We start from the raw sequence: 65,347 nt of genomic DNA on the forward strand, positions 1-65,347 counted from the left end.
GTGCTCTCCTTAGACCCCTTGTGACCAGATGCTTTGAAAGATATTACTGGGGTTCTATTAGCTCAGACTATGTTATCTATTGATATATTATCCCAGCTGGCAGGCAATCTATGAGTGACTAGTGTTCATAAGGCTGTGCTAGTGTTTCAGGACAACATGCAAGTGGTGTGTCATAAATCGAGCACATCCTTGATGATCAGTGAGAATTATTGGCACATCTACCCTTGCCTTACAATGAGCCTGTGAGCTTATTGTGCATCTTGAATGGCCTTGGAAAGTGGTGTACTGAGTCTTCTACTATTTTGTAGGATATGAAGTATTTTATGTAGCTAAAAGGCTGTGCATGAATGCACAAAAGGAGCATCCCTATGAGCAAGTCCAAACATCTATCTCATCTACCACTTGCTTCTGTACTCTTATGCCAGTGTACCTTCAATTCATCAGTGATCAATCCTGCCCATGACTCTATCAGTCTTGATGGCACTTACTATGGTGACACATTGCTTCACATTGTACTACATGAGCCAATTACTATTGACTCAGGAGCTGAGCTCCAATCCAGTAACATACCTTAGTATGGCTTTGTACTACTGGTCAGTGTCTGGTAATTGTTCACTTATGGTGAGAGCAAACTGCACATTCTTTGGTTGTATTCCTTGTATAACACATCAATTCTTGACAAAACTTTTTCAGAATTCCTTACTGGTATACTTCTCCTCTGTATATTGGTTCCATCCTCCACTGTTGATTGGTTTGGACTTGGGGAAGTACTGTAAACAATCTACTGAAAGACATCCTTTGGTATCAGAATTTCTCTGATCAAGGGCTAATACTTGTACAACAGCACTGACAGCAAGTCCCAACTGAGTAGTGGTTACTGTAGTCAACCCCCCAGATTCCCCTTCCTTGAGTTCTAGTTGATCTAGAGGCTCACCTTACTTCTTTGCAACATTCCCAAGCTATTTGCTCTATGTTACTATCAATACAAACCAGTAACACTGCTCATTAGTATTCAGATCATATTGATAAGCAACTTGGCAATTTACCAAGTAAGAAACAGATCCATAATGTCTGTTGCTCATGATTGCAAGCTATGATCCTCATATTACAACAACCTAATAAATGAGCAGGCTACTCTGAAGTGCAAAATGTGGAAGATATGTCAGTACTCTATGCATAGACAATATACTAGCAGTCTTGCCAAGCATGACTTCTGATGTGGGCAGCATGAAGTTGTTCATAAATTGACATGTATCCTACCAAAGGGATCGTACTGCCAGCTATGGCCCTCTCCCCAGCAAGTCTACTGTACAGTTATGGTCGCCTTACGTAACGCACACCGTAGACAGTCTGCCTCGTCGAGCTCTAACTCCCTAAGACTTTACAGAGCTCGACTTAGGCGCTGATGAGCCCTTAGCTCACCTACCCACCGAAAACGCGATTTACGGTCGGTACGACAGTATACTAAGTCCGTATGGTCGACGCGCTATCCGTCCGTTCGAGGGAACCGCCCGATGTTCGAAGCTCAAGCGTCAATGTTCGGAACCCTTAGCGGCGAAGTCACACGGTTTAGAAGAGTCACTACATTGGTAGGACTACGGGCAAGTACACGGCTAGGTCAAACTAACTAGTGACGGCCTCGGCAACTCTCGTATCTGTGGCCTCGACTTCCACACCCATGACCACCACCCCTACCCCTACGAACAGACGGACCGGTGTCGGAGCCACGGTCAGTGTTGACGCGCTCGAGCAGGCTTTCGAGCAATCCGACAAGGGTGCCGTGCGAGCGGCGCTGGTCGACTGCGATGTTGTGAATCGCTCGACCCATGGACTCGAGGTTGTCGGGCAGCTGGCGGAAGTCGGAAAGGATCAACGACTCGCGCTGATACTGTGGGTTCGCGAGAGGACGACACTCGGCCTGGTTGACTTGTTCGAGCAGCACCAAGGTCTCGGACCAGGCGATCGTAGGGTAGGGCGAACCTAGGATATCTCCCTGGTTGCCATCGCGGTGAAAGACCTCGTCGAGGTAACACATCAACTCGTCGATCTCGGGGAACGACCTGGGAGCAGGAAGCGTATCGTTCGCTAGCAGGATAGCCCGGCTACGGGACTCGAACAAGAAGCGCTGTTTGAAGGTCGGTACGATGGTTCGAAGGATAGTCAATGTTCGGAGGCACGTACGATCATCCAGCGGACTCCGTGGGCCCAAGCCAGCCACTCTCCGGGACTGTTGGCATCGTATCGCGGTTCGACAAGTCCCTCGGTCTTGAGGACTTCGAGGAGGCGATAGTAGCGGGCAGCATACGCTTCGGAAGTTGGGTCGAGGTGCGGCATGTTCGTGTAAGTCAGGCGAACTCCTGCGGCTGTCTCATATCTTCGAGGACTGTCACCGGCTCCGGTTATGACCTTCGCCGTTCGGGGGACGGTCGCCCGTTATTCGGAACTTGCGGAAGGCCGAGTTGGATTCTCTCATGTGTTAGTAGGTCCGGGTCGAGCGTTGTGACATTCTCCGATTGGCTGCTTTCCTTATCACTTTCATTCATCATGTCTTGTATTTCTCTTGGCTCTCTTGGTCTTCGGACCGTATTTTCCTGTATATACTCTGGGACTGGTTCCCTCCGAATCTCAGAGACCCCCTTACCCTCTCAATCTCACCTCGCACCGGCGAGGTTCGTCAGTCAGCCAGTACGTTCGAAGTCAGCAAGTTCGCCAGTCAGTCAGTACGTTCGAAGCCAGTCAGTCAGTTCGCCAGTACGTTCGCCAGCTCGTAGTTGCCCCGAGAGGCTCTACACTTCTTCTCCTGCCGTCGCTAGTCTTCCTTGTCACCGTTCGTTCGACACGTCTGTCGAAACCCTCCCTCCTACCTTCGAGGCTTAACCCTCGTCTTCGAACAGTCTTCGACATCTTCGAAGCTCTCCCACGTCGTTCGGAGTCTTGTCCGTCCTCCTCCTTCTTACCTAGACCACTGTACAGTCCCCCGTACATCTCATAGACGCAGAGGCCTCGCATACCACTGCTCGACCTCACGGTTGGGTTTTTGTGTGGCTTTAGTGTTCTTTTCGGTCGCGTCAGCACATTGCAGCCAACACACCTCTATTGTGCTGACAAAGCACAATAAAATGAGTAAGCACTGCTGAATATCACGGACTGGATCTAGGTGCTCAGCTGACTTTGATCTGACTTTGGATATTCAGCCACTGGTCTCCCTCATGTGCACACGCACCACCATGTCACTGCAAACCACACTCCATCCACACTCAACCACAGCTATGCCACTCTCCCATGACATACTGTTTGACATGTCTTCTTGCTGAGACATGTGGGGTGAGGTCACTGAGGGGGAGAGTGTCTTAGTGTGTTATTACTAAACCTTCTGAGACTTCCTACAACAGCATACAATGTCTGCACAACACTATCCTGAAGTGGCACCTTGCCAAAAAGATCTTTAGCAATCGATCTTGAACACTTGTGATTTCCCCTGCATCTACAACACTCACATCCATCATCACAACATAACACCGCAAGACTAAGACACAGGCATATCTTGAACAGCACTTGTATATTGTGCGCTGCCTTTTGTAAGTTGCACAATATCATCACCACACTCACACTGACTCTTCATGAGTTGAGTTGAGTTTACAATCTGACCATGGCCACAGTCAATGTGTACTCTCCGACAAGCTTGCATCAGATTGTCACTGAGTCAATGAACAAGGACATAGTGAAAATGAGCACAGTGAAAGGCCCTCAAATGGAGCTCCGGGGCTCATCACCGACAATGTACTATGTAGGGCATACCTCCATAATATTGATCTCAACAACTTGACAACTTCCAAGCAGCAACCTAATATTGACCCAGACCCCAAATATTCAGCACCAGACACTGGTGGGTTCATCAAGGGAGGCGGCGAGGCCAATGATTCTGTCCACTGGCTGGAAGCAGAGGGATGAGGCGCTGATAAAGAGGGTTAAAGCTCAGTGGTATATGTTCATTCTGGAGGATTGTGCTGAACCCCAGCACTGCGTCAAGATACAGCGCAAGCACAGGGACTGAGTGATATGGAAGTATGGTGTGGTGCATCATTGATATTCTGTCTGAGTTGCTGGCTCATCACTCACACTTTGGCAGCTGATCCAGCACGTATTGTATTGTATACCAGCTGGGCTCAGTGGAGATCATAGCATGTGATTTTGCACTTCGCAGGTACCAGGCAGTGATCACCACCCCAGAGTTCATCAGAGACATCCAAATCACATGTCAGAAGCCCCAAGATCACTGGAATAGACACAGCTATCATACAGAGAGTTAGAGCCGGGCTAGGTGGTGGCAGTAGTAATGGTGGGAGTTCCCTGTTTAGCAGAGGTTGACCTGTCTGATAGCTGGAGAAAACTCAGACACCGCCAGGGTGGCAAACCACATTAAGAGGCTCAGCACAGATGGCCCCAACAAATATGTTTAGACAATCTCACAGATTTGCTGATTAGTACAACGGGCCAGTGAGTGCGTCAGTAAGTACTAAGTGTGGTTCAGATCACAGCAAGCTCTGGAGATATCATTGGCAGAGTGTAGATGTGGATAGATATGATATGATAATGACATCTGATTGGCACCCCCACTGTGGCATGCACTGACACATACCCATCTCTGAGAGCCCTGGACCTGCTCCCAGCTATAACAGGACCAGCTGCAAAGGCAGTAAATTTTTCCACAATCTCCCTGACAGCAGGGATGTCCATGACAATGGTGTGGGAGACAGTTGGTTTGAGTGGTTGCCCAACACCAAAGTGCATGAAGGTATCATACAGAGCAAGCCTTGTAGGAGGCTCATTTCCCTGCTCATGTTATAGTCATTGATATGTATGAGAGATTGAAGTGCTCTACCCACTTGTTGTGGGTAATAATGGACCTTGCTAGAACCCAGTGCATCCATAAGTTGTGGTCAATCACACCTCCCTGAGTGGTAATGCTGGCTTGAAGGGCAGTTTATGAGGCACAGGCCTGCAGTTGCACCATGATGAGGATTGGTTCCTCCACTTTACCCTCATCCTGCCTCTGTCCCCACCAATTCAGCATGGCCCTCCAAAAGGTGAGGGTCTTGCCCAATTACATTGGAAAAGGTTGTGAGAATTGCTGGCAGAGTGCTTGGAAGGGATCAGGCACCTACTGTTAGTGTTAAAGGGAAGAGATATTAGCATAATACTGTACTGTTCATGGTTCATCTACCTGGTGCTGTACTCGTTAGGCTGGCTGCTAAAGAACACTACCTTATTCATCATTGCGACTTACAAGTGGGAACAAAGGTCCTCCTTGAGGCTGCACTTGCACAGGATTGCCTCCTGGCTGATGAAAAACTTAATTCAGCATGACATTAATTTTATAAATCCTGAACTAGCCTGAGCAAGACCATTCATAGTGACAGTGGCAGTGAATGGTGCAGTAGCTGTGATTGTGAGCCAGGCTGGCCTGTAGTGCATTGCAGGGGTATAGCCCCAGATACTTGACCTGGTACCCTTACCCTTACCCTCAAGGGTATGATACCCCTCTCAAAGGTAAGGGTATGTCAAGGGTACACAAGAGTACAAGGGTAGGGGGTATATACAAGGGTATATGTCAAAATGTTACACAACTGTCAAGTTTGTGGCAAAAACGGATATGCATACAAAGCAACAACTGTTAACTACTACTAATGAGCACTATGTCCCCAGACATCCTCAGGATCCTCATCATCTTTGTCAGCAACAGACTGTACAGTGATTGACAGGATATCTGTACCAGATATTCCTGTTATGGTATATGTTTGTCATTGGATGCTTGAGAGCTTGTATGGTGTGCCTGGACTTGTTGTGGGCCAATTATGCAACAAGACAATGCTCAGTCAAGAGTATTATAAGTCGAAGGGCATGCCTGATTGTATGAGAAAGGTGTGTGCTCATGTCTTGCAACTAGCATAGTAATACTGATCTTTCAGCAGCGTAAACGAGAAAAAAAACTCCAACCACACACCCCTCCTAGGGTGGGTGATCCGATCGGGTGTGCTGTTGAGAAGCAGGATACTCCAAGTTGCTTGAAGCCAGACAACAATATCTTGAAAGTGTGGCAAGCCACAAGAGCCCAAGACCCATGCAAGCCTCTGTTGGCTGCAGTGTGCCTCAGAGCAATTCCAAAGGCAAGTCGAGCTCTGTAAAGTCTTCTATATTCAGGAATCAGAGATACACACCTAAGTCGAGCTCTGTAAAGTCTTAGGGAGTTAGAGCTCGACGAGGCGGACTGTCTATGGTGTGCGTTACGTAAGGCGACCATAACTGTACAGTAGAAACAGCCACAAAGTCGAAATCAACAAAGCAGTGAAAAATCGGATGAGTGCAGGGGTTCAAATCCCTGAAAATGCAAACATTATGGAAACAGTAGACTGAAGGGAATGACGTCGGAAAAGATACAGCAGGCACGGTATAGTAATGGTGTCCATGTCGAATAAAGGAGAACACACCAGGACGCGTTCCACGACTTGGACAGGGCAATGGAGCTCAGAATAATTCGCAGAAATGCGGAATAAATTCCGAGCTCAACAGTGCCATCTCAAATGAAAGAATTTGCTCAAATGCATGTGGGATCTATGATTCTGAGTCTACGCATAAGCGACACTAAACCTTTATCGTATATTGCAGTATGCAGTACTTACCGAGAGAATATCCCAAAAGATCTCCAGAGCCTTCCATTCTGCATCACTGAGCTTGTATTTGCGCAGCTCCTCGAAGTCATTCTGATTGAGGAACTTGTCTACCACCTACAGGTTCCACTGTGAGTGACTTGATGATAGCTGGCAAAGTCCACTTACATTGTGGAGCTCCAGTGCATGGTTGATCATCAGCAGTGTTGATGACCAGCGAGTGACAACATCACGAAGGAGCCGGAGATCTTGTTTGTCCAATGTCTTGAGAATGGCCGAGAGGTAGTCCCGCTGAATATTTGAGGCTTGTATCTGAGCAAGACACAATGATTGAGCTCCACAGCAACAAGGTGAACATCTACTACTGTGACATACCCCTTGTATCAGTGATCGTAGTGCAGCTATGGGATCGCACCGTAAAGCATCTGAAAATGTTCTCGATGGTAGACCTTTGGGAGCAATAGCATACCTGGGCTTGGCATATAGGTCCATGAGAATGGCCTCCCCACCTGATGATACCCACAATTGAAAATACAAGCAGGGCCTGCATCCAGTCCATCCCCGTGAGGCCCCACTTGTAGCTTCCATACTAATGCCCTCCCCAGCCATGGGTGTAGTACAAGATCTCTGCAGCTTACATAGCTTGATTCATTTGTTATGACTATCAGCTAGGGTGCTTCTCATGAGGCACAATAATATACCCACAGTTCAGTGCCCACACAACTAATGATAGCAATATTTGTAATGCATCATGCAGATGTTAGAGTAGTTGAGTTGCCCATACTGTAGCTTACATAATCAGCCACTCGTGTACATTGTGCATTTGTGCGCTATATGATCCCTTGCTTTCCGCTGTCATTTCCACTGTGTTTTGGTCACCACCTTGACAGCAGAGGCCCTGAATGATACACTAGAGCTATTTGTGTATTATTTCAGGACTCTAAGGAAAGAGACTCATGTGTTGCTCTAGGTGCCTTACCAGAATTATGTCCCCTACCCCTGGGTTTTTAAAGGGGGCCCAGCACAATGAAGATGAGGAGTTTTACCAACAACTGACTCAGGTCTACCCAAATCCACTGGCCCAGGGCTGCAAAGGGGCAGGGAGGGTGACAAGGTCTGCTGCCAGGTGCCTGTCACAGGGTGGATTACACAGGGAGCTGCAAGGTTACAACTTGGTCTAGGATATTGTGTGCTAGCCATTACATCTGCATGTTAAGTGTGGACCATAAACATAGAGACACAAAAAGAAGGAAAAATAAGAAAAATAAGTGTGAGTCACACTCGCGTTACGTCACATACGTCACGCGCTGTCATCCCGACTCAGACGCGCTCTGCCACCGACGCGTCCAATGTGACACTGACGGCGATGTGGACGCTCGCAGGCCCTTTCGACTGCGACGAGCGCGACATTCCCACCTACACAAGTGCGTGACCGGGCTGCGTATAGATGACTACTAATCACACAGCTGCAGAACGGAAACTCCTCAAGAGCGGTGTCAAGTACGTCGTCGGCCGCAAAGAGCTCGACGATGCCGCGACCTTCGTCATCAAGCAGAAGAAGATCTCTCGCCACCACTTCGTCCTCAATGTTATAGATGAACCCAACGCAGATTCGGTCAGTCCACACGCTGCTTACCCCGGTCCATCCCGCACTCATCCACTCACCAGACCAACCCGAACTACCGACCAAAGCTGACTATCGTGAACCCGTCCGCGGAGGGTAAGAGGAACGTCGCACGCAGGATGGACAAGGCGAGCGGTGCTCCCCCTGCAACCCTCAACCCGGACGAGATCGTAGACGTCGACGATGGCGATGTCGTACACGTTATATTGAACATCCGCATGTCGTGCGTCGCCAGGCCTGTCATGCTTCGTCCATTACCTGACACCCGACCCTCAGTGCGCATTGGGTGCCAGTGGCCTGCCTCGCCCCTCCTACTCGGGGCATCCCACCTCCCGATCCTTCGACCTACACCTCACTAGGTAAGCCCGACATTCTCGTGGAGACGCTAGTCTCACGGTGTACTCACAGGCATCTGCGTCCGGCCAACATCCCACCCCGACGTCACCCACCACCTCTCGTCCACCATAAACCTCTCGCCCGAGCTAGCCCTCTCCCTGCTCTCCCTCACCAACATTGTCACCCCTGAGTGGCTGGCCGACCTCCTCAAAGCCGGTCGCGCACAGAAGCCGGGCGCGTTCTGCGCGCTCGAGGAGACCTTCCTTCTCCCTCTCGCGGAAAAGTACCGCCCTGTGTTCTCGCAGACCCTCCCGCCCGCGCTCAAGACGTCCAGCAAGTGGGCCCCGAATGAAGCGCGCGTCGGCATGTTCAGGGGCTGCCGCTTCATTTTCGTCGGCGAGAAGGGGCGGGAGGTACAGGAGGCGATGCGCGAGCTAGTGAAGCGCGGGGAGGGTGAGTATGAGTGCTTCGCGGTAGAGGCAGGTAGGGCGGGGTTGAGGAAGGTGCTCGCGAAAGGCAGGGCCAAGGGGAGGATATTAGTGTTGGTTGGAGAGGAGGACGCGCTTGTGCCTGCTGTCGGCAAGGACGGGTGGCAGGAACTAGTGGACGAGGCGAACAGGTGCAAAGTTTCTTCGTCCTTCCATGGTCGCTTCTTGAATGCTTTGCAGCTTCGAGATCAACTTCACCAGCCGCGAGAGGATTCTCCAAGCCGTCGTCGACGTTGATACATCTCTACTCAATCCCGACACCATACCCAATGAAGGTGGGCGACATTCGCCTGCTCATGCGCTGAACTGACATGCATGTACGACAGGTGGATCGCCACAAGCGAATCTCTCCCCACTCCCAGATGTGGTACCGAATACACACCCAGACGAACCGTCTATACCTCCCCCGACCAACGAGCGTGTGGTGCAGTCCCAGGAGCCCCAGCCGACGCGGAGCAGACTGCGCCGGCGGGTGGGCTCGCGCGCATCGTCTCGCGTGCCGTCGCCTCCGCCCGCTGCCCCTGCCCAGCCGGCGCCTGCGGAAGAGGCGCCATCGACAGAGCAGCCAAAGCGCAAGGTGAATGTTCTGTGCGTCGTGGGTCGTTGGTATGCTAAGAGAGGAGCGTCAGGGCTTGATTCGCAGAGCGGGTCGCTCGCGAGCGGCCGCTATTGACGATTCCTCTATGAATCTCGACAGCGATGGGACGCCCGCTCCCTCCTCGCAGGTCGCGCAGCCCCCGCCTGAGCCTGCGCGTGCCCCTAGTGTCGGTCCGGTACGTACCTCTCTTCCACTCTCCAGACGGCCTCGCTCACACGGGCGTTAGGAACCCACGCCGGCACGCAGCCGCCTGAAGCGCCGCGCAGGCACGCACGCTGCCACGTCGGACATCATAGACCTGACGGCGGACGCTCCCGCGCCCGAGCCGCCGCTGAAGAAATTCCGCGCACTCTTCGAGCAGAGCGACCCCGACCGCGTCACGCAGTCCGGCAGCCTCCAGACGCAGCTGGACAGTGTGACGGAGAGCGAGTCCATGCTGACGCAGGTGGCCGGAGGGGCGACGCGGCTTGCGGCTGTGGCGGAAGAGGAGGAGGAGAGTGCGCGTGGGGTCACGCAGGGCGCGGGTCCGAGTGCGGGGACACAGGCCCAGAGCCAAGGCGTGAAGAGGAAGGGCAGGGCAGGGGACGAGGACGTGGAGATAGAGGATGAAGCTGCGCCAGCGAGCAAGCGGCGTGCAGTCGAGGGTGCGGACGCGGTGCAGCCGTCACAGACGCAAGCTGCTGCCAAGCCCCCGTCGCGCGCCGCGTCCAAGCCTCCGTCCAAGCCCAATCAGACCCAGAAGACCGAGAAAGCGTCGGGGGCGGCCCCGGGGAAGCCGGACATAGATGAGGCATTCCTCAAAGCGGTCGCCTCGACGAAGAAGGGCAAGCGCGCGGAGGACACGTTCGACCGCGAGTTCAATAACCTGCGGATCTCGAAGCCGGAGCTGGAGCAGGCGCAGGAGCGCGACGCGTGGGCCGTGCTGGACGAATTCGGGGATGATGGGGATCTGCGGGGCAACTTCATGGTTATCGTGGAGATGGAGGTGCACGAGAAGCCGCAAAGGCCGGCTTTGGTGAGAGGCGACGAAGAGAGGGCAGACTGGGCGGGTAGAGTGGATTTCAAGAAGTTCAAGAAGGTTTGTGCTTTGTGTTGGTCATCTGGTCCTTGCTGACGCTTGGTGCGCAGAAATCGATTGCAGGGAGGAAACCGGCTGTCGAGGTCTATGCCGATGACGAGAACGATTACGACATAAGCTCGCGTACGCTGTCTCCAGCTCATTGTGTTGTTCGAGTATTGACTAGCTCGCAGAACTGTGGAAGGGCTCTCAAGCACGTTCCCAGTTGGCGTCTCAATCGCAGTCGCAATCACAGGAGACCCATAAGCCAGAGTCGACACAGAATCGGAGGCAGAAGACGCAAACGCAGACGCAAAAGACTCAGAGCGGCAAGGCGAAGGCGAAAGCAATCGTTCTCGACGACTCCGACGAGGATGCTATGCCACCGCCTCCGACCCAGCCCGCCAAGTCTCAAAGGAAAGCCCCAAGCCGTGCCGGCTCCGCTCTACCTCGAGCAAAGACGCATAAGACCCAGCCACTGTTTATCGAATCCGACGAAGAGGAGGCGGGGCCAATGTCACAGACTATGGCGGACGATGACGACTTTGACGCGATCAAGGACGCCGATGAATTGGACATGGACGATGATGTGTCTACGCTGCGTTCAAGCGGGCGAGGGACGCAGAGCCGTGTTACCCGCGGAACGAAGAAGGGTGGCGCATCGAAGGCTACGGCACCTGTGATATTGGACGATGATTCCGATGATGAGGCTGCATATGTGGGCTTTGCATCGCGGAAGAATACACGAAGGAGATAGGTGTTAACGGCTGCTCGTTTGGGTGCGCAAATGAACCATGCCGGTGCATTGAAGGCATGCAGCGCTGGGGGACGAAGGCTCAGGCCCAGGGCGAATGTAATAAACCATCGTAATGCTGGCTGTGACAACTTGGAAGGTTCAATGTAGAGTCGATGCAGCGTAGATGGCATTTGCGTAGCCTCGATATAGTACACTAGGCCACTCATAGATCTAGCTTTGTCTTTGCCAAGTTTCGCTATCCACGTGTACTGACACCATGTCCACAAGTAATTTGGTTTCAGTCCAGCTGTTGCACAGACCAGCTATAATTTGGAACATTCTACATTTGCAATACATGGCTACTTGATCTGCTCACGCCAATCGGTCCCCCTCCCTCCTACAAGCCACGCCAGCCCCTACGTCGTCTTGATCTTCATATGCACGCTCTTCGCCCTCGTGAGCTGGTCATACCCTGCACCCGCACATCAGCATCCCCGCACAGTCCTGTCACACCACAAGCCTCGCACGACTCACCGAACTTGCTCAAGCTGACGCCGCGCCCGCTGTCCTTCACGCCCGTCCACGCGAGCGCAGGGTCCAGCGCGTCGCACCTGTCGCCCACGACTCAGCGCACGAACCAACCAACAGCCGATGGAGGGAAGAAACGGGAAACGGGACGCGCACCGGTTCAGGAAGACGGTCCCCGTGAAGAGCTCGTCCGTGATCCGGAGGAACGCGGCCTCGGACTCGGGGTGCGCCGCGGCGTCGGTCCAGACGGAGGCTGTGAGCCCGTAGGGCGAGTCGTTCATGAGCGTGACTGCCTCTTCGTCGGAGGATACCTGCGGCGCGAATGGGCGGTGAGCCAAGGCATGAAAGCGCGGCAAGGGGGAGGAGGCGGCCGGACCTTCATTATGCCGATGACGGGTCCGAAGGTCTCTTCCTATGAGAGAGGACGTGCGTTGAGCGCGTTGGAAGAGCACGGTTGGGGAGGGACTGACCATCATGACGTCCATCGCTGCGAAAAAAAAAATTACGTTGAGCGCACAGGCCTGCTAGGGTAACCAACGAAAGACAGGCGCACAGTGATCAACGTCGACCAGCACCTGCGGCGCGACATACGCCGTGCCCCTTCACCGTCCGCGCGATCAGTCCAAGCACGGTCTTACTCCAAAACACTCACGGCTGCGCGGTGGCAAACAAGTCCTCCGGAATGAGCGCCTTCGCACCTGCTTTCACTACGTAGCCGTGAGCGTGAACATGCAGTACGCGGGAACTCGGTTGAGCGGGGAAAGGACGTACCGGCGTCCGCGACCTGCTTGCGGATCTTCTCCGCGCTCGCGACGCTGACGACAGGGCCGAGGTTCGTCCCCGGCAGTGTCGGGTCACCAAGCTTGTATCCCTGTATGGAAGTGAATGTCCAATGAGTAGGACGAAGGGGGGACGGAAGAGAAGAGGGCGGGAAAGAGCCTTCGCGAGGAAGCGCACCTTCACAAGCTCGACGAACTTCGCGACGAAGGGTTCGTAGATCGATTCGTGGACGTATATGCGCTATAAACGGATGAGATGGGCTGCACGACAGTCGCGGGACGCCGTTGGCGAATGCTTACCTCGACGGCACAGCAGGACTGGCCCGAGTTGAACATCGCGCCTGGTATATGCGCGGTCAAGTCAACACACCAGGCGTACCAGCAGAAGGGAAGCACGTACCGTCTACCAGCTCGGCGGCCGTGTAGTCGAGCTGCGCATCCGCGCGCACGTACGCCGGATCCTTTCCACCGAGCTACACCCCCACATGTCCTTCGTCACCGACACGTCTCCCAATGACCCACGCGAAGTCGACGCACCTCAAGACCAACACCCTTGAATCCCGCGCCCGCCGCCGCCTGCGCGACCGCCTTCCCGCCGACGACGCTCCCCGTGAAGCTGACAAAGTCGACCTTCGGGTGTGTCACGGCAAACGCGGCGAGCTCCGGCGAGAGGTGGGCGACCTGGAGGAGGTCCTGGGGGAGCCCGGCGCGCGACCAGGCGAGGGCGAAGCGCTCGGCGGTGAGCGGGGTCTGGGGCGACGGTTTGAGGATGACGGAGTTGCCGGCGACGAGGGCGGGCAGGACGGAGTTGATGGAGGTGAGGTAGGGGTAGCTGTGGTAGAAGTGGAGGTCAGGAGGTCTGGGAAGGAACGCATGAGGGTGAGACGCACTTCCAGGGAGCGATGACGAGGACGACGCCCATGGGGGCACGCTTGATGTACCGCCGGAAGCCAGGCTTGTCGGTGTCGGCGAGAGAGACGTCGGCGAGGCTGGACTCTGCGATGGAGAGCATGTATGCGGCGCGGTCGAGGGTGCCCCGGACCTCCCCGGGTACTTGGGAGACGGGACTATGGATTGCACGAGCGCAATCTCAGCGGCGAGGCAAGACAGGGAGGCGAGGAACGTACCGGCCCATCTGCACTGTGAGCTCCAAGGAGATCTCCTCGCCCATGGCCTTGAACTCATCCTGCAAAGGCATCCACGCACTTAGACGGTGCTACATTCGCATTCCCGTACCACGTACGCACCATGAACTTCGTCGCAATAGCGATCCTCTCCTTCAGCGGCACACGAGCCCACTGCTTCTGGGCAACCTCAGAGCGTTCGATGACATTGTTGAGCGCGGACTGGGACGGATATGTGCGGGTGACGAGAGGGTGCTGGGTGTGGGGGCTGATGGTCGTCTGGGACTCGGGCGCGGACATGGCGGTGGCGGATGAACGCGTGCTGAGAGCAGATCGCGATCACGGACGACTCGTACATTCTCAATCTCAGATCACCCTCCCCGCTACACCCGGGCCGGCTCCAGTCGTTCAGCAACATCGCTCGTGTGCGTACTTGTGGCACCCAATCTCATGTCCAGGCATCCTGGTGTACGATAAGCTGAGGAGCATGGTTCTGGATGGCGGGAACGCGACGCTACTTGGCGGCGGACAGCACAGAGGTGGGACAGGCGCCTTCAACGCATTCAAAAGTGTGTTCTACGCGCATGACTCCGCAGCTGAGTACTACGCCTCACTTTGGAATGCCCGCAGGTCGTTGGCGCGACAGGACGATCTCGATAGGTCAGAGGATATGCCCCATCTCTATGCCGACACTGAATCCTCCCACAAATTCATTGACGTAGTCGACGCGAGGTCCGGTTTTTGAAGCCAAGAAGTAATCGAGAACGCCGCAAGCTCTGGGGCGCCAGAATACACAGTCACATTGGCTTGCAACTTGAGCACGCCCAAATGGCCCACCACAATCTAAACGGGAGGCTGTGTTCCGTATCATCGCATAGCACGGCCGAGTCCTTGCTGAGAGACACTCCGCCCACAAAACGGAAACCCCGCTCCAGAGCTGTGATGCGCCTTTTTGAGATGGTAGTCCGCCTACAGATCCGAGCATTAGTCAGTCTACTGGCCGTAGTGATGCGTCATCGGCTCACCTTGCCTTGGTAAGCATGGATTGTCGGGCTCGAGTATGAGACGATTAACTTACCAGAACCCACACGGTATTGCGTGGCTTGCGCTCGCCAGAGCCGCGTCCTCGTCTATGCGCGGCGTGACGCACCGTTCCCTCCCAGTCTGTCCAATGTTACGCCAAACCCACGGTGTCTTGATATGCACGTCTGCGATAGACATGGAACGCAGCCTACTAATTTTCCATCATGATGTGCTACTTCAAGACCTACTGATTACTCTTCATAGATCGCCCGTATTCCGGGCCACGACCGAGTAGCAAGTCAGAGCCCGCGCACGCTCAAGCAGAGCACAGACTCAGAGCAGAGAAGTGAGGGGGTTTGAAATGAAAGAACTTCAACTCAGAATGGACCAGCGTGTCGGTCACGTGGGCGCGACCCGTATCGAGCGGAACCCTTGGATTTTCGAAGATCAGAGGCTGGAGGAGGTTTGGTAAGTTCGGCAAGTGTCTTCCTGGTGCATCTTTCTGTATGTACTCACCGTCGACAGCAAGGCAAGGACTGGATAATCTGCAGCGTACAAGTTGTGTGCCGCCTGAGCGGTTCACTCAAGGTTCACTTCGGCTGAGTTGCCAATCAATATCGTTATGCTGGCCCCCACTCTCCTCCGACTCGTCGTTCCTCGTTCCCACTTAGTCACCATGACGCACACACCCTTCTCGGCATATATCAGTGCCCGAATGTGACAACACTTATTGGCAGTTGACCTCAACCCGCATCTCCTCCACCCACTATCCTGCGCGTCGTACTAGCCCCCGTCTAACATCCAAATGTCTGTCGCAAAGAAGTCTATGCCATATGGTGCGTATCCTGTGCTCTGTTGGTGTATTCCGCTGCAGTACCTGACGCGTCCGATGTCGACAGTCCGCCTGGGCAAGTCTGGCCTGAAGGTGTCGAAGATCATCCTGGGATGTATGTCGTACGGCCACAAGGGCTGGAGAGAATGGGTCATTGACGATCAGGAGGAGGTCAGCAAGCACATAAAATACGCGTGAGCCCTTCACTTGACCCGCTGCATCGCGCCCTTCGACGAACGCGGACGACAGCTACGACCACGGCATCCAGACCTTCGATACGGCAAATGTACGTCCATTCTTTGCGCATCTCGCGCATACCTACGGGTGACGCGGACTCGCTCTCAAGATGTACTCGAACGGCTGCTCCGAGGTCATGCTCGGCAAGGCCATCAAGGAGCTCGAGCTGCCCCGCGAGGAGCTCGTCATTCTCACCAAGGTCAGCCCATCCCCTCACAGGCCCATCGCTCCGCTCAGGCGACGATGCGCAGGTGTGGCATCCACTCGCGCCAAAATTCGGCATGGACGTGACGCTAGCGAGTGCGGCGGACCACGGTATCATCAACCAGAAGGGTCTGAACCGCAAGGTGCGTTCGATCGTTCGGGGTTGCTTAGACGGTGCGCGTATAATGACATGGTGTGCTTCCAGCATATCTTCGACTCCATCAAGAACAGCCTCGAGCGTCTGCAGCTCGACTACGTCGACGTACTCCAGTGTATGTCTCGAGTCGCGGCAAACTGCTTGGATTCTTTGATGTTGACATATGCTCCTTCCAGGCCATCGTTTCGACTACGATACACCGATCGAGGAAACGGTCCGTGAATGTCTGTTAGCCGATCCGAACCCACTCTGACCCTCCGCAGATGCAAGCCCTCCACGACGTCGTGCAAGCCGGGTACGCCCGATACATCGGCATGAGCTCGTGCCACGCCTACCAGTGTACGTATCCGTGCTGACAGCACCTCATACTGCAATGCTGACGAAACTCACAGTCCACGCCATGCAGAGTGCGCACCCCCGCCTTACTTTCAAAAAGAACACATCTCGACGCTGACACCGTACTCGCGCCGACAGACTACGCCATCCAGAACAAGCTCACACCGTTCATCTCCATGCAGAACCACCACAGCCTCGTCTACCGCGAGGAAGAGCGCGAGATGTTCCCCACACTCAAGGTGCCGTCTCCCCGCGCCGGCTCTCCTACATCCCTCCGGTCTGACCGTCTACGTAGATGTTCGGCGTCGGCGCGATCCCGTGGTCGCCCCTCGGCCGCGGCATCCTCACCCGCCCGCTCTCCGCGCAGACGAAGCGCGGCGAGACCGACGCGTCAGTACCGCCCCTCCGCCCTGCAGTCGCGCGTGCTCATCTGGCCCTCCTGCAGCGCCGCGGGCCCGTAGAAGACGTGGGCGGGCACCGCCGACGTCGTCACCCGGTACGTCTCTCCGCCGCGGACATGCTGTTCCTTGCTGATGCGGGCATGCAGGGTGGAGGAGCTCGCGGGCAAGAAGGGGGTGAGCATGGCGCAGGTCGCGCTTGCGTGGAGCTTGGCGAGGGACGGTGAGTGCGCGTGGAGTCGGGCGGCGCGTTCGTGGTGTTGATGTGGACGCGCGTTCTGCGCTGCAGACGTGTCGGCGCCGATCGTGGGCACGACGAGCCTCAAGAACCTCGAGGAGCTCATCGGTGCGCCCCAGTCCCCGTCTGCGTCTGCGTCTCTGAGGTGCTGACGGTGCTTGACGGACAGACGCGCTGGACGTCGAGCTGACTCCGGACGAGATCAAGTACCTCGAGGAGGCATACAAGCCGATCGCAGTGTATGGCCACTCGTAAGCGATAGTGGAACGCGCGGGCGTGGGGCAAAGATGCGTGCGACGCGCAGACGAGTGTGGTTTCCTCGCAAAATGGGTAGTATGGAGTCCAGGCATGTGTCATGCATGGTACAGTAGGAAGTATGACTCACATGTGTACGATAGTGATAGCAACTCGCAAAATGGAAGCATGGATTACACTGCGTCCCACTGGATGTGCCTGCGGCGGTCCCACTGTGTATATCTTTCACCTGATCAGATCGACGATATGATTCAAGTACGTCGTAGTGCTGCTAGTGATGGAACTAGTGGAGGGTGGTATCAGGTGGCTGTCTGCACAGGTAAGCCGCCATTTCGTCTGCCAATTTGCTATGCCGATCTGATCCAATCGAGCAAGTTGACTTACAAGGTTATGTTGATGCCGCGACCTGAATCTATTAGCAGTACACAACAGGCATTCTATACAACGGCACTGCACGGCAATGTTGTCGCGTCCACCGTTCTCAAGCTGCTGCTCCCCATCTACAGCTCAGATCGCCTGACGACGTCGCTCTCCTGCGGAGTGAAGGTAGGTTCCGCGCGGAAGCCCAACAGGTACTCCATAATTTGGTATGCAGCCTGCGCCGGTTGCAATCAGGTCCGCTCAGCATCGCTCTACAGATTTGCACTCACCGCTGGAGAGAACTCGGGTACCATATGCCCGCTCAGCTCGACCTCGAAGTAGGCCAGGCCGCGCTCGTAGTGGGCCGTGCCCAGTGCACCGACGCCATCAACGATGAAGCTGTCATTTGCGATAGGTGTTTGGAATCCCTGCATACCGTTCCCTGCGCAGACCATGTCACATCAACATCAGCTTTGCCCCCCGCACAACCAGAGGACTCACAAGTCATACTACCATCGCGCCCCACACCCCATCAGCCGACCGCGCACAGCACAACATAGCAACACAAGGCACCACTCACTTCTGCAGCGCGATCCGCGTGCCCTCGCTGATCAGCACGAAGTCCGCGAGGCCGTGCACGACCACCGCCCGCGCGCTCTTCTCGATCACGTTCGGGAGCACGCTGAACACGGGCGGGAGGCTATTATCGCCGTCGGGGAACACGTCCACATCGGAGCACTCCGCCCAGGCGACGTCCGCGGGCGCGTGGATCGCCGCCTTCACGTCCGCGCGGTCGAAGTAGAGCGGCGCGAGCTGCGTCTGCGGGAAGGACCCCGGGAAGCCGAGCACGTCCCACAGGATCGGCCACTGCCCGTGAGTTAAGTAAGACGGGCCGGGTCAGCGCGTCTGGACGGAAGGGGGCGGCGGCGGGTGGAGACGCACCGTGTCGAAGATGCGGTAGATGTTGAACGCGGGGTTGACGTCGAGCGCCGCGGCGAAGATCGCGTCCCACACGTCGCACCCGGCGTCGGCCTCGACGCTCGTGCCCGGCAGGGGCAGCAGCCCGGTGGGCGGATAGGCGAGGTACTTGTCCGTGTAGTCCGCGTAGTTGCAGGCGGCGGCCTGCGCGTCGAGCGTGTCCATGAACGTCTCGTTGAACGCGAAGACGTTCCGGTACTTGTGCACGAAGCTCACGGCGGGGATCTGCTCTTGGACGACGTCCCACGAGAGCGAGGCTGCGCAAACCCGTCAGAGGTGTGTGGGTGACGGATCGGACATGGAAGAAGGTACGGACGATCGGAGATCCAGAAGCCTTTGAGGTCGAGGTCGAGAGCGTCGGGGTGCTCGTAGATGTAGTTGGCGGTGTCTGCAAGTAGGTATCTGAGACTACAGGCTCGTGCAGATCAACTCAGAAGCACTCACAAGGAACGTAGGTCCCGGCATACTTCGATCACCGTCAGCACTGAAATTGAACGAGAAGCCACGGCGACAGCACCCACACTCTCCCCGGTAGTGTAGAAGTTCTTCCCCTTCAGCTCGGAGAAGACCTCGAGGAACTGGTGCAGGAAGCCAACGAGCTGCTCAGCCAGTTGGTCTTCATTCTGCCGACGAGCTCGATGAGATCGCCTCGATCAACAATGCGGAGACGCCGCACCTCGATATCTGGCGTGCCCTGGGAGAAACCCGTCCCGACCGGCTGGTCGATATACAGGATACTCGAGAGGTTCGTCCAGCTATAGTCGTTCGGCGTAGGTTTCGCTTGTCCGTGAGACCACTGGATCGGCTGTGCCAGGTCAACGGGATCCGTCAATCGACAATATCATAAGAATCACGAACGAGGACGCACCCCGTTCTCTTGCAGGAGGCCCTCTAGGGACGAGCATCCGGGGCCTCCGTTGATCCTGGGAAGAGGTTGTTGAACGATCGCGGGATGCATAAGGAGAACCCTACGTACCACATGATGAGGTCATCGAGACTGCCTTGCGGACCAGGCGGGAAGAACCAGAAGAACAGCTACGCGGCAAGCTCAACTCACCGACGCAAGCCGTAGCACGTCCAGCACCACACTTACCTGACGCGTCTCATCGGTCTTGTTGCTAATCGGCAGCAAGCCCGCCCAGCTCGGGCCAATGTCCCAATCGACCAACGGGATAGCCGAGCCATTCACCCAGAACTCTGCACGCACCTCAGACCCAGATTCACGCGCATATATGCCATGTGAGTAGAGACTGTGACGCACCTGACGCCTTCGGGTTAGAGAAGGTAATGTTCTTGACGGTGCCCGGACCACCCGCGACCGCGTCGGCTCGTGGCGGGACGGCCCACTTCCTCGCAGCCTGCTCTTGGTATGCGCGAAGCTTGTGCATCGGCATCATCTTCTTCGCATCGACGCCCGCCGCTGCACCGAGCGCCGCGAGCGCGAGCACTGCACGCGACATCGCAGAGAGCCTCATGGCGGCAGGTGTGTCCCTCAGCTCGAGTAGCGTCCGTGCCTCAGAGATGAGTGCGACAGGGATGACAAGGGGCGAGGGGGAATAGACGGACCTTCGAGACGCACTTGAGCTTTATATATACTGCACATTCGCACACGGGGGCGGACACCCCGAGCCACCCGACGCGACGCTTCGGGGGTGATGGGGGTCGGTGGCGGATGCGTCAATTGGCAGCGTGGCGACCGGGGAGAAGCACCAGGAAGCAGCACGCCCGCGACGGTTCCTCGGAGGAACGCACAGAACCTGCATTCATTACGCCGCACGAGGCCGGTCTCGGGCGATGTTTCAGGCGGCCTTCGCTGCTATCTCCACTGGAGTAGTAGCCTCGCATCCTCGTAGCAGTACTAGTAGAGCGCAAGTAGAGTGCATACTTTGACCATTCTGACCCCCGCGGCCATGCTCGGATCAACCCCGACGCAGCTCGGAGCCAACACTTCATCCTGCCAGGCCGAGGCCGGGACAGGAGCATATGCAACGCGGAAATGAAGTGTCCGCATGCATCGTACTCAGAGTGAGAAGAAGTCCGACGCCAGAGGTTCCGAGACTGAGAACCCGGACACAACGCACATGGCGTAGAACGGTCAACAAACAGAGCCACCCATCGATGATCATTTATTCAATGTGCATGGCAGGGCGAGGAAATATCGCATGCGCTCACACTCCCCGCACATGGCCCGACGCAAATCAGCCCTTCGGCTTCCCTCCACTGGCAGACGTCCCCCGACTTGTAGAACTCTGCGTCGCTGCTCTCTCACTGACTTCCATCGCATGCCCCGTGTGAAGCACGCGTCTTCGAGACGCGTACTTACACACCAAGCCGCGTGTCGCCCTCTGGCGGGCTCGAGATGGACAAGAATAGGCCCAAGCAGTTTGAGAACGAGATGAAACAAAGATGGAATGGATATTGATGTAAAGGCCGTCCGAGGCGCCATAAAGCAGCCCCTGGCCGCACATACTGGGTGGCAGCGGACGATATGCCACGGCTGGGATACGCAATGCCTCCATTCCCTGCGTGCTCAGCTCGCAAACTGCATGCCGATCTGCTTGCCTGGGTGGTTGGAAGACAATCACGTAGCCTGTAGCCTGAAGGACGTGGTGAGCGATGTAGGATCTAGCAGCGTCACGCACATGATGCTTGTCAAGGCGAACGGGCAGTCTCGCGCTATGGGCTCAAGGGTATCAATACCTTTCAACGCTCACAGCGGTGGTACGACATACCTGGGTACTACATGTCAAGTTGGGAGCTATTGGGAGGGATCAGGGAGGGACACATCCCCGGTACCTGCGGAACTGTGTCCGAGTACCGCGGACGCGCGTTGGCACGGTCACGTTGCCGCGACGCAGACCGTGCAAGCGCCGACAGCCGCTTCAACCTGAGACTCGTGAAGCTCAGTGCGGGATACGACCATCCACAGCTAGCAGATTGACGCAATGCTACATTCGAACCACGCGTTCGACGCCACGACAGTACAATGAGCCGCTACAATCACCAGACATCCATGAATATCGATACGGAGCATTCACCTGGAGAACGAGGAGACCAGTCGGGACAGCGAGGAGCCTAGTCCGTTTCGGAGTCACGATCAGCCTCGGAAACCTCCTCAGCCTCAGCCTCAGCCTCCGCCTCCGCCTCCGCCTCTGCTTCCACAGCCGCGCGATAGATATCATCCTCGATGTAGATGTCCGCCTCCCCCTCCATGGTCGACCCTTGATGGCACGCCGCCGCGTGCTTCCACCTGTCACACCGCGCACCGCGAGCTGCAGTCAGCGCACACAAAAGTGGACGGCGTCAGCGTACCAGTGTATCTCCTTGACCTGCGCCAGACAGTCAGCAATCCCGACACCGAGACGAGCGAACGGCGGCGCGCACCTTCGTGGGGACGTCCTTGACGCCCTCAACGGCGACCCACTTTTTGCACCTGTGGCACTTGCCCTGCATGAGATGGGTCTTCTCGAGCTTGCCGACCGTCGTGCGCTGCACGGTCCGGAACGCGAGCGGGGGCGAGAACGGGCGGCCGGTCATCGCGGAGATGCCTAAAGGTGGGTTAGTCATTCACATCGCCATTTGAGTGACGAGTAAAGCGAGGGTACCGTGCGCGTATTGCATGTGGTAGCTGAGGTAGTGTCAGTTAAGAGGGTCAGCGGACAGTGCGTATGAGTGCTCTATTGTCGTGGTGAGATTCAATACGGAGAACAGGAGACGGACGTACCACTTGAACGCAGAGAACTTGGTAGAGAGCCAGAGCTTCTTGTCCTCGCCACCGCGACTCCTGCTCTCCATGCAGCACGGACATAGCCCGACCTGCGCGACAATGAAGACACAATCTACGCGCGGACGGGAGGCATACCTTCGTCGTGCCCCTCCCCTTCACGAAGCGAGGGGTGTACAGATCGAAGGCGTCGCGCGGCGGGTTGAAGGTAGCGTCGGAGAGGCCTTTGGTCTTCGCGTACCTGTGAAACGTCAAGCGGAATGGACAACGCGGCGTGGATCGGCCATCTTACTTGGAAACGTATTCCTCTTGGTACGAGCTCACCGCGAAGCGTCTGTAGAATAACGAAAATTCGGGGTCAATGGGGACCTGTGGAGGGAATGTGCGCTGAGGGATGAGGGCGTCTTCGTCCGCGGAAGGAGCCTGATTGTCTTGTTCGGGGCGTTCGGGTATGACACGTTCTCCAGAGTCGGGTCTTCGCCTCTTCCGAGCGGGGAGAACCAGAGACCGCTCGAGCTCGGTATCCTTCAAGGGTCTCTTGCGAGTACCAGAGGGGCGAGCCATCGTTGAAGTGGACGCAGCGGGCAGATGAGCAGAACGGTCCAGCCTTCGCGAACGAGTGTGATAGCGCAGACCGAGAGCCTCGCGCATAGCGCGCTTGTCGGCGCTGTCCATGACCTTAGATCTCGGTGCAGAAGCGGTAGTAGATGCAGCAGGGGGAGATGACTTTTCAGCAGTGGCAGCGCGTACGCGTACGGCGGGCGAGCCTTGGACAGAACAGGCGGGAGCACAGGGAGAGGTGGGCATCGACGAGAGCGCAGAAAGAGCGGGCGAGAGCAGTTCGGAGAGAGATGCGGAGGGACAGTCTGATTCGAGGGATGTCCTCCGGTCTTGGGCAGCCGTGTACGCGGCGAGAGACTGGATCTTGCTTGCAGGTGTGGCCACATAGGAGTTATGTCCGCTACTAGGTGTGGCTGGCTTGCGGGTTGCACTGCGAGAGAGCGAGCGGACGCCATAACGGTGGACCGGAGATACCGAGGAGCCGACGGCTGCCCAGAGCGCGCTAGGAGAAGAGAAGAGGGCCTGCAGCGGGGTGGAGGGAGACGAGCACGAGTTTGAGGCAAAGCCCGAGAGCTGACTGGACGGGAACCCGAGCGCAAAGGGAGGTGTCGAGGAGACCGCTTGCAGCGAGTCCTTGTACGGAGAGATGAGGTCGTTCCGCGAGGCCTCGTAGAGGTACGGGTCAGAGTCCCAGTCCACGAAGGAGTTCCGCAGGCCGGCAGTCTGGAACATGCCTGGTGAATAGCTGTACGCAGTCAAGGGCATGCTGGGTCTTGGGTTGGCGCAGGTCGCGTTGAAGGAGCTGTATGAGACGCCGTTTTGAGCCATGTTCGCGAGAGAATCGGCGGCTATATGCGCGTCGTTTCAGCCCTCAACGCGTCCTCTGTGCAATCAAAGCCAAGGAAAAGCAGAAGGATACCTTTGGGACGCCTAGGAGGGAGCAGGACGCGACGGGGAGATGGTGGTGGCTTGGAAGGAAGAGGCGCGTTGCGCGTTCCGCGCCTGATGCAGCCGCGCGCCCCCGATCACCAGGCTGGACAGTGACACGGACATTGCGCGCGACCTCGAACACCGCACTGAGCGTGCATGACACCGCATTGATTGCGGCCTGCCCATTCCGTCTCCCTGCAAGTCTCTCTCCTGCTCTCTCCCCGTCCTCCACACTCGCCCTTGTCGCTATGGACCAATGGACAAAGCTTCAGGCTGGACTTTCCGGCCTCAACATCGGCCAGTCCGCCAACAAGTTCGCAAAGGGCTTTAACACCACCGTCCAGGCGACCAAGGAGCGCATGGGCCAGGTCGCTGCGGACGACATCACCGAGCTCCCGCAAGGTCACCAGCATCTCGCCAGTTCGCGCACACCGATCGCTGATTCCACCTTGCACCCACAGAGTACAAAGACCTCGAGGCGCGGGTCGACAACCTCCGCCAAATCCACTACGCGCTGCTGAAGTACGTCCGTTCCGCGCGCCGCGCTCCTTCCACCAACACATGACCTGCCACACAGAGTAACGAAGGTCTACGAGAACGAGACGTACGACTACCCCACCCAGATCCAGGAGAGCATCACCGAGCTCGGGACGTCCATCGGCCAGGGGCTCACCAACTTCGCCGCCCACAACCTCAAGGGCGTGCCCGTCGCCGCCCCCGCCCCCGTCACGCCCCCCGCCGCACAGCACAAGACCCTCCCGCACGCCATCGGCCGCGCCGCCACGACCGCCGCGCAGACGCTCCAGGTGAGCCCCGCGGCCGGCGAGGAGAAGCTCCACACCGCGCTCGGCGCGTACGCCGGCGCATGGGAGAAGATCGCGGATGCGCGCGTGCAGCAAGACGAGTCGATCCGCGCGCAGTTCCTGCAGCCCTGGCAGACGACGCTCTCCACGAGTATCGCGGTCGCGATGAAGGCCCGCCAGGCCGTCCGCGGCAGCCGGCTCGAGCTTGACGCCGCGAAGCAGGTGTAAGTGCCCGGTGCTCTCAGGCGCGCGGGCGAGCGCGAAATTGACGTTAATTGACGTGTGTCCGCTAGGTTGAAGACTACGGGGCCGTCGAGACAAGAGGCTGCTCGGCTCGAAGTCGAGAACGCGGAGGATGACCTTGTCCAGAAGACCGAAGTCGCTATCACGCTGATGAAGGCGGTCCTCGACAACGTACGTTGCGCTTACCTCCTCCTACATTTTATGCGCCGCTGACCCTCGTGACCAGCCTGAACCACTGAAGGACCTCCACGAGCTCGCCAAGGCACAGCTCATCTACTACGCAACCGCCGCCGAGGCGCTCTCAACCGTCCAGGGTGAGCTCGAGGAGCTCAGCGTTGCTGCCGAAGGCGAGTACAGGTGCGTGTGTCCTCCGCGTCGCCGCTGCACACGCATGTACTGACTATCCGCTGCTCTGCAGGAAGTCGCGCGACCACTGATTCAGCAACGAACTGCGGATGCCTTCACGTTCACGATATTTATACCTGACTGCTCTGTTGTCTCATCTACCCGTCCTCCGTGTATGCTGCCCTGACAGACAATCTACCATTTTGCTCTCTGATGCACTGGCCCCGGCCTCGCCGCGCTTGTCCTCATTCGGATGCGTGGCGAGTGGTGGTACCTGGGAGTATTGTCAGTGTACACGTCTGCGAGCATCTACTGATGAACTACAGCTGAACCATGGGCAACGCCTGGTGCGTCTTTTGCGTTGTCGCCGACTTGGCTCCCTTTCCGGCACCGTCGCTCCTCGTCCTCTCTGTGCACTACTGCCCTTCTCGCGCTGTTCTCGTGCTGACCTCCGCCTGCGCTACGCTCATGCCCGCGACCGAGGCGAGTTCATAGACACCCCCGGCACCGCCCCTTCACGCTTCTTCGAGCCTACGCAGGTCCGTCTTCTTTGTGCATTCACTCAGAAAACCCGTCTTACTAGCTTTCATCTCTGACTTGCTTCCGCCTTCCCCCGCCCCGAACCCACCCCAAATCTCCAACCTGTGCATGCCCAGGCGATGCTCAAGCATCGTACCACCCTCCTCTCAACTTTCGGCGGCGAGTTTATGCACCGGACGGCTCGCTACACGCCGTTCTCTGCGGCGCTCTCCAACAAGCGCCCGCGGTCGCCCTCCACATTGTGTCTATCACCCGTCACCCCCTGATGTCTCTCTGCGCGACGTAAAGTGCGCTGCGCGCATCCTTCGACTGCGTGCGTCACCGCCATTACCCGTCATCATGCGTCCAACCACGGTACGCTCACCGTCAAGTCTCGGTAACAACTGACGACGACCGACATCTCACTCTTCCGATCTCGCGCGAATAGCACCGGCCGACGCGTATGCAACTCCCGTCAACGTGTCCTCGCTCACACGCGTACGGAAGACGGCACACGACCCGCGTAAACAGCACTCTGTACGACGACCGCCTGCGGTCTCCTGCCCGCGCGCAGGCATCTCGCAGCGGTGGACAGCGGTGCGCAACGGTGCGCTTTTCCTCGCGACGTGCAGGTGCCACGCCCAAATACATCGCGAGTCGCCCCGTGCGCTCCTACGTACGTACACCCACAACCCGTCTCCCCAACTACAAGCTCCTTGCACTCACTACACTAGACCTACATAGCATACGGACGAGTTCGCGCGTGTCGATTGCTCGTGCGACGCACCGTCTCTTCCCGCTCGCCATGACTCGCAGGCATCGACTAAGCTCGTCAGCCGCAAGTCCTCCTGACCCACGTGTCGGACGAACGGCTCCCGCATGGACGCTCTACAGTCACCCGTCGTCAGCGAACTCATCGACCGCCTGGACCTCAAGAGAGCTTACCTCTGCCCGTCCGCGCCGATACCGACAACCTCGACACCGTGCATAACGACCCGCACACGCAGCCCGTCGCCAAGGCGCGCTCACTCGGCGAGCGCGTCTTATCAGCAACGAGCACGAAGTCAGTACTCGCCCTTCAACTCGGTGGGAAAAGCAACTCACCGATGCTTTTTCTTGCCCGCAGCCCTCGCTTTTATACCTCGCTCGAGAGCTCGTCAGCGCGATGACAGCGGCCAAGTCGCCGTGGCTCTTCTGGGGCGCATCCTGCGCGACGTCCGCGGAAGCGAGCACGGTGCCACTTGGCATGGACGGCAGCCTCGTCCGTGTCACAGACGCAGACGTTCGGGCCCATGCTCGATGGCCCGGGCGTGCGGTACGTGCGCGTTGATCGGGCAGGGTCCGTGAACGTTCCTCGTTGACGGACGGATCCCGGAGGGTGCTTTGCGGGATGGGCAGGAGCCGGGCGTGACTTCGCGGTGAGTTGACTCGGATTCGTCTACCACGCAGCCCGCAAGCTGACGGCGCAAGGACATGTCCTGCATCTCTCAGGTGGACGACCGACGCAGTGTTGGGCAGGGCGATGCGAATGGGACGGGCTGCCGCGTCGTACGAGAGGTGCGGGCAATCTTTCTCCATGTCGCACGGCAGTTGCTCGTCGCGTCCAGTCCGCGAAGCAAGTCTTCGCTTCCGAGTCGTTCATGCGGCCGATCACTGGCGGTACGTCTCGCCGACCGGCCTCTTCCCTCCTCGAGCGAGACACGTCCGTCGGCGAATCGCCCTCAGCCCGCTCGTCAACGAGACCGTCCCCCGCGCCATGGGGGATGTACGAGGTGAGTGCCGTCGCGGTGCTTCTGGCGCTGATGTTCTGTCGCTTAGTGAACTGGAGGGTGTAGTGGGATGGCTCGGGGAGGATGCCAGGCAGGAGTTATGGTGTAGGAGGATGCCAAGCGCAGACGCAGAGAACGGCGCTGTGCAAATGCGAAACTACGGTGGTGGGAACGCGTCGCGCGGCGACGGACGTACGTCGACGCCGGCACAGTGTCTGCCTGCACGATCTGTCCACCGGTGCGATCCCCGCTGCGCAGACGACGGTTGCCGTGACGGACGACCGGCGTGTCGTGCGTGCTGCTCGAAGTAGGTACGGTGACCGTGTATGTAGTCTCGAGGAATAGATATATTTGAGCTATTCTACATGGCGGACGTGGACTGCAAGCGATGGTCAGAACCGTCGCAGCCTCTGCCTGAGAGATCTCGAGTCCAGACCGCGAAATGAAACATGACGAGAACCAGAGAAGTAGTATGTACACTGCACAGCGAATCCCGCAATGGTCATACCTTCGATACTGCCACGATCCATCCATCTCCCTCCCGCATAGCCTGTACGCTTCTTGTCAAGCCATTGGGCTCGTGCTGCGAGTCCCACGTCTGCAGACATTCGAGTGTCAGCGGGCCCAGACGAGAGGCCATGCACTCTGAGGTCGACTGAAGGAAAGGAACGACGCACCTGCACGGTGTGATCATGGTCCAGACGCATCCTGACCGAGTGATGCACGACATGCCTGCTCAACTGGTCACAGTGCCTTGCGCCGCCAGTGAAGCTTGAAAGCTCGCTTGACGTCTACAGAGACAGACCTGTCTCGCAAGGACATGAGGGGTGCGACGTGAAGTCTCTTGCCAGGGGCGCAAGGTACTGGTACTCAGCTCACTGATCGCAACTTGTGTCAGGTTGAGGCGGCGAGATGGGCAACTCACAGGATGGGATCCAGAAGCCTGGCTTATGGAGACGAGAAATCGACGTGAGAGGGACGCCAGTCCGACATCCGTCGACCGTCGACCGTTGCTCGTTTACTTGTACACCCGATCGCCTTCAATGCGTTCAATGAGCAGATCGGTCCGACGCAGAGCGTGAGCTGGTGATGTAGCATGGTGATAGAGCCGTCGAGGATGATAGACTTGAGATACTGAGGCACATGTACGGGCAAAAGGCGACTCGGAGAGCATCGGTGACGGCTCGTGGTCTATTCAGACAGGTATGGGTTGTCCCTGCGTGTTCTCCGTCCTGTCCTGAATGGAAGTCGAGCAAACGGCAGATCAGGTTGTGCAAGGCAGAACGATGTAACACACCGTACTGGGGGACAATGACACCGCTACATGAGGATGACAGCCTCGCCGGCCGCTTGGCTCTAAGTTTTGAATTGCACACGATTGTCTCGACTCACCGTAACTCAAGTATTGTGTAGTACGATAGTAGTCCGTCGCCGTTCAAGATCCCGAACAGTTACAAAGGATCGCTTCGAAGTCTGTCTGCGCGCGTTTGACCGGGCTGAGGAGTGTCGGTGTCGTCGAATGCGATGAGGCTGTTCAAGGAAGGTATCATGGCGATGCTCAGTGAAAAGTAGCTACGAGATCAATGTACTGGCAACGCACGAGAACATCATTGTCGTACGCTGATTCTCTCTCTCGTGAGCATAGTTGCTGTGCTTGCACAAACGCAGCACTCACCTTTCGAGCCGTTTTATATACACCTCAGCAGCATGATATCCTCTCCGGGATGCATGCTGTCGCACACTGGGATCTTCATGGCTCAATCGCACGACATGACTGCGTCGACTGGTATCGGATTCCCCCGGCAAACATGGTGCGAGTCGATGGTTAGACCTGGATAAGGATGGAACTGAGTCCGAGACCTTGATTCACGGACGCAGGAGAGCTGCTAGGTGACGAGGCAAGTAGGTGTGCGTGGGCGAGTCTTCCGCATTCACAGCTACGCGGCTGCGTCGTCGTCGCCCAATGTGCGAACTGGGCGTCGGGACTGTACAGCGCGGTCTTGTAGATCCGAGACTCACCGTTCCTTCCGGCCTACTTAGCGTGTGATCCAGCGAGATACCTGGGCAAAAGGCTCAGTCGGACCTTGTACTACATAGCAGTGATTCACTCGTGGATGTTCCACGACCCGGGCATGACATTGGATGCCCTCCGACAACGTAGAGTAGTCGGCTTTTCGCCGATGAGTCTGACTCACGAGTCCCCCTCACGCACCGGCCCATTCGTCGTCGATCGAGGGATCTGCAGGAAACACAGATCGAACAACAGACCGTACGAGGTCGGCGCGCAGAATCTGAGATTCGTCCGCAGAAAGCAGACATTCGATGCTAACATTCAGGGTCCAGGGCGGTCAAACATTCTACGGTCCCGAGAGCAGTGATGCATCTTCCATGACTGCACCCGCCCGCTCTGACCGTTCGCAGGTAAGCAGGGGTCGACGATCGGCATCGCCAAACAGACAAATTCCTAACGCTCACCATCAAGCGGCGCTGCTCGAGCCGGTAGTGAAGAAACCGTACGGAGAGAGTATGAGACAACCCCGTTAAACGTACAGCGTAAACACCCGGTCGGGGATTGAAGCCATGCTTCGTCCCGAGAGCGGATGCGAATAGCATTCTCGGCGAAACAGGCCTAGCCTGTCCGAGTGAGCATCAGCTCCCCAGACGTCGAGCATCGTGACCTGTCTGCACATGCACCAGGCCAGCGGTAGTGGGATTGCGCATGGGCCTTCTGTGTGCGATCAACAGTGGCTCACGAGCCAAGAATCACGAAATCTCGAGGTGAGTCGAAGACAGAATGAATATGCTGACGGCCTCATTCACACCTCGTCTCGACTCTTTCAAACTGTATCGGAGTCCGGACCAGTTGTGAATCGCACGATCCCCGTCGCGATCGACACGAGGTTGAGAATCGGAAGTGCCTGGTCTGTATCTTCTGTGCTCTCTGACCGTTGACGCGGTTGATGCGTTGACAGGAAGCAGAAATGAGCGGCCGAGATGCGGCTACGAGGACACACCGCGATGCTCCGCGATGTCTACTGCGCATTGAGCAACGCAGGACTCTCTGCGTCGAGCAGCTCGGAATTCAGACATGTGTTTGCACGATATATGTCCCCGTTACACGCAGGGCACAATGAATCTGCCCGCGGGGATAGGAATTGCTATTACAACAGAAAGGACATACCTGCAAGTGCCGTACGTCGCATTTCGCGTGCCTGTATGCTCCACGCTGCGGTACCGAGATTGCAAGCGGACCTTCGATGTGCGCGGACTTTCCTTTTGAAATCATCAGCAGCTCGTCGGCCAGCGAATGACAGAATCTCAGCTTGAACCCCGGTCGGAGTGAGGAGTCTCGTCTCGACTCTTTCGTTTTTGGCAAGCAGCGAGTAAACAACCGAGACAGTCGCGGGAAGCGAGCGTGGAAGTACCTGAGATTGAGCCCTACAGATGGCATCGGCCATCATGGCAAGTATACCATCGGGTCCGAGGTAATTGTAATGGCCCGTGAGACGGTGGCACTCGCTCAGCGAATCCGCCAGCGGTCCAGCAGCTATATCGACTTGTACATCCTTCCCAGTATTTGGGGCGGGTACTCACATCGATGTCACAGCAGACTTGGGGGCGGGAGGCGGTGGGATACCCGCTGGCCGCACTCGAGATCGCACGACGACGAAGTGCTCAGGGTCCCCCGATCGACGTGCAGAATGTGTAACACCATGTATACGGTGCAACCGAGTATTCGACGCACACGCACCATTCCGGGACGCACAAACACTGATTTCCCCTCGACAACCCTCGCCCTTGCCAGGAGAGCGTCGGAATCTGCATTGCGACCACACGGCCGGTACCGTGAGTCCTCCTTCTGACCTCTCGGGGTCGTATGCGTGGCGTGTGTCGAGAGGAAGCGTGCGCCTTCATAGGTGTGACAGGTGCATAGACTCACCGGGTTTATGACCACGATCAGTGCCCCTGCACTATGCGCTCCCCGGTCAACGAGCCATTCGATCGCAGCTAGTTTGACAGGATCTGTCGAGTTCAGAGGAAACGAGAGCGTGCGACGTAGAGCACGGGGAGTGTCTGTGAAGACCCGAGTCGGAAGCCCCGACTTCCAACTGCGCGCATACAGCCTGGCTGTCACAAAATGCGTAGAGCAGTAAGCACTTTAGCATACTAGTATCACGCGGTGCAGCGCAGGAACCGGGATGGAGAGCCAGCGAGCAGGAGAAGTTGGACGGCCCATTTGGAGTCCTCGTTGAACATCGCCGGCCTACAGAGTAAGTACTGTCCTTCGAGAACGCGGTAGGGGTTGTAGCCGGCTTGTCTAACCAGAGTAACGAGCCTAAGTTGATTGAAGTGCATAGTACAGATCCTGGAAGCATGGGTTGGAAGGTAGATCGAGCGCGAGTAAATGGATGAACGGGACAGAGCGTGATTGTGGCTGAAGGCAATTCGCGTGACGCGCGATCGGACTTCGACGTCAGGCTTCCTCTCTTACTGTCTGCGAAGCTGGCCCAGAACATGTGCGATCCTCTCTGGCACTCTTCGTCCACCATCCACTTCCTTCTCATGTCTTCATTCGACGAATGATACATCCTTCCCAATGTGTAATGATTCGTACTTGACTGCCAACATTCGACTCCGCTGTGTATGTCGACCCTGACCTGCAGTACCGTGAACAGCACCGGTCAGGTGCAAGGGAAACATGCGTGAGTCTCTCTCAATCCCAATTTGTTGACGCTCTAGGACACGACAAGCGAAGCATACGACAAGACAGTATTGTGCGCGAACCTACTACGTACCATGACCGTCTGGAACACCTCTCCTCCTCGACTGCCGAGAAACCTGCCGTGGAACACGTCTTCAGCAAGATCGAGGACGACCTCCAGGAACGCGGGCTTACCTGCTCCCAGCGCCGTGCATTCCGACGATGACGACGACGGCTGCTCGACACCGCGCTAGTGGACCCTGTGCCGAGTGACACGTTCACTGTATGCGGTCAATGTATGGTTAGTACTCTGACGACTCCTCGCCGCGGGGAGAAGTACAACTCACCAACACGCATTAATTCCCGCATCGCTTGTCTCTATATACCCGCAATGCTCTTCGGCTTAGTAGCAACGGCCAAGTTGCCGTCACCTTCCCTGGCGATGTCCGCGGAAGCGAACATAGCGTCACATCTGGCATGGACGTCAGCCACGTATGTCCGAACTTCGTTACGCCACAATGTTGCCACAATGTGCAAATTGCACCACTCGCTCGGGTATGTGATCTGCGAACATTTCCTGGGCGTAAGAGGGCGTAAGGAGTAGGGATCGTGTACCGTCATCTCGGACGCGGCTGCTACTCCTGGCATCCAGCATACAGGTCAATGCTTTCGACGATCAAATCGCCATGTTACGCACGCACACGGATCAGTGAAGCACCCCAATTGGGAATACTGTCCCCTCCATGTCTTCAGGAATACAATACTGCGGCTTACTCGCTTCCGGCCTATGCGGAGCCTCCAATTTGGGTGCACCTGCTTCCAGATGTGCTCCTTCCGAGCAGCCTATGTTTTGTGATGTCGATCCAACCCGCTGTCGACGTGATTTCAGCACGCGTCTGGCTAAAATAGCCATCAATTCCGGACCAATTGTCCAGAATTTCTCAGTGATTGCTCGGGATTGTCATCAATTCGATGAGGCGGCAATGAGCAAGACGAGTGATGTCTCGTCGGGAATGCGACAGCAGGGCCGAGAACTCTGCGAAGCTGACCACCAATTCAATGATCATGCTTGTGCAAATGACCAGTGGCACTTCGGTGAACAACTGGTACACCTTGTGTACTACTGTAGGTGGAGATCAAGCACATAGTGTTGCAAAGAATGAATACATCTCAGCTCTACTACCCTCGACGTGCATACGAGGCTAACATCAAGGCTCGAGTGCACCAAATCGTCTCCGCCCACATCAAGATGGTGTACCTGAGCCATGCTCAAGATCTATGAACAACAGCATTCAACACAGGGGGCATATGTACTCGTATCCCTCTGCATTTGAGCGTGAACATCGAGACAAGGAGAACAGATCTAAATCTGGCAAGGCCGACAAGAAGATCAAGTAAAATTGTGTACGGAGGGGATTGCCGTATTGGGGTGGCTACCGTCCTATGTCCTGCTTCCACGAACTGAGTTGATCGGCTCAACCGTGATCTGTGACAGAGTAACAGTGAGTAATCTATTCATTCAATCTGTGACTGACAAGAACTCGATGGGCTTACTGTGGCACGAGTACCTGCCCATCAAATTCTGAGACTGTTATGGAAGGTCAGCTATATCGGGCAAGCACCATTCACCGACAACAAGGGTGGCGAATTCGGCTCGGTAGGTAGGCAACTGAGAGGATGTCAGCACGAGATCGATGACAGTACATACTATGAACTCAAAGTGATCAGTATCCTCAAACCATTTCAGCCTCTGAGTCACAGATTGAGACTATTCCCTGAATATTCTCAGTTGGAATTCATACAGTGAGCCTGACGAGAGTTCAGTACTGACTGTGAGCACACGAGAGGAATGACATTTCATTTCAGAGGAAGCCCGCCGGCCGAGGAATGATTAGCTGATAGGACAGAATTTCGCATCCGAGGAGATGCTCCGAGTCAGTGGCACTGATATGCAATTGTGGCACAGTTAAGGCGAGCATCACGGTGAGTGGATTTTGTGCACATTACTGACATTCCACACGTGATTTGGGCATCAAGTATGTAGGAGCCGAGCAAGGCTGACTGAACTTCAAGTTATCAGTTAAAGGCCAGTAGGAGAGCGGACGTACCACTCCCGGCCCCCACTATGCTTCTCCTCTCACTCGCATGTGTCGATCACCCAGTACGTGTATGCATCAACTGTCTTCACCCGGCGTTCACTCACCACGGACACTCTCAGATCATCCTGATAATCTCCAGTGGCGGCCCCGGCGCAAGCTTCATCCAACAACTCAATCATACATATGGTCAGTATATCCCTCCCTTGTTATCGTGGTTGTACTTGTACTCACTGTTCTCGTTATTCCAGACAGTTGCCGAGTGAACGGTTACGTCGGGAGCAATCGCAGTGCGTAAGTGCGGGCACGAAATGCGCTGACTGTGAGTACCTTCCCGATATAGCAGTGGTCCACTAGATCAGGCGCTCATTGTCTCGTAGACACACCGGGTTGGTCGTGCCTCACGCTGCGCTGGCCTCACACGCGTCGGGAATCCAAGTCGACTTGGAGCTGGACGTATGTATGGTACGACGTCCGGCGAACACATTCCCAGTCAGATACTGTCTTACCCGGTCTGTCATTCCGCGGGATGGCAATGTATATACAGAACGCCGTCCGCCGAGCGATGTACCACGCCCACCATGCGGAAGGTCCGTAGTGAATCTCAATGATCTACGGCAATGCGCTGACGTAGTATGCTGTCCAGTATAGAACGCGCGAGGGCTCTTCTGTTCCAGTCCAGGCTTCTGTCCACGTCAACCGATCCAGGCTCCGGTCGCTGCGATGTATATGTGTATTGACTTTCGGCGATTGACATCTCAGGCCAAGGACAAGGTGCGACATCGACCAAGGTCTTGCGGTGCTCGGAACTACAATATATATATGGATCGACGTCCGGCGAGCGATGTCTTGGTGCGTCTACACTTGTGCCTCGTCCATACTATGGCTGATGTGATGTGTATGACAGGCTGGATGTCGTGTCCGTGTCCGCGCTCACGCAGCGCGCGAGCCACGAGCGTTTCCGTAGGCTCTTTGGGTGGGTTGAGTGTGTCAGACTCGCCGTGAACGTCGATGTATATACAGATCGACGTCCGGCGAGCGACGTCTGAGGCCAGGTGCGAGGTGCGTTGTCGTTCCGACATTGGTGTCCGTGTCGTTGACGTGACCTTCACAACAGGTCGGTGTCTACCGAGTTCGTGAGCAACAAGTCCTTCGTACCTTCAAGGACATTGAGCTCAAGGGCAATGAACAGTAGGTATAGGTACTCACCACTGCGCCTCGTGAAGGCCGGAACAGCAAAGTATGTATGCATCGACGTCCGGCGATCAACGTCTCGGGGCATGTACGGGGTGCATCGTCGATTAACCCTCGATGCTGACTTTGTGGTGCCCGGAACGGCGATGTATGTACATATTGACGTCCGACGAGCGACATCACGGGCTGTGCGCGAGGTATGTTGCCCATCACACACCGACACTACATCACTAACCCGACTCGGACGTGTCGTGTCGCCGCTGACATGCGCGTGCAGGATCGGGCCACACGGCGCACGAGCGCTGCCCTCCGTCGCTGCGAATGTCCACCGAGTTGTCGGCTCGTCGTGAACGTTGATGTATGTACAGATCGCCGTCCGACAAGCGGGCGATCGTGAGCGGTGAGCAGTCAGTCTTTTTCTCCTGGTTGGCCGACACTGACTTGGCGAGTATCCTAGGACGACTTTGCGCGACGGCAGTGTCCCGCGTCAGGTCGGGTGTAGCACTCAAGACGCGACAGCGGGCATCCGTCTACCGTTTACTGTTCGCGTCCCGCAGGCGGACGAGTTTGCGTTGTCTGGTGAGTTGCCTGCCGTGCATTTTTGCGTCAAGTGAATGGACATTGAACTCGTCGTGAACGGCGATGTGTGTATAGATCAGCGTCAGGCGACTTACTTCGAATGGTAAGCCCGAGCCAAGACACGTCGGCGAAGGCCCATCGCTCGCAACGGCCATCAGACTGCGTAGAGTCACAGGCCGCCGACTGGTACGTGCGATGTGCCTCGCAGTCGCTGAGTTGGTGAGTCCCTCATCGCGCATTGGCATGCGGCGTTTGCTGACAAATCGAGCAGACCGGGTCCGTGCGTCGCGACTACTTCGGGGTTTGACTGTATGTATGTACACGCGGGCGACGAGGGACACATAGGGGGAGGGCTACGCGTTGCAGCGCGCGAGGCGGAGAGAGGGGGCTTCTTTTTTTTGTTGACGAGCATGTACATACCGGGACCCGTTTGCGCGTGGCGTGAAAAAGTTGTGAGACCGGATAACACGCGAGCTCCCTGCGGGGAGGGGAAGCTATGGCCGAAAAATCGACGTTTTGGACTTGGGAAAACCGTCGTCTTTTTGCCCTCCAGCCAATCGCAGGCCCCGCACGTAAAACACCCACGCCCGCCGTGCGACGATCCCCGCCCGCTGCCCACGCCGCACTCCCACGCGCTTTTCCCACGAGCGACCGACGTCAGCGCCCCCGATGACGACGATGTGCATCCGTCCGACCACCAGCTCACTCCCCCGTGTCCGACCGCACTGAGCATGCATGACGCCGCATTGATGGCGGCCTGTCCATTCCGTTTCTCTCTCCTGCTCTCTCCCCGTCCTCCACACTCGCCCTTGTCGCCATGGACCAATGGACGACGCTCCAGGCTGGACTCTCCGGCCTCAACATCGGCCAGTCCGCCAACAAGTTCGCAAAGGGCTTCAACACCACCGTCCAGGCGACCAAGGAGCGCATGGGCCAGGTCGCTGCGGACGACATCACCGAGCTCCCGCAAGGTCACCAGCATCTCGCCAGTTCGCGCACACCGATCGCTGATTCCACCTTGCACCCACAGAGTACAAAGACCTCGAGGCGCGGGTCGACAACCTCCGCCAAATCCACTACGCGCTGCTGAAGTATGTCCGTTCCGCGCGCCGCGCTCCTTCCACCAACACATGACCTGCCACACAGAGTAACGAAGGTCTACGAGAACGAGACGTACGACTACCCCACCCAGATCCAGGAGAGCATCACCGAGCTCGGGACGTCCATCGGCCAGGGGCTCACCAACTTCGCCGCCCACAACCTCAAGGGCGTGCCCGTCGCCGCCCCCGCCCCCGTCACGCCCCCCGCCGCACAGCACAAGACCCTCCCGCACGCCATCGGCCGCGCCGCCACGACCGCCGCGCAGACGCTCCAGGTGAGCCCCGCGGCCGGCGAGGAGAAGCTCCACACCGCGCTCGGCGCGTACGCCGGCGCATGGGAGAAGATCGCGGATGCGCGCGTGCAGCAAGACGAGTCGATCCGCGCGCAGTTCCTGCAGCCCTGGCAGACGACGCTCTCCACGAGTATCGCGGTCGCGATGAAGGCCCGCCAGGCCGTCCGCGGCAGCCGGCTCGAGCTTGACGCCGCGAAGCAGGTGTAAGTGCCCGGTGCTCTCAGGCGCGCGGGCGAGCGCGAAATTGACGTTAATTGACGTGTGTCCGCTAGGTTGAAGACTACGGGGCCGTCGAGACAAGAGGCTGCTCGGCTCGAAGTCGAGAACGCGGAGGATGACCTTGTCCAGAAGACCGAAGTCGCTATCACGCTGATGAAGGCGGTCCTCGACAACGTACGTTGCGCTTACCTCCTCCTACATTTTATGCGCCGCTGACCCTCGTGACCAGCCTGAACCACTGAAGGACCTCCACGAGCTCGCCAAGGCACAGCTCATCTACTACGCAACCGCCGCCGAGGCGCTCTCAACCGTCCAGGGTGAGCTCGAGGAGCTCAGCGTTGCTGCCGAAGGCGAGTACAGGTGCGTGTGTCCTCCGCGTCGCCGCTGCACACGCATGTACTGACTATCCGCTGCTCTGCAGGAAGTCGCGCGACCACTGATTCAGCAACGAACTGCGGATGCCTTCACGTTCACGATATTTATACCTGACTGCTCTGTTGTCTCATCTACCCGTCCTCCGTGTATGCTGCCCTGACAGACAATCTACCATTTTGCTCTCTGATGCACTGGCCCCGGCCTCGCCGCGCTTGTCCTCATTCGGATGCGTGGCGAGTGGTGGTACCTGGGAGTATTGTCAGTGTACACGTCTGCGAGCATCTACTGATGAACTACAGCTGAACCATGGGCAACGCCTGGTGCGTCTTTTGCGTTGTCGCCGACTTGGCTCCCTTTCCGGCACCGTCGCTCCTCGTCCTCTCTGTGCACTACTGCCCTTCTCGCGCTGTTCTCGTGCTGACCTCCGCCTGCGCTACGCTCATGCCCGCGACCGAGGCGAGTTCATAGACACCCCCGGCACCGCCCCTTCACGCTTCTTCGAGCCTACGCAGGTCCGTCTTCTTTGTGCATTCACTCAGAAAACCCGTCTTACTAGCTTTCATCTCTGACTTGCTTCCGCCTTCCCCCGCCCCGAACCCACCCCAAATCTCCAACCTGTGCATGCCCAGGCGATGCTCAAGCATCGTACCACCCTCCTCTCAACTTTCGGCGGCGAGTTTATGCACCGGACGGCTCGCTACACGCCGTTCTCTGCGGCGCTCTCCAACAAGCGCCCGCGGTCGCCCTCCACATTGTGTCTATCACCCGTCACCCCCTGATGTCTCTCTGCGCGACGTAAAGTGCGCTGCGCGCATCCTTCGACTGCGTGCGTCACCGCCATTACCCGTCATCATGCGTCCAACCACGGTACGCTCACCGTCAAGTCTCGGTAACAACTGACGACGACCGACATCTCACTCTTCCGATCTCGCGCGAATAGCACCGGCCGACGCGTATGCAACTCCCGTCAACGTGTCCTCGCTCACACGCGTACGGAAGACGGCACACGACCCGCGTAAACAGCACTCTGTACGACGACCGCCTGCGGTCTCCTGCCCGCGCGCAGGCATCTCGCAGCGGTGGACAGCGGTGCGCAACGGTGCGCTTTTCCTCGCGACGTGCAGGTGCCACGCCCAAATACATCGCGAGTCGCCCCGTGCGCTCCTACGTACGTACACCCACAACCCGTCTCCCCAACTACAAGCTCCTTGCACTCACTACACTAGACCTACATAGCATACGGACGAGTTCGCGCGTGTCGATTGCTCGTGCGACGCACCGTCTCTTCCCGCTCGCCATGACTCGCAGGCATCGACTAAGCTCGTCAGCCGCAAGTCCTCCTGACCCACGTGTCGGACGAACGGCTCCCGCATGGACGCTCTACAGTCACCCGTCGTCAGCGAACTCATCGACCGCCTGGACCTCAAGAGAGCTTACCTCTGCCCGTCCGCGCCGATACCGACAACCTCGACACCGTGCATAACGACCCGCACACGCAGCCCGTCGCCAAGGCGCGCTCACTCGGCGAGCGCGTCTTATCAGCAACGAGCACGAAGTCAGTACTCGCCCTTCAACTCGGTGGGAAAAGCAACTCACCGATGCTTTTTCTTGCCCGCAGCCCTCGCTTTTATACCTCGCTCGAGAGCTCGTCAGCGCGATGACAGCGGCCAAGTCGCCGTGGCTCTTCTGGGGCGCATCCTGCGCGACGTCCGCGGAAGCGAGCACGGTGCCACTTGGCATGGACGGCAGCCTCGTCCGTGTCACAGACGCAGACGTTCGGGCCCATGCTCGATGGCCCGGGCGTGCGGTACGTGCGCGTTGATCGGGCAGGGTCCGTGAACGTTCCTCGTTGACGGACGGATCCCGGAGGGTGCTTTGCGGGATGGGCAGGAGCCGGGCGTGACTTCGCGGTGAGTTGACTCGGATTCGTCTACCACGCAGCCCGCAAGCTGACGGCGCAAGGACATGTCCTGCATCTCTCAGGTGGACGACCGACGCAGTGTTGGGCAGGGCGATGCGAATGGGACGGGCTGCCGCGTCGTACGAGAGGTGCGGGCAATCTTTCTCCATGTCGCACGGCAGTTGCTCGTCGCGTCCAGTCCGCGAAGCAAGTCTTCGCTTCCGAGTCGTTCATGCGGCCGATCACTGGCGGTACGTCTCGCCGACCGGCCTCTTCCCTCCTCGAGCGAGACACGTCCGTCGGCGAATCGCCCTCAGCCCGCTCGTCAACGAGACCGTCCCCCGCGCCATGGGGGATGTACGAGGTGAGTGCCGTCGCGGTGCTTCTGGCGCTGATGTTCTGTCGCTTAGTGAACTGGAGGGTGTAGTGGGATGGCTCGGGAGGATGCCAGGCAGGAGTTATGGTGTAGGAGGATGCCAAGCGCAGACGCAGAGAACGGCGCTGTGCAAATGCGAAACTACGGTGGTGGGAACGCGTCGCGCGGCGACGGACGTACGTCGACGCCGGCACAGTGTCTGCCTGCACGATCTGTCCACCGGTGCGATCCCCGCTGCGCAGACGACGGTTGCCGTGACGGACGACCGGCGTGTCGTGCGTGCTGCTCGAAGTAGGTACGGTGACCGTGTATGTAGTCTCGAGGAATAGATATATTTGAGCTATTCTACATGGCGGACGTGGACTGCAAGCGATGGTCAGAACCGTCGCAGCCTCTGCCTGAGAGATCTCGAGTCCAGACCGCGAAATGAAACATGACGAGAACCAGAGAAGTAGTATGTACACTGCACAGCGAATCCCGCAATGGTCATACCTTCGATACTGCCACGATCCATCCATCTCCCTCCCGCATAGCCTGTACGCTTCTTGTCAAGCCATTGGGCTCGTGCTGCGAGTCCCACGTCTGCAGACATTCGAGTGTCAGCGGGCCCAGACGAGAGGCCATGCACTCTGAGGTCGACTGAAGGAAAGGAACGACGCACCTGCACGGTGTGATCATGGTCCAGACGCATCCTGACCGAGTGATGCACGACATGCCTGCTCAACTGGTCACAGTGCCTTGCGCCGCCAGTGAAGCTTGAAAGCTCGCTTGACGTCTACAGAGACAGACCTGTCTCGCAAGGACATGAGGGGTGCGACGTGAAGTCTCTTGCCAGGGGCGCAAGGTACTGGTACTCAGCTCACTGATCGCAACTTGTGTCAGGTTGAGGCGGCGAGATGGGCAACTCACAGGATGGGATCCAGAAGCCTGGCTTATGGAGACGAGAAATCGACGTGAGAGGGACGCCAGTCCGACATCCGTCGACCGTCGACCGTTGCTCGTTTACTTGTACACCCGATCGCCTTCAATGCGTTCAATGAGCAGATCGGTCCGACGCAGAGCGTGAGCTGGTGATGTAGCATGGTGATAGAGCCGTCGAGGATGATAGACTTGAGATACTGAGGCACATGTACGGGCAAAAGGCGACTCGGAGAGCATCGGTGACGGCTCGTGGTCTATTCAGACAGGTATGGGTTGTCCCTGCGTGTTCTCCGTCCTGTCCTGAATGGAAGTCGAGCAAACGGCAGATCAGGTTGTGCAAGGCAGAACGATGTAACACACCGTACTGGGGGACAATGACACCGCTACATGAGGATGACAGCCTCGCCGGCCGCTTGGCTCTAAGTTTTGAATTGCACACGATTGTCTCGACTCACCGTAACTCAAGTATTGTGTAGTACGATAGTAGTCCGTCGCCGTTCAAGATCCCGAACAGTTACAACATCAGTAGAACGCACATTTTGCTAACCGATGCTAGCGACTGCTGACGCGCTGACCCATGCTAGCACCGGATCGTTAGAAATCGTCAGCGTGTCACGCATGTCAGCGTATTAGATAGATCTTCGCATTCAGGATCCAATTGGTTCATTTTATGCTAATGGGTAACATTCGTGCGCGTGGTAGTCTACGTATTTGTTGTAGTAGAACGAGCCAAAAGCTACATGAGAATACGAAAAATCAAAGTCCGTAGGTAAAGGAGCCCGACCGTAGAGAGGTGCGAGATGACATGCTCGGACAATACAGTCGGTATGAACAAGACCTACATCACGCTCGCCTCGAATTAGTCTGGGCTTCACCACCCACATGCCTGTAACACTATCAGGTTCGTCGCCAACAGGGAAAAACCACTCCACCAGTGCGCATGGGTAAGTGATTTCGTTGTGGGTAAAAGAAAGGAAGGCGAGCACTCGGCCAACCAACATGCCTCCCATGACGCCGTCCTCTGGACCATCTTGGATGAGCACAGTATCTCGCCGCTCGTATTCGCTGTACCAGTGTGGGTGGCTGCGAATCATTTCGCTGTGCATGCCGCCTAGACCGCAGAGTTCGCTCGGAGCGTAGAAGAACGCGCGCGCGCTGTGATAAATAGCAACATTGCCATAGAATTGGGGACAGTCATCGATATCCACGTCGTCAGGGTCTGAATCATCCGAGGCGTCTGGTGTTAGCTGGTCATGCAGAAGGCGGCGGATGAGCTCGGGAAGCAGTGCCTTGATGCGCGGAGGGAGGTCAAGTCGTGCGACTGAACGCGAACAGGCTGTATGCACCGTGATCAGTTCATTGTGCACGCACACCACTTCCGACTCTGTGAATAGTAACATACCTGGTCTCTTGGCTAGAACAATTGAGACAGGCTCCGGATCGCCATCAACGCCATCAACATCAGCAAAGTGCTGATTCTCCATTGCGTCGGCGGCGAGATCCTGGCCATTGTATCCCTCGTCGACGTTACCACCATCGTCGATATTGTGGGCGTTTTCATCGAACAATAGCTCTGGCTGTGCATCCCGTCGAGCAGCAGTCAGAACATCATCCTGAAGCATACCATGGCTGCCGAATTCCGACCGCGCGGCAGCAAGCTTGTTCAGCCGTGAGTTGACCTCGAGAATCTGGATCAATGGATTGTTCTTGTTGGTGGCGCGCCACGGCCGCTTGACAGCACGGATGTGCTTCGACTCAGTGATTGACGTGCACAGTCCATTTGGTGATCCAAAGAGGCGAATGCCACGTACAAAATGGGCCAACGCGTGCTGTCGAGGAAGTGCGAAGCTATTGCGTACATCCTCGTCACGAAAAACGCTGCGGAGCTCATGGAAGCGCCGCAGAGTATCTTCCATCTCTTGGAGAGAACGGGAGTCGTGAGAGGATCGGCGGGCGATGTAGCAGAAGTCTAGGAACGTGCGTACACATTGTACAACACGGTCGGGGACAATTCCGGTAATCGCAGGGATGAAGATCTGTCACAGGAATGGGTCAATGATAGCAATGAATCTGTTGAAGGGTACTTCTCACCTTCATCAACGCCTTGGAGTCGTCACCAGTCCACTGTTTGAAATTACGACCTTCCTTGAAACGGCGGAGGCCAGGGAAAGCGGGGACAGAGCGAAGTCTGAGGATTCAGGATCAGTTGCATCAGCAGCTAGTTGTCAGATCCTAGGATAATGACATGGCTCACCGGCGGTCGAGGTCGTCAATAAGGGCATTCGCCTCATGCGTCGAGTGATGTGTCTTGATGTATTCAAGAACCCACTCGACTAGGTGGTCCTTGAACGTACCCTTGATCACTTGATGGAGCAGATCGGGTGATAGGGCTTCGTGGATGTCTGCGCGCGGAAAGTGATCCGTGAAAGGCTGTACAACAGCTGTCATCAATCTCGCTATCTGAATCGACAAAAGGAATATTACCTTCACACCGGGAGCAATCCCAAATGCATCCCAGAGTACTTCCGGGTCATGTGCGTATGTGTCCTTGATGCACTGCGTCAAATCACGGAACCTTGGCTCCCCCGGTTCAAGCGAGTCTGTCGAGGCGAAACATCTATGGAAATCTGTGAGCTTTATGCTCCTCCAGCCTCGAGGTCAATTCCGTCCTGACTTACTTGGGACAATGTCCTTGGACAACTCCGGACAAGTAGACTTGCTCGGGATAATCAGCGATGAATGGCCCGAGTGAGTAGATCACTTTGCGATAGTGCCCATCAGGGCAGCGCGTGATGCGAGGCTCAGTCATGTATGGCTTCACTGGGTCGAAGACGCGGGCGAGTGCGGCATGGTAAATTTGCTTCTTGAAAACACGGAAGTCGGGATCGTTTTCGTCCTCATGTGAGCCTTGAGTGGCATTTAGCACTGTGACGAAGTAAAGAAAATTCGTCACACACCTTTCGGGATAGCAAGGAATGCTACAGGCAAGACGGCATTCTGGTGTCCACGGCGCACGTCATTGTGGAAGACACCTAGCGAAGCATAGACCGGATGAAACTCCTGGTTTCCGGTTGCGACGGACACGGTAGTCTTGTCCGCCCCAGCAATTATAGTTGCTAGCATGGATCCATGAGTCGATGGATCTGAAGCTATCTTGCTCTACAAACTCGTGTGAGTGATGGCCAATGACAGAGAACAAACCTGTAAGGCTACTGACCGATTCCTTCCAAGGCCAATGTCCAGACATGAACTCGGAGTACCGTCGCCCGCCTGGAGTAACAAACTCCTGATATGCAGCAGGATGGAACTTATGCTTGTACTCGCTTGTGTCAAGCATGTTCTCGAAGATCTGTAGAGGATTCTGGGCGTGAACGACATACTCGGCTCGCTTCCAAGCTGGTGAGTCGGGGGTAATGGGACCGTTCCAGCGCAACTTGAAGGAATACCATGGTGCATCACCCCACGGTATTGAGTCGATGGTTTTGAGCATATCTTTGTGAGCAGCGAAGACAGGATCTGTGCCCGTGTTATCAATGACATTCTTCGCCGCCCAGATACGAAGAAGTTGGTTGACGTCGTCTCTCGAGCAGAGCATCTTCTCGTAGACCAACTCAGCGAACTCGAATGACGGGCGATCTTCGAATGGTGCAAAGCCGTCAAGGGGCTCACGAGGTGGTGGAGGGGATCCATTTGGTAAGAAGATGCCGGATCTGTTGCAAGGACGACCTGGAACATCCAACTGACTCAGTGTATATCGAGTTGAAGCGTAGTAATGTGCATACCATTGATCCGCGGGTGGTAATACAACCTGGACTTCTGAGGTGATGCCTTGGGGTGCTTGTGCTCGCGGACATGACTACGAAATGAGCGGTGAGTGGGAAATGTACGATTCGAGCAAACAGCACAAGAGAACGCCATGGGAGATGAGACGAGAGGAGCAACGTAGCATCAGCGCACTGGGCGGTCTCGGAGTTCAAATCAGTTTCAAATGTGGACTGAAGCGTAGGGATCACTTCAAACCCTCTGTAATTACACTAGCCGAGGCTGGGAATAGACGGGACAGCAACGCGACCACGTCTGCCTGACTTCCGCCGACGTGTCTGTCCTACTGCAAGTTCTACCTGCACTTCTTTGTATTGCTGTCGCCGTACCATCCTGCGCTTCATCTCTAAATGTCTGAACGTGGACGCGGTCGCGGGTCAGGACGTGGGCGTGGATCAGGACGCGGGCGTGGACCTGGGCGCGGACGTGGGCGTGGAACAAACACGAGACGTACTGCCAGCACGGGTATCAGTCAGCTTGGGGGCAATGCAGATGAAGCTCTACTCACGTCAGACCTGTTGTCCACTACCCAGATTGTCGACGCTGTGAGTCCTAAATTCGATAATGAGTTGTCAGTCTTTAATCCAGGACATGTCAGTCGGCCCATACCACGGGTCAGCCCGAAGAAGCCGGAGACCCTGGGTTGTCGACACTTGCTGATAGCCTTCCCGAGTCTCCTTCACGCCCTGATCGTCCGGGGAAGAATCATCGTCCTGGTGTCTATGCAGGCCTCCGTAAGCGAACAAGGGAAGAGGTCGCAGAGGGTGCAGAGAAGAAACGCACTGTAAAACGGGCACAGGATGAAGAACGTGAAGCACTCATCCGCACACGAGCATCAAAAGAGGAGACTGGCAGGAAGAAAATTGCAGGACTCATGGACCGTCGTGCACAGGAGGACGAAGACGACGAAGCTGAGATGGCTGCAAGGGAGGAAGAGGTCGATGGTGGAAATGCAGAGGACGGCGGTGGTGGCGGAGATATCGATGATGATTGTGATGCTGTGATGATAGATGTGAGTCGCATGCTTTCCGGAGTTCTTGTTCTGAACTTACCTATCTCGAACGTGTCATGCGCACTTATAGGAACCGGCAAGGAAAACGCAACGTGAGAAGAGAAATGAGCGTGCCGGATCAGTTCTTGCAGCTATTGATACCCACCGGAATGTGGTGTCTTCTGTCCGTACTCCGGCGAAAGAGTCTGCGTAAGTCTCTACTAGTAGGCCCTCGAGTCAGTGCCTGAATGAGAACTTACTATCGTTAACTTAGCACTTCACTGCCGAAGCGGAACCCTCCCAAGACCACCAAAGACGCGGGTTTGGATGCCAACTGGCGCGAGAAGATCGCAGGACTTGCAACGAAGTCTAGCCCTGCTCCTTCCGTTACCTCATCGGAGGCTCGTCCTAGGAAGAACTCGGCCAAAACCAAGGTGAGCAACCCGAGATGTGGTCTGAAGGGTGCCAGCATCTGATGCCTCTCAAGGCCAATAATCGCGTCGGCAATGCGAACCATGCGAACGTGACTCCGGGACGCACGACAGCCCAGTCTCGTCAACGGAAGGGTGGGAATGAGAGCCGTCAAAGCGCAGTACAGGAGAAAGGACTCACGGATAAGGATGTTGAAACACGGAGGGATGAGGTCGTAAGGTTGCAAAAGACGCAACAGCAGGTGCGTCAGCCTTCTCTAACTGTCGACACTGGTCACTATTGCTCACCATCCAATGGCAACATCTAGTACGTTGCAATCGAATCAGAGGACGTACCATCTGCCAAACCAAAGTCTCGCATTCGCCGCCCTCCGTCTGCAATCCCGCCAGAGAAGTCAAAATCTGCCGACAACCTCCCTGACTTCCTGCGTGATGTTTGGGACGAGACTATACTGCCCTCGCTTAAGGAGAAGTATGGGGCTGCAACGAAGTTGTGGGACATTGAACATGGGGCTCTCACCTTGCGCGACGAACTGCAGAACCTCATCGACCAGTTGTGCCCTCATGCCGAGTACGAGGTTGCCGCAAGCACGAAAGACTTGGTATATGAAGTCGTAAGTCAGCTGTGTCGCAGTTTTCGAAGTCGGACAGAGTGACTGATTAGTACCTGTCAGACTCGTTCGCGTCTATTCCACTGGCGGAAGCTATTCATGATCACAGCAAAGAAACTTGTGGATCCAGTTTTACGGAGCTTGCCGAATGTCGTCGCCCGTAAACGCTATGTTTCGGATGCACTCAAGTATGGTGGTGTTGCGTATTTCGATACACCCGATGGAGAGGTAAGTTGACTCGACTTCGGCAGTCCGTGTCTTATTCATTATCATGCGTTGACAGCCCGGGCATTCTCGATTCGTCCTGGAGACTTTTGCAACCCATTTGAACGGTATCAAGGGCTCAGTTGTTGCTTCAAGCTGTGGCCGGCCATACTCCGCTCTGGCGCTCACGTTTGCTGCTGTGAGTGTTCCTGTCTACATTGACTGCTATAAATTATATTCATCGCCTACAGGTGCAACGCGCGTTCATGTCTTGGGAGACAGGTGTCGATGCTGGCACACCGGACTGGTCTGGCGAGAGCATGAAGCCGCTGATCGAGAGTACATGGCGAACTAACATCGCAAACTACATCTCCCAACCTGGTGCGTTTGATCGCATCATCGCTGGCGCAGTGGACACCTTGGAGGCCGGCCTAGGCAAGAAACGCGGCACACACCACAAGATGCGCCATGATCCGAAAAACGAAGCGATCTCCCTCTTTCAGCCTACAGTTCCAGCAGCACGCGACAACTCGGAATCCTTCCAGTCGGACATCACCGGCCAGAATAGTGAGTACGAAGTGGACAATGATGAATACGGCACAGACGGCACCGGAAGAGACGAGACAGCTGATGGTCTCACCGAGTCGAGCGAGGGTGGCATGCTACTTACTGGCACGGAGGACTCGGAACAGGTCTATTATGAATACGAGCAGGAGCCTGAGGGTATGGATATGGAGGAGGGCAACTGGGATGAAGATGGTGCAGATGAGGAGGACAACTTCTGGAATGGTGAGGACTGATTCCAGGGTGTCGATGCGGTTATGAGGCAGCAGAGGTGGCCGCGGTGCGATGTGGATCCGGTAGAGCGATAGCATGAGGTGGGCAACGGACAGAGTCTATTCGATGTGCTCCGGGCCAATACGTATGCATTGTTCGTACACTACAGCATCTTTAATCCAGATTGCTACCTATTTTTCGATTTGTGACGTCTGACTTGCTAACTGTCTGACTGCTGCTGACGACTATGTGACGGCCCAGATCCTACAACTGGCACGATCTTGTGAAATCCGGCCAGTGTTGCTAACGTCGGATACGCTGAGGCAATCTGAAACTTGAGTTTCACATTGGATCACGGCCTGTCAGCAAATTCGCCGAAGTTCTGATGAAAGGATCGCTTCGAAGTCTGTCTGCGCGCGTTTGACCGGGCTGAGGAGTGTCGGTGTCGTCGAATGCGATGAGGCTGTTCAAGGAAGGTATCATGGCGATGCTCAGTGAAAAGTAGCTACGAGATCAATGTACTGGCAACGCACGAGAACATCATTGTCGTACGCTGATTCTCTCTCTCGTGAGCATAGTTGCTGTGCTTGCACAAACGCAGCACTCACCTTTCGAGCCGTTTTATATACACCTCAGCAGCATGATATCCTCTCCGGGATGCATGCTGTCGCACACTGGGATCTTCATGGCTCAATCGCACGACATGACTGCGTCGACTGGTATCGGATTCCCCCGGCAAACATGGTGCGAGTCGATGGTTAGACCTGGATAAGGATGGAACTGAGTCCGAGACCTTGATTCACGGACGCAGGAGAGCTGCTAGGTGACGAGGCAAGTAGGTGTGCGTGGGCGAGTCTTCCGCATTCACAGCTACGCGGCTGCGTCGTCGTCGCCCAATGTGCGAACTGGGCGTCGGGACTGTACAGCGCGGTCTTGTAGATCCGAGACTCACCGTTCCTTCCGGCCTACTTAGCGTGTGATCCAGCGAGATACCTGGGCAAAAGGCTCAGTCGGACCTTGTACTACATAGCAGTGATTCACTCGTGGATGTTCCACGACCCGGGCATGACATTGGATGCCCTCCGACAACGTAGAGTAGTCGGCTTTTCGCCGATGAGTCTGACTCACGAGTCCCCCTCACGCACCGGCCCATTCGTCGTCGATCGAGGGATCTGCAGGAAACACAGATCGAACAACAGACCGTACGAGGTCGGCGCGCAGAATCTGAGATTCGTCCGCAGAAAGCAGACATTCGATGCTAACATTCAGGGTCCAGGGCGGTCAAACATTCTACGGTCCCGAGAGCAGTGATGCATCTTCCATGACTGCACCCGCCCGCTCTGACCGTTCGCAGGTAAGCAGGGGTCGACGATCGGCATCGCCAAACAGACAAATTCCTAACGCTCACCATCAAGCGGCGCTGCTCGAGCCGGTAGTGAAGAAACCGTACGGAGAGAGTATGAGACAACCCCGTTAAACGTACAGCGTAAACACCCGGTCGGGGATTGAAGCCATGCTTCGTCCCGAGAGCGGATGCGAATAGCATTCTCGGCGAAACAGGCCTAGCCTGTCCGAGTGAGCATCAGCTCCCCAGACGTCGAGCATCGTGACCTGTCTGCACATGCACCAGGCCAGCGGTAGTGGGATTGCGCATGGGCCTTCTGTGTGCGATCAACAGTGGCTCACGAGCCAAGAATCACGAAATCTCGAGGTGAGTCGAAGACAGAATGAATATGCTGACGGCCTCATTCACACCTCGTCTCGACTCTTTCAAACTGTATCGGAGTCCGGACCAGTTGTGAATCGCACGATCCCCGTCGCGATCGACACGAGGTTGAGAATCGGAAGTGCCTGGTCTGTATCTTCTGTGCTCTCTGACCGTTGACGCGGTTGATGCGTTGACAGGAAGCAGAAATGAGCGGCCGAGATGCGGCTACGAGGACACACCGCGATGCTCCGCGATGTCTACTGCGCATTGAGCAACGCAGGACTCTCTGCGTCGAGCAGCTCGGAATTCAGACATGTGTTTGCACGATATATGTCCCCGTTACACGCAGGGCACAATGAATCTGCCCGCGGGGATAGGAATTGCTATTACAACAGAAAGGACATACCTGCAAGTGCCGTACGTCGCATTTCGCGTGCCTGTATGCTCCACGCTGCGGTACCGAGATTGCAAGCGGACCTTCGATGTGCGCGGACTTTCCTTTTGAAATCATCAGCAGCTCGTCGGCCAGCGAATGACAGAATCTCAGCTTGAACCCCGGTCGGAGTGAGGAGTCTCGTCTCGACTCTTTCGTTTTTGGCAAGCAGCGAGTAAACAACCGAGACAGTCGCGGGAAGCGAGCGTGGAAGTACCTGAGATTGAGCCCTACAGATGGCATCGGCCATCATGGCAAGTATACCATCGGGTCCGAGGTAATTGTAATGGCCCGTGAGACGGTGGCACTCGCTCAGCGAATCCGCCAGCGGTCCAGCAGCTATATCGACTTGTACATCCTTCCCAGTATTTGGGGCGGGTACTCACATCGATGTCACAGCAGACTTGGGGGCGGGAGGCGGTGGGATACCCGCTGGCCGCACTCGAGATCGCACGACGACGAAGTGCTCAGGGTCCCCCGATCGACGTGCAGAATGTGTAACACCATGTATACGGTGCAACCGAGTATTCGACGCACACGCACCATTCCGGGACGCACAAACACTGATTTCCCCTCGACAACCCTCGCCCTTGCCAGGAGAGCGTCGGAATCTGCATTGCGACCACACGGCCGGTACCGTGAGTCCTCCTTCTGACCTCTCGGGGTCGTATGCGTGGCGTGTGTCGAGAGGAAGCGTGCGCCTTCATAGGTGTGACAGGTGCATAGACTCACCGGGTTTATGACCACGATCAGTGCCCCTGCACTATGCGCTCCCCGGTCAACGAGCCATTCGATCGCAGCTAGTTTGACAGGATCTGTCGAGTTCAGAGGAAACGAGAGCGTGCGACGTAGAGCACGGGGAGTGTCTGTGAAGACCCGAGTCGGAAGCCCCGACTTCCAACTGCGCGCATACAGCCTGGCTGTCACAAAATGCGTAGAGCAGTAAGCACTTTAGCATACTAGTATCACGCGGTGCAGCGCAGGAACCGGGATGGAGAGCCAGCGAGCAGGAGAAGTTGGACGGCCCATTTGGAGTCCTCGTTGAACATCGCCGGCCTACAGAGTAAGTACTGTCCTTCGAGAACGCGGTAGGGGTTGTAGCCGGCTTGTCTAACCAGAGTAACGAGCCTAAGTTGATTGAAGTGCATAGTACAGATCCTGGAAGCATGGGTTGGAAGGTAGATCGAGCGCGAGTAAATGGATGAACGGGACAGAGCGTGATTGTGGCTGAAGGCAATTCGCGTGACGCGCGATCGGACTTCGACGTCAGGCTTCCTCTCTTACTGTCTGCGAAGCTGGCCCAGAACATGTGCGATCCTCTCTGGCACTCTTCGTCCACCATCCACTTCCTTCTCATGTCTTCATTCGACGAATGATACATCCTTCCCAATGTGTAATGATTCGTACTTGACTGCCAACATTCGACTCCGCTGTGTATGTCGACCCTGACCTGCAGTACCGTGAACAGCACCGGTCAGGTGCAAGGGAAACATGCGTGAGTCTCTCTCAATCCCAATTTGTTGACGCTCTAGGACACGACAAGCGAAGCATACGACAAGACAGTATTGTGCGCGAACCTACTACGTACCATGACCGTCTGGAACACCTCTCCTCCTCGACTGCCGAGAAACCTGCCGTGGAACACGTCTTCAGCAAGATCGAGGACGACCTCCAGGAACGCGGGCTTACCTGCTCCCAGCGCCGTGCATTCCGACGATGACGACGACGGCTGCTCGACACCGCGCTAGTGGACCCTGTGCCGAGTGACACGTTCACTGTATGCGGTCAATGTATGGTTAGTACTCTGACGACTCCTCGCCGCGGGGAGAAGTACAACTCACCAACACGCATTAATTCCCGCATCGCTTGTCTCTATATACCCGCAATGCTCTTCGGCTTAGTAGCAACGGCCAAGTTGCCGTCACCTTCCCTGGCGATGTCCGCGGAAGCGAACATAGCGTCACATCTGGCATGGACGTCAGCCACGTATGTCCGAACTTCGTTACGCCACAATGTTGCCACAATGTGCAAATTGCACCACTCGCTCGGGTATGTGATCTGCGAACATTTCCTGGGCGTAAGAGGGCGTAAGGAGTAGGGATCGTGTACCGTCATCTCGGACGCGGCTGCTACTCCTGGCATCCAGCATACAGGTCAATGCTTTCGACGATCAAATCGCCATGTTACGCACGCACACGGATCAGTGAAGCACCCCAATTGGGAATACTGTCCCCTCCATGTCTTCAGGAATACAATACTGCGGCTTACTCGCTTCCGGCCTATGCGGAGCCTCCAATTTGGGTGCACCTGCTTCCAGATGTGCTCCTTCCGAGCAGCCTATGTTTTGTGATGTCGATCCAACCCGCTGTCGACGTGATTTCAGCACGCGTCTGGCTAAAATAGCCATCAATTCCGGACCAATTGTCCAGAATTTCTCAGTGATTGCTCGGGATTGTCATCAATTCGATGAGGCGGCAATGAGCAAGACGAGTGATGTCTCGTCGGGAATGCGACAGCAGGGCCGAGAACTCTGCGAAGCTGACCACCAATTCAATGATCATGCTTGTGCAAATGACCAGTGGCACTTCGGTGAACAACTGGTACACCTTGTGTACTACTGTAGGTGGAGATCAAGCACATAGTGTTGCAAAGAATGAATACATCTCAGCTCTACTACCCTCGACGTGCATACGAGGCTAACATCAAGGCTCGAGTGCACCAAATCGTCTCCGCCCACATCAAGATGGTGTACCTGAGCCATGCTCAAGATCTATGAACAACAGCATTCAACACAGGGGGCATATGTACTCGTATCCCTCTGCATTTGAGCGTGAACATCGAGACAAGGAGAACAGATCTAAATCTGGCAAGGCCGACAAGAAGATCAAGTAAAATTGTGTACGGAGGGGATTGCCGTATTGGGGTGGCTACCGTCCTATGTCCTGCTTCCACGAACTGAGTTGATCGGCTCAACCGTGATCTGTGACAGAGTAACAGTGAGTAATCTATTCATTCAATCTGTGACTGACAAGAACTCGATGGGCTTACTGTGGCACGAGTACCTGCCCATCAAATTCTGAGACTGTTATGGAAGGTCAGCTATATCGGGCAAGCACCATTCACCGACAACAAGGGTGGCGAATTCGGCTCGGTAGGTAGGCAACTGAGAGGATGTCAGCACGAGATCGATGACAGTACATACTATGAACTCAAAGTGATCAGTATCCTCAAACCATTTCAGCCTCTGAGTCACAGATTGAGACTATTCCCTGAATATTCTCAGTTGGAATTCATACAGTGAGCCTGACGAGAGTTCAGTACTGACTGTGAGCACACGAGAGGAATGACATTTCATTTCAGAGGAAGCCCGCCGGCCGAGGAATGATTAGCTGATAGGACAGAATTTCGCATCCGAGGAGATGCTCCGAGTCAGTGGCACTGATATGCAATTGTGGCACAGTTAAGGCGAGCATCACGGTGAGTGGATTTTGTGCACATTACTGACATTCCACACGTGATTTGGGCATCAAGTATGTAGGAGCCGAGCAAGGCTGACTGAACTTCAAGTTATCAGTTAAAGGCCAGTAGGAGAGCGGACGTACCACTCCCGGCCCCCACTATGCTTCTCCTCTCACTCGCATGTGTCGATCACCCAGTACGTGTATGCATCAACTGTCTTCACCCGGCGTTCACTCACCACGGACACTCTCAGATCATCCTGATAATCTCCAGTGGCGGCCCCGGCGCAAGCTTCATCCAACAACTCAATCATACATATGGTCAGTATATCCCTCCCTTGTTATCGTGGTTGTACTTGTACTCACTGTTCTCGTTATTCCAGACAGTTGCCGAGTGAACGGTTACGTCGGGAGCAATCGCAGTGCGTAAGTGCGGGCACGAAATGCGCTGACTGTGAGTACCTTCCCGATATAGCAGTGGTCCACTAGATCAGGCGCTCATTGTCTCGTAGACACACCGGGTTGGTCGTGCCTCACGCTGCGCTGGCCTCACACGCGTCGGGAATCCAAGTCGACTTGGAGCTGGACGTATGTATGGTACGACGTCCGGCGAACACATTCCCAGTCAGATACTGTCTTACCCGGTCTGTCATTCCGCGGGATGGCAATGTATATACAGAACGCCGTCCGCCGAGCGATGTACCACGCCCACCATGCGGAAGGTCCGTAGTGAATCTCAATGATCTACGGCAATGCGCTGACGTAGTATGCTGTCCAGTATAGAACGCGCGAGGGCTCTTCTGTTCCAGTCCAGGCTTCTGTCCACGTCAACCGATCCAGGCTCCGGTCGCTGCGATGTATATGTGTATTGACTTTCGGCGATTGACATCTCAGGCCAAGGACAAGGTGCGACATCGACCAAGGTCTTGCGGTGCTCGGAACTACAATATATATATGGATCGACGTCCGGCGAGCGATGTCTTGGTGCGTCTACACTTGTGCCTCGTCCATACTATGGCTGATGTGATGTGTATGACAGGCTGGATGTCGTGTCCGTGTCCGCGCTCACGCAGCGCGCGAGCCACGAGCGTTTCCGTAGGCTCTTTGGGTGGGTTGAGTGTGTCAGACTCGCCGTGAACGTCGATGTATATACAGATCGACGTCCGGCGAGCGACGTCTGAGGCCAGGTGCGAGGTGCGTTGTCGTTCCGACATTGGTGTCCGTGTCGTTGACGTGACCTTCACAACAGGTCGGTGTCTACCGAGTTCGTGAGCAACAAGTCCTTCGTACCTTCAAGGACATTGAGCTCAAGGGCAATGAACAGTAGGTATAGGTACTCACCACTGCGCCTCGTGAAGGCCGGAACAGCAAAGTATGTATGCATCGACGTCCGGCGATCAACGTCTCGGGGCATGTACGGGGTGCATCGTCGATTAACCCTCGATGCTGACTTTGTGGTGCCCGGAACGGCGATGTATGTACATATTGACGTCCGACGAGCGACATCACGGGCTGTGCGCGAGGTATGTTGCCCATCACACACCGACACTACATCACTAACCCGACTCGGACGTGTCGTGTCGCCGCTGACATGCGCGTGCAGGATCGGGCCACACGGCGCACGAGCGCTGCCCTCCGTCGCTGCGAATGTCCACCGAGTTGTCGGCTCGTCGTGAACGTTGATGTATGTACAGATCGCCGTCCGACAAGCGGGCGATCGTGAGCGGTGAGCAGTCAGTCTTTTTCTCCTGGTTGGCCGACACTGACTTGGCGAGTATCCTAGGACGACTTTGCGCGACGGCAGTGTCCCGCGTCAGGTCGGGTGTAGCACTCAAGACGCGACAGCGGGCATCCGTCTACCGTTTACTGTTCGCGTCCCGCAGGCGGACGAGTTTGCGTTGTCTGGTGAGTTGCCTGCCGTGCATTTTTGCGTCAAGTGAATGGACATTGAACTCGTCGTGAACGGCGATGTGTGTATAGATCAGCGTCAGGCGACTTACTTCGAATGGTAAGCCCGAGCCAAGACACGTCGGCGAAGGCCCATCGCTCGCAACGGCCATCAGACTGCGTAGAGTCACAGGCCGCCGACTGGTACGTGCGATGTGCCTCGCAGTCGCTGAGTTGGTGAGTCCCTCATCGCGCATTGGCATGCGGCGTTTGCTGACAAATCGAGCAGACCGGGTCCGTGCGTCGCGACTACTTCGGGGTTTGACTGTATGTATGTACACGCGGGCGACGAGGGACACATAGGGGGAGGGGCTACGCGTTGCAGCGCGCGAGGCGGAGAGAGGGGGCTTCTTTTTTTTGTTGACGAGCATGTACATACCGGGACCCGTTTGCGCGTGGCGTGAAAAAGTTGTGAGACCGGATAACACGCGAGCTCCCTGCGGGGAGGGGAAGCTATGGCCGAAAAATCGACGTTTTGGACTTGGGAAAACCGTCGTCTTTTTGCCCTCCAGCCAATCGCAGGCCCCGCACGTAAAACACCCACGCCCGCCGTGCGACGATCCCCGCCCGCTGCCCACGCCGCACTCCCACGCGCTTTTCCCACGAGCGACCGACGTCAGCGCCCCCGATGACGACGATGTGCATCCGTCCGACCACCAGCTCACTCCCCCGTGTCCGACCGCACTGAGCATGCATGACGCCGCATTGATGGCGGCCTGTCCATTCCGTTTCTCTCTCCTGCTCTCTCCCCGTCCTCCACACTCGCCCTTGTCGCCATGGACCAATGGACGACGCTCCAGGCTGGACTCTCCGGCCTCAACATCGGCCAGTCCGCCAACAAGTTCGCAAAGGGCTTCAACACCACCGTCCAGGCGACCAAGGAGCGCATGGGCCAGGTCGCTGCGGACGACATCACCGAGCTCCCGCAAGGTCACCAGCATCTCGCCAGTTCGCGCACACCGATCGCTGATTCCACCTTGCACCCACAGAGTACAAAGACCTCGAGGCGCGGGTCGACAACCTCCGCCAAATCCACTACGCGCTGCTGAAGTACGTCCGTTCCGCGCGCCGCGCTCCTTCCACCAACACATGACCTGCCACACAGAGTAACGAAGGTCTACGAGAACGAGACGTACGACTACCCCACCCAGATCCAGGAGAGCATCACCGAGCTCGGGACGTCCATCGGCCAGGGGCTCACCAACTTCGCCGCCCACAACCTCAAGGGCGTGCCCGTCGCCGCCCCCGCCCCCGTCACGCCCCCCGCCGCACAGCACAATGTTGAACTTCCGACTTTCCAGTGTTATCTTATCTTATCAGTTACGTACATATATGGACTTGTGTTCTGCGATGTAGTATTACATACATTCTTTTGATGGACTCTGTCTGGACTCATCTTGTGACTCGCTCCAGACCGATCTACACTGTTCCAGACTTATTCTGGATCATTCCACTCCCTTCCGGCATGTTCCATGACCTTCCAGTACATTCCTTGATCACATGGACGCTTATGCATATCCCTATCTCTGGAGTTAAGGCTTACTCATTTCCCTAAAACTCGGACTTAGTGATTACTGATCTGCTTACTGATGTAGCATGTGATCAGTCCCAGACATGTATATATACTAGGGTGATTCCCCCCTAATGGATAACGATCTCTCCTCTCTTCTGCCTGCCTAGCATCAGAGTCTTCCCTCTGGGATAGGTCTGTTCACTCCACTCTACTGTCCTTCACTTCCACTGGCCTAACAAGCCCTTCTAAACCTCTTTCACTTCAACAGGTTATGAGCCCCGCGCTCTGATCGTTTATATCACCTGTACCTTTTGCGCAACCAAAGCCCAACTCTTGAAAGAGTGAGTTGGCATATTTTGTCCTTATTTGGACTACTGTTTAGCCGCTCTGTGACAAGTGCCCAAAGCCTTGTCCAAGCGCATTTCCAGGGTAGCTCGCAAGAGCAATTACGAAGTTTTTCCACCGTCTCGTCGTGAGAGATACGACGTAGGCGACGCCGACACTAGCGCTGTTGCTGAGCGTCATCAGCGTTTATACGGTCATCTACCCATCGATCGCCAGATCGATATCATCCTCACTCCTACCCCGCGCCCTCGCCGTCCCACCTATCGTCGCCCTGACACCTCTCGTCCCCCGAAGGCGTCCTGTCGCAAGACCCTTGAGCAGCAGCTTGAGGAGCTCCAGTTGAAGGCAGACGACTCTAGGGCACTCCTTGAAGCTCGACGTGCGGAGTACGCTGCTACGCTTGCCGCTGAAACCGCCGCCAAAGAAGCTGCCAAGGCTTCCCTTATCGCACGCATCGAAGGCGTACCTCTTCCCCTTCCTATCACAGCCCTTAAGCCGTTTGACGCCGACTTCAAGAAGAAGTCTCAGACGGAGAAGGCCGCCATCCTCACGAAGCGTCTCTTCGCCGTTCAGAAGCGCCTTCACCCTCTCTTCACCCACAAGCTGCGCGACACTGTTCGCTGGTCACTCACCGACAACCTCAACGCTTTTGGACGTCGGTTCAATTGGGTCTGTTCTCACTTTGAGACAGAGGGTCATTCGTGGTCGCACGACGCGCTCAACGACGTCAAGCTTGTCTGCGAGCTGATTGGGAAGATCTCCTTCAAGGAGCTTAGCAAGAACCTTTCTAAGGTTACTAGGGAAGTTGGGGACTTGCACAAGGGCAATCACTTGGCTTGGGTAGACAAGTATTTGTAGTCGCGTCACAAATTTTATCTTTGTTCCTGGAATATTTTTCAGTGAAGCATCACAACTGTGGCAACGTCTCAAGAGGAGACATTTGCAGAGACTCAGGTCTCTTCAGGCGAAGAGTCAGACGACTCATACGATTGTTCAAACCACTACCATCTATACGACTACGAGGAGGTTTGCGACGCTCATTATAGAGACGACGATCAAACCTGGTGGAACTGTGATAACACTCATTGTCCAAACCGTTACCACACACCATCTGGTGATTTTCCTCGAGGCTTCAAAGCTGGTATCGCTGTCGAAGCTTGGCAAGACAATTTCCTATTCGCCAACGAATTTTCGGAGTCACCTCCAAAACCTGAACATTTAATCTCGCTCCCTGAGTCGAGATCTCAAACACCTGAACCGGAGGAATTACCCTTCGAGTTATTTACACCAGAACCTCCTTCTTCGCCCGACACACAAGGCGAATTTATCCTCTTATCCGCAACCATGGGTGACGTCAAGCCAGACAATATCCCTAAGCTCTCTTCAGCGTCTCAATACGCTGACTGGTCTGCCGCTATGCGCGGTTATTTAATATTCATAGAGGCCTGGCCCGCTGTTATTGCAACAGTAACTACCGACACAGAGTACAAGAAACAGAATGCCCGTGCTCAGGGTGTTCTATTTATGCGGACTGATCGCTCGATGCATCATTTGCTCGAGGGATCTAGTGGTGAACTCAAGACCGCTAAGGAAATGTGGGCGGCCCTTAAGACAGCCTTTGGTACACCCGACACGGCATTCGTCTGGAGTCTCTTCCAGTCGGTGATCAAGTCTCCGGAGATGTCTGATTCCAAACCTCTGCAGGATCAGATCAACAAGCTGGTTACTCGGCTTAAGGAGATTACGGCTGGTGGCATAACTCTCGGTGAATCGACCCAGGCTCTTCTCCTTCTGTCGAAGGTGCCTGAATCCTATCAATCGATGATCTCTGCGCTCATGGCGACGCAGAACATCAAGGATCTCAAGGTCGACTCTGTTCAGTCGAAGATTCTTGCCGAAGAATCTCTCCGCCGGTCTGGTATGGGACAGTCTGCGTCCAAGACATCCCAGGTCAAGCACAAGTCATCGGGTCCCTGTGGTCACTGCGGTGGAAATCACGGCAGTGAGAATTGTTGGACAAAGTACCCGCATTTGCGCCCCCAAAATAAGGGTGGCGGCAAGGGGAAAAAGGACAACAAGGGCAAAGGCAAAGGGAAGAATAAGGGCAAGGGCAATGGTAACGGACAATCTGGTTCTGGTTCCTCCAACGCTGCTACTACTTCAGACTCCACAAATGTTGTAACTGTAGAATCCTCCGTGTCGTCTTCAGCTAATACTATGACTGCTTCCTGGTATACTGCGGGTCACTCCGCTTCTGGAAGAATGACTGACTGGATTATGGATTCTGGTGCGTCGAAGACAATCACCAACGACATGGCTGATTTTTGGGACTATACTCCTTACGAGGAACCCATGATTTTTGGTACAGCCGGCAAGTCTAAGATTGCAGCTTATGGAGAAGGGACCATCAAAGGTGTTGTGCACGTTGAAGGGAAACATGTTAAAGCAACTATTACAAATGTTGCTTACATCCCTGCCGCATCTGGTCGCCTATTTTCTACTGGTGTTATTGAGCAATCAGGTTTTACCCTAGTTCAGGGAGGAGGTCGTATGGTCATCTATGACCAACCTATTTCGCAAGGTCGAGTCTGTGGTAACATGATCATGGAGGCACACCATAAGCCCTTCAATAATCTCTATATGTTGTACCTAGACATTTTGACACCGCAATCGGCAAAGTCTACAGACAAGTCGAATTTTCGTCTCTGGCATGAACGCTTCGGACATTCGTCTGAAGATGTTATTCGTCAGATTCCCAAGCACACTAAGGGTGTGGATTCCATTGGTGCCAAGGATACTTCTTCTCCTTGTGCAGGGTGTCAGTGGGGCAAGTCTCATCGCGCTCCATTTCCCCCATCGGCTAAACGTGCTACAAAGCCCCTTGAGCTCATTCATACTGATGAGGACGGTCCTATGCGTACCACTGCAATAGGTGGATGGCGTTATTTCATCAGCTTTCTTGACGACTATACTGGTCTTGGTCGTGCCTATTATCTCAAGCACAAGAACGATTCGATCCAAGCGTTCGATGACTTCAAGGCATGGGCTGAGAACCAAACAGATGAAAAAATCAAGGCTGTACGCTCGGATCGTGGGGGGGAATATACGTCTGCTGCTTTTACCGAACATTTGCGCAAATTTGGTATTGAACATCAGTTCACAATGCCGTACTCTCCTCAACAGAATGGGAGAGCTGAGCGCTGGAATCGGACCATTGTTGAGAAGGCTATGTCTATGCTGCATCATGCTGGACTAAGCCATGGTTTTTGGCAATTGGCTGTGGACACTGCGGTTCATATTTATAATCGGCAACCTATGCGACGCCTTAACTGGCAATGCCCCATTACTCTCTGGAATGGCACAATTCCGGACATTTCATACTTTAGGATTTTTGGGTGCAAGGCATTTGTGCATGTGCAGAAAGAACAGAGATCTGGGAAGCTCGACAAGAAGGCTGTTGAGATGATCTTTGTAGGCTATGAAGTTGGTTCCAAAGGGTATCGTTTCTGGAACCCGGCTACTCGAAGTATTGTTGTGTCTCGTGATGTGACCTTCGATGAAGAGACATTTCCTGCACGAAAGGACTTAGGCAATAATCCGAAATCCCTGGATGAGCCGTTTGATGAACCTCCTGAGGATGCCAACTCAGAGGATTTAGATTTTGAGGATATTCCTATCCCTGTTCCTGTCCCGCCGGAACATGAACCTGAAGAACATCAGGAGCCAGTGGGAGATAATCCGCAACAGCAACCTGATCCAGTAGCTCCTCCGCAACCTCAGTATGAGCGTCCTCGCCGTCAAGGTGCTGGACAGAACCCTCAGAGGAATAGAGACAATGCCTATGGTGACGAGCCACCAGCAAGTATTGACCGTCGTACTGATAGTCAAGGCCGTCAACAACCTGAGGCTGAAACTGCTCAATTTATACGGATGCTGGCGGAAGCAAACCATGGTCTTCCCCAAAGTCATAAGGAAGCCATGGAATCTCACGACCATGATAAATGGCTCGCTGCTGAAGGTTCTGAGTACAAGTCACTCATGGACAATAAGACTTGGGTTCTAGTTCCACGGCCTAAAAACCGGAAGGTTGTCAAGTGCCGTTGGGTTTATGCGATTAAGCACGATGGTCGCTATAAAGCACGTGTTGTCGCAAAGGGATTTACCCAAGTATGGGGTCAAGATTATACTGAGACTTTCTCTCCGGTTGCACGGTTTGAATCTGTACGCTACTTGTTGGCACATGCAGCCCTTGAAGATTGGGAGATAGAGTCTATGGATGTCAAGACGGCATTCCTTAACGGTGACCTTGACGAGGAAATCTACATGGAACAACCCGAAGGATGGGTTGTACCTGGCAAGGAGAACTTTGTCTGTCTTCTCAAGAAGGCAATTTATGGATTAAAGCAAGCTTCTCGTCAATGGAATGCTAAGATCCACAAGTCTCTCCTAGACTTAGGGTTTAAACGGACTTATTCGGATGCTGGAATTTATGTCTTCTCCCGGGACTCTGACGGACACACCTGCCTAATCATATTGTATGTCGACGACTTGCTCATCATGGGTGACTCGAAATTGTTTATCGACAACATCAAGCAGAAGTTGTCCTTAGAGTATCAGATGACAGATCTGGGTGCTGTTCAGCGATTCCTTGGTCTTAGAATACGTCGAGAGCGTACTACACGTCTCATCTACGTTGATCAGGAAGACTATATTGAGTCAGTTTTGGAGAGGTTTCAGATGTCCAACTGCAAGCCTGCACGGACACCTCTTCCCGCTGGAGCAGACCTAGAGAAGAATCCAGACACAGCATCTGAGGTTTTCCGTACCCGCTACCAGAGCATTATTGGCAGCATCATGTATGCTATGCTCGGTACTCGTCCAGACATTTCTTTCGCGGTCACACGTCTGGCAAAGTATTCTTCAAACCCATCCAAAGAGCATATGCGGTTAGCCTACTATGTCCTAAGATATCTTCAAGGGACTAAGGAACTCGCTCTCTGTTATGACGGAGGCTCGAATTCTGGTCTGATTGCCTATTCAGACTCTGACTGGGGTGAAGATCACGATGATAGGCACTCTACAAGTGGCTTTACTTTCCTTATGGCCAATTGTGTCGTTTCTTGGGTGTCAAGACGTCAACCGACGGTATCTTTGTCTTCAACTGAAGCAGAGTATAAGGCCAGCTCTGACTGCTGTCGTCAGATGGCCTGGCTACGTCATTTTGGAGAAGAACTGGGAGATAATATGTCTCATCCAACTCCGCTTTGTCTTGACAACCAAGGCAACATTTTCCTTGCGGTGAACCCTGCTGTGGATCGCCGCACCAAGCATATAGAAATCCGTTATCACTATATTCGGGAGTTCTACGAACGTGGAGAAATGGAGATCTACTACGTCGCAAGTGAAGACCAACTTGCTGATGCCTTGACCAAGAATGTTCCATTCAGTGGAATTGAGAAATTCAGGTCTTCAGTTGGCATGATGAGATACTTGACATCTTGAACAAGTGGGAGTGTTGAACTTCCGACTTTCCAGTGTTATCTTATCTTATCAGTTACGTACATATATGGACTTGTGTTCTGCGATGTAGTATTACATACATTCTTTTGATGGACTCTGTCTGGACTCATCTTGTGACTCGCTCCAGACCGATCTACACTGTTCCAGACTTATTCTGGATCATTCCACTCCCTTCCGGCATGTTCCATGACCTTCCAGTACATTCCTTGATCACATGGACGCTTATGCATATCCCTATCTCTGGAGTTAAGGCTTACTCATTTCCCTAAAACTCGGACTTAGTGATTACTGATCTGCTTACTGATGTAGCATGTGATCAGTCCCAGACATGTATATATACTAGGGTGATTCCCCCCTAATGGATAACGATCTCTCCTCTCTTCTGCCTGCCTAGCATCAGAGTCTTCCCTCTGGGATAGGTCTGTTCACTCCACTCTACTGTCCTTCACTTCCACTGGCCTAACAAGCCCTTCTAAACCTCTTTCACTTCAACACACAAGACCCTCCCGCACGCCATCGGCCGCGCCGCCACGACCGCCGCGCAGACGCTCCAGGTGAGCCCCGCGGCCGGCGAGGAGAAGCTCCACACCGCGCTCGGCGCGTACGCCGGCGCATGGGAGAAGATCGCGGATGCGCGCGTGCAGCAAGACGAGTCGATCCGCGCGCAGTTCCTGCAGCCCTGGCAGACGACGCTCTCCACGAGTATCGCGGTCGCGATGAAGGCCCGCCAGGCCGTCCGCGGCAGCCGGCTCGAGCTTGACGCCGCGAAGCAGGTGTAAGTGCCCGGTGCTCTCAGGCGCGCGGGCGAGCGCGAAATTGACGTTAATTGACGTGTGTCCGCTAGGTTGAAGACTACGGGGCCGTCGAGACAAGAGGCTGCTCGGCTCGAAGTCGAGAACGCGGAGGATGACCTTGTCCAGAAGACCGAAGTCGCTATCACGCTGATGAAGGCGGTCCTCGACAACGTACGTTGCGCTTACCTCCTCCTACATTTTATGCGCCGCTGACCCTCGTGACCAGCCTGAACCACTGAAGGACCTCCACGAGCTCGCCAAGGCACAGCTCATCTACTACGCAACCGCCGCCGAGGCGCTCTCAACCGTCCAGGGTGAGCTCGAGGAGCTCAGCGTTGCTGCCGAAGGCGAGTACAGGTGCGTGTGTCCTCCGCGTCGCCGCTGCACACGCATGTACTGACTATCCGCTGCTCTGCAGGAAGTCGCGCGACCACTGATTCAGCAACGAACTGCGGATGCCTTCACGTTCACGATATTTATACCTGACTGCTCTGTTGTCTCATCTACCCGTCCTCCGTGTATGCTGCCCTGACAGACAATCTACCATTTTGCTCTCTGATGCACTGGCCCCGGCCTCGCCGCGCTTGTCCTCATTCGGATGCGTGGCGAGTGGTGGTACCTGGGAGTATTGTCAGTGTACACGTCTGCGAGCATCTACTGATGAACTACAGCTGAACCATGGGCAACGCCTGGTGCGTCTTTTGCGTTGTCGCCGACTTGGCTCCCTTTCCGGCACCGTCGCTCCTCGTCCTCTCTGTGCACTACTGCCCTTCTCGCGCTGTTCTCGTGCTGACCTCCGCCTGCGCTACGCTCATGCCCGCGACCGAGGCGAGTTCATAGACACCCCCGGCACCGCCCCTTCACGCTTCTTCGAGCCTACGCAGGTCCGTCTTCTTTGTGCATTCACTCAGAAAACCCGTCTTACTAGCTTTCATCTCTGACTTGCTTCCGCCTTCCCCCGCCCCGAACCCACCCCAAATCTCCAACCTGTGCATGCCCAGGCGATGCTCAAGCATCGTACCACCCTCCTCTCAACTTTCGGCGGCGAGTTTATGCACCGGACGGCTCGCTACACGCCGTTCTCTGCGGCGCTCTCCAACAAGCGCCCGCGGTCGCCCTCCACATTGTGTCTATCACCCGTCACCCCCTGATGTCTCTCTGCGCGACGTAAAGTGCGCTGCGCGCATC

The 65,347-nt window shown here is 55.6% G+C and overlaps 14 protein-coding genes across 14 annotated transcripts; 6 read left to right on the forward strand and 8 right to left on the reverse strand.

Annotated features, from left to right (window-relative positions):
• Positions 1-6,248: 6,248 nt before the first annotated feature.
• Positions 6,249-7,160, reverse strand: B0H18DRAFT_1124240 (uncharacterized protein; the record flags this gene model as incomplete). The annotated part of the gene is made up of 4 exons (XM_048034823.1): positions 6,249-6,272; positions 6,681-6,785; positions 6,837-6,980; positions 7,044-7,160. The coding sequence occupies 4 exons, from the start codon at positions 7,158-7,160 to the stop codon at positions 6,249-6,251; spliced, it is 390 nt and encodes a 129-aa protein (XP_047887693.1).
• Positions 7,161-8,019: 859 nt separating this feature from the next.
• Positions 8,020-11,797, forward strand: B0H18DRAFT_1038437 (uncharacterized protein). Its single transcript, XM_048030441.1, has 11 exons — positions 8,020-8,092; positions 8,141-8,283; positions 8,337-8,515; positions 8,569-8,651; positions 8,701-9,247; positions 9,297-9,391; positions 9,443-9,693; positions 9,746-9,889; positions 9,941-10,792; positions 10,843-10,915; positions 10,966-11,797. Exons 1-11 carry the CDS (start codon positions 8,035-8,037, stop codon positions 11,526-11,528), a joined length of 2,988 nt encoding a protein of 995 aa, XP_047887694.1. The 5' UTR covers positions 8,020-8,034; the 3' UTR covers positions 11,529-11,797.
• B0H18DRAFT_1038439 (Aldehyde/histidinol dehydrogenase) lies at positions 11,798-14,259 on the reverse strand. The gene is made up of 15 exons (XM_048030442.1): positions 14,062-14,259; positions 13,942-14,000; positions 13,705-13,881; positions 13,352-13,646; positions 13,215-13,287; positions 13,115-13,155; positions 12,993-13,055; positions 12,807-12,906; positions 12,688-12,742; positions 12,589-12,635; positions 12,506-12,522; positions 12,412-12,447; positions 12,192-12,346; positions 12,042-12,118; positions 11,798-11,979 (listed from the first exon to the last, which is right to left on the reverse strand). The coding sequence occupies exons 1-15, from the start codon at positions 14,236-14,238 to the stop codon at positions 11,924-11,926; spliced, it is 1,428 nt and encodes a 475-aa protein (XP_047887695.1). The 5' UTR covers positions 14,239-14,259; the 3' UTR covers positions 11,798-11,923.
• A 1,507-nt stretch (positions 14,260-15,766) lies between these two features.
• On the forward strand, positions 15,767-17,618 carry B0H18DRAFT_1124243 (Aldo/keto reductase; the record flags this gene model as incomplete). The annotated part of the gene is made up of 15 exons (XM_048034824.1): positions 15,767-15,797; positions 15,861-15,987; positions 16,043-16,079; positions 16,140-16,229; positions 16,282-16,377; positions 16,440-16,506; positions 16,568-16,605; positions 16,655-16,730; positions 16,784-16,798; positions 16,866-16,966; positions 17,023-17,121; positions 17,189-17,223; positions 17,275-17,348; positions 17,415-17,471; positions 17,533-17,618. The coding sequence occupies 15 exons, from the start codon at positions 15,767-15,769 to the stop codon at positions 17,616-17,618; spliced, it is 1,029 nt and encodes a 342-aa protein (XP_047887696.1).
• A 263-nt stretch (positions 17,619-17,881) lies between these two features.
• Positions 17,882-20,426, reverse strand: B0H18DRAFT_1038480 (Alpha/Beta hydrolase protein). Its single transcript, XM_048030443.1, has 13 exons — positions 20,218-20,426; positions 20,050-20,153; positions 19,933-19,991; positions 19,825-19,879; positions 19,633-19,761; positions 19,478-19,579; positions 19,401-19,422; positions 19,273-19,344; positions 18,921-19,213; positions 18,559-18,845; positions 18,480-18,487; positions 18,269-18,420; positions 17,882-18,214 (listed from the first exon to the last, which is right to left on the reverse strand). The coding sequence occupies exons 1-13, from the start codon at positions 20,414-20,416 to the stop codon at positions 18,119-18,121; spliced, it is 1,578 nt and encodes a 525-aa protein (XP_047887697.1). The 5' UTR covers positions 20,417-20,426; the 3' UTR covers positions 17,882-18,118.
• Positions 20,427-21,904: 1,478 nt separating this feature from the next.
• Positions 21,905-24,204, reverse strand: B0H18DRAFT_1038482 (uncharacterized protein). Its single transcript, XM_048030444.1, has 7 exons — positions 22,973-24,204; positions 22,819-22,921; positions 22,684-22,772; positions 22,562-22,584; positions 22,341-22,504; positions 22,269-22,285; positions 21,905-22,206 (listed from the first exon to the last, which is right to left on the reverse strand). The coding sequence occupies exons 1-7, from the start codon at positions 24,067-24,069 to the stop codon at positions 22,032-22,034; spliced, it is 1,668 nt and encodes a 555-aa protein (XP_047887698.1). The 5' UTR covers positions 24,070-24,204; the 3' UTR covers positions 21,905-22,031.
• A 4,136-nt stretch (positions 24,205-28,340) lies between these two features.
• On the reverse strand, positions 28,341-28,719 carry B0H18DRAFT_1038502 (uncharacterized protein). Its single transcript, XM_048030445.1, has one exon. The coding sequence runs from the start codon at positions 28,578-28,580 to the stop codon at positions 28,353-28,355; it is 228 nt and encodes a 75-aa protein (XP_047887699.1). The 5' UTR covers positions 28,581-28,719; the 3' UTR covers positions 28,341-28,352.
• A 4,832-nt stretch (positions 28,720-33,551) lies between these two features.
• Positions 33,552-36,456, forward strand: B0H18DRAFT_958855 (uncharacterized protein; the record flags this gene model as incomplete). Its single annotated transcript, XM_048042738.1, has 16 exons — positions 33,552-33,677; positions 33,727-33,804; positions 34,048-34,054; positions 34,091-34,213; positions 34,519-34,535; positions 34,633-34,713; positions 34,771-34,837; positions 34,900-34,942; positions 35,029-35,104; positions 35,196-35,238; positions 35,300-35,373; positions 35,411-35,500; positions 35,672-35,710; positions 35,766-35,839; positions 36,211-36,249; positions 36,300-36,456. 16 exons carry the CDS (start codon positions 33,552-33,554, stop codon positions 36,454-36,456), a joined length of 1,134 nt encoding a protein of 377 aa, XP_047887700.1.
• A 4,702-nt stretch (positions 36,457-41,158) lies between these two features.
• B0H18DRAFT_1038506 (uncharacterized protein) lies at positions 41,159-41,537 on the reverse strand. Its single transcript, XM_048030446.1, has one exon. It carries the CDS (start codon positions 41,396-41,398, stop codon positions 41,171-41,173), a length of 228 nt encoding a protein of 75 aa, XP_047887701.1. The 5' UTR covers positions 41,399-41,537; the 3' UTR covers positions 41,159-41,170.
• A 728-nt stretch (positions 41,538-42,265) lies between these two features.
• On the reverse strand, positions 42,266-45,523 carry B0H18DRAFT_939252 (uncharacterized protein; the record flags this gene model as incomplete). The annotated part of the gene is made up of 9 exons (XM_048041855.1): positions 42,266-42,941; positions 43,008-43,641; positions 43,697-43,793; positions 43,860-44,035; positions 44,090-44,222; positions 44,284-44,512; positions 44,563-44,764; positions 44,823-45,331; positions 45,388-45,523. 9 exons carry the CDS (start codon positions 45,521-45,523, stop codon positions 42,274-42,276), a joined length of 2,784 nt encoding a protein of 927 aa, XP_047887702.1. The 3' UTR covers positions 42,266-42,273.
• A 594-nt stretch (positions 45,524-46,117) lies between these two features.
• Positions 46,118-48,639, forward strand: B0H18DRAFT_1038515 (uncharacterized protein). The gene is made up of 9 exons (XM_048030447.1): positions 46,118-46,139; positions 46,255-46,439; positions 46,510-46,628; positions 46,693-46,852; positions 46,906-47,091; positions 47,158-47,463; positions 47,524-47,688; positions 47,744-47,863; positions 47,916-48,639. Exons 2-9 carry the CDS (start codon positions 46,302-46,304, stop codon positions 48,462-48,464), a joined length of 1,743 nt encoding a protein of 580 aa, XP_047887703.1. The 5' UTR covers positions 46,118-46,139; positions 46,255-46,301; the 3' UTR covers positions 48,465-48,639.
• Positions 48,640-49,311: 672 nt separating this feature from the next.
• Positions 49,312-52,291, reverse strand: B0H18DRAFT_958858 (uncharacterized protein; the record flags this gene model as incomplete). The annotated part of the gene is made up of 13 exons (XM_048042739.1): positions 49,312-49,359; positions 49,394-49,434; positions 49,587-49,665; positions 49,850-50,008; positions 50,251-50,315; positions 50,556-50,940; positions 50,969-51,014; positions 51,126-51,283; positions 51,315-51,502; positions 51,543-51,710; positions 51,867-52,032; positions 52,171-52,213; positions 52,272-52,291. The coding sequence occupies 13 exons, from the start codon at positions 52,289-52,291 to the stop codon at positions 49,312-49,314; spliced, it is 1,566 nt and encodes a 521-aa protein (XP_047887704.1).
• Positions 52,292-53,075: 784 nt separating this feature from the next.
• B0H18DRAFT_958859 (uncharacterized protein) lies at positions 53,076-55,980 on the forward strand (the record flags this gene model as incomplete). Its single annotated transcript, XM_048042740.1, has 16 exons — positions 53,076-53,201; positions 53,251-53,328; positions 53,572-53,578; positions 53,615-53,737; positions 54,043-54,059; positions 54,157-54,237; positions 54,295-54,361; positions 54,424-54,466; positions 54,553-54,628; positions 54,720-54,762; positions 54,824-54,897; positions 54,935-55,024; positions 55,196-55,234; positions 55,290-55,363; positions 55,735-55,773; positions 55,824-55,980. The coding sequence occupies 16 exons, from the start codon at positions 53,076-53,078 to the stop codon at positions 55,978-55,980; spliced, it is 1,134 nt and encodes a 377-aa protein (XP_047887705.1).
• Positions 55,981-63,862: 7,882 nt separating this feature from the next.
• B0H18DRAFT_884836 (uncharacterized protein) lies at positions 63,863-64,559 on the forward strand (the record flags this gene model as incomplete). Its single annotated transcript, XM_048041046.1, has 3 exons — positions 63,863-64,140; positions 64,210-64,330; positions 64,386-64,559. Coding segments are annotated over 3 exons (573 nt in total), but the record flags the coding sequence as incomplete, so codon positions are not given.
• Between the last annotated feature and the right edge of the window lie 788 nt (positions 64,560-65,347).

Source organism: Fomitopsis serialis (assembly GCF_022376445.1).
Source record: "Fomitopsis serialis strain Sig1Antser10 chromosome Unknown B0H18scaffold_118, whole genome shotgun sequence".
NCBI lineage: Eukaryota > Fungi > Basidiomycota > Agaricomycetes > Polyporales > Fomitopsidaceae > Fomitopsis > Fomitopsis serialis.

Bases quoted from the DNA above. Each gene is read 5' to 3' on its own strand.
- B0H18DRAFT_1038437 (XM_048030441.1), top strand. From the start codon at position 8,035: ATGTGGACGCTCGCAGGCCCTTTCGACTGCGACGAGCGCGACATTCCC. The intron at 8,652-8,700 runs GTAAGCCCGACA...GTGTACTCACAG, and splicing joins TTCGACCTACACCTCACTAG to GCATCTGCGTCCGGCCAACA. The intron at 10,793-10,842 runs GTTTGTGCTTTG...CTTGGTGCGCAG, and splicing joins ATTTCAAGAAGTTCAAGAAG to AAATCGATTGCAGGGAGGAA.
- B0H18DRAFT_1038439 (XM_048030442.1), bottom strand. From the start codon at position 14,238: ATGTCCGCGCCCGAGTCCCAGACGACCATCAGCCCCCACACCCAGCAC. The intron at 14,001-14,061 runs GTGCGTACGTGG...ATGCCTTTGCAG, and splicing joins CTATTGCGACGAAGTTCATG to GATGAGTTCAAGGCCATGGG. The intron at 13,647-13,704 runs GTGCGTCTCACC...CTTCTACCACAG, and splicing joins CTCGTCATCGCTCCCTGGAA to CTACCCCTACCTCACCTCCA.
- B0H18DRAFT_1038480 (XM_048030443.1), bottom strand. From the start codon at position 20,416: ATGTCGCGTGCAGTGCTCGCGCTCGCGGCGCTCGGTGCAGCGGCGGGC. The intron at 19,762-19,824 runs GTGCGTCCTCGT...GACCTGGCACAG, and splicing joins GCCTCCTGCAAGAGAACGGG to CCGATCCAGTGGTCTCACGG. The intron at 19,423-19,477 runs GTGGGTGCTGTC...CGGTGATCGAAG, and splicing joins TCTACACTACCGGGGAGAGT to TATGCCGGGACCTACGTTCC.
- B0H18DRAFT_1038482 (XM_048030444.1), bottom strand. From the start codon at position 24,069: ATGGCTCAAAACGGCGTCTCATACAGCTCCTTCAACGCGACCTGCGCC. The intron at 22,922-22,972 runs GTAAGATGGCCG...GACGTTTCACAG, and splicing joins CAAGAGGAATACGTTTCCAA to GTACGCGAAGACCAAAGGCC. The intron at 22,773-22,818 runs GTATGCCTCCCG...ATTGTCGCGCAG, and splicing joins AGGGGAGGGGCACGACGAAG to GTCGGGCTATGTCCGTGCTG.
- B0H18DRAFT_1038502 (XM_048030445.1), bottom strand. From the start codon at position 28,580: ATGTCGTGCATCACTCGGTCAGGATGCGTCTGGACCATGATCACACCG.
- B0H18DRAFT_1038506 (XM_048030446.1), bottom strand. From the start codon at position 41,398: ATGTCGTGCATCACTCGGTCAGGATGCGTCTGGACCATGATCACACCG.
- B0H18DRAFT_1038515 (XM_048030447.1), top strand. From the start codon at position 46,302: ATGGACCGTCGTGCACAGGAGGACGAAGACGACGAAGCTGAGATGGCT. The intron at 46,440-46,509 runs GTGAGTCGCATG...GCGCACTTATAG, and splicing joins GTGATGCTGTGATGATAGAT to GAACCGGCAAGGAAAACGCA. The intron at 47,864-47,915 runs GTGAGTGTTCCT...CATCGCCTACAG, and splicing joins TGGCGCTCACGTTTGCTGCT to GTGCAACGCGCGTTCATGTC.